Source organism: Chenopodium album, chromosome 18, assembly GCF_948465745.1.
Source record: "Chenopodium album chromosome 18, dcCheAlbu1.1, whole genome shotgun sequence".
In the NCBI taxonomy this organism is placed as follows: domain Eukaryota; kingdom Viridiplantae; phylum Streptophyta; class Magnoliopsida; order Caryophyllales; family Amaranthaceae; genus Chenopodium; species Chenopodium album.
Genome location: NC_137851.1, coordinates 15,731,477 through 15,803,565, shown reverse-complemented (window position 1 = coordinate 15,803,565; position 72,089 = coordinate 15,731,477). Strand labels below are relative to the sequence as shown.

Sequence of the window (72,089 nt, the reverse complement as noted above, 5' to 3'; positions counted from 1 at the left end):
AAGTCTTTACTGACCAAGAGGACGACGATCCTCAGGTTGAAACCTATATAACCAGTGATGGCTCTCTGATAACCAAGCACATCCGGCCTAGAGACACTCTGGAGCGGGGTGCCAACCAGGCGGGTAAAACCGACCCCCTGGACAGCCGGAAGGAGAAACCCATACGGCCAGTGGATCTGCTCCCGTCACTCGAGACGAACTAATGAAATTCATGACTAGTTTCAAGGGTGAAATTAAGGATCTGATCACCAAGAGCCGGGCTGGCCCAAGCAGGGGTCAGTCGGCAAGGAAGACTCCTATGGAGAAGGGGAAGTCAGTCAGAAATAGGCAGCCAACTCCGCATCTAAAGGAGAAGGCAACCGGGACCATTGATTGGTCCAAGATGCTTCTGCCTAAGAGGAACACCAACAATACCCGCCGGAGTGAATAGTCGGTGGGAAACAAAAAATACCTCTTGATGCCCGGGAGATCATCTCCCGCAGGAGGAATCAACAGTTGTCTGAGTCGGCTTCTACATCAAGCTTTTCAAACAGCTTTAAGAATACGTCAGCAGGGAATGTGCAATCCTTGCATGAGAGCCATACAGGCGGTAATACCGTCCATTCTGGCCCTTAGATGATTGGGAATGCACCATATGTGCCACCTATGGTCTACGGCCCGTATTCTCCTCATTACATGCAGCCGGCCCTCTTCGGAGGTCAGGCGACATTCAACAATGTCCAGCCATTGGACTGACAGCTTCGTCTGCTCCGCCTGGGTGAACAACCTTCTGCGTTCACCCGGGAAATAACCGGGCGGCGTAGCCGGCCAAGGTTAAAAATGTGTTGGTGGGTACTTATGATGGTACCTCCAACCCGGAAGATCATCTCATGGCTTACACCAACCTCAAGTATCTACAGGGGTTGGATGATGCCACTTGGTGTCGATGCTTTCCGGCTACATTGAAGGGCATTGCCCAACAATGGTTTGGAAACCTGCCAGCCGGCTCCATCGATAGTTTCAAGAAGCTTGCCTTCTTGTTTGCTTCCAACTTCTCAATGAACATCCCTGCGAAGAAAACAAGTCTTGACTTGAGCACCATTAAGTAGGGAGAGAGAGAAGGACTGCGCTCCTACGTCAGGCGGTTCAATCTGACCAGAATTCAGATTCAAGGACTGTCTGATGAGGTAGGTTTTACAGACTTCTTTAAGGGTCTGAGAGACGGGTTGACCTTTAAGTTCGACCTTGTCACAAAAGGGGCTTTTACTTTGCAGGCAGCCCTGAGAGATGCGGAAAGCTATATTCAAGCAACCGACCTCTGCTCGCCTGGTAGCCAGACGGACTCCAAGAAGTCTGGGCAAAAAGACAGCCGGCCTGCTCAGCTGGCCAAGAAAAAAGATGAGAGCAAAAAGAGAAAAGAAGTATGGGTGGTGAGTGATTCTGACCAGCCGTCCCAAAAGAAAAAGAAAGAATTTAAACCGTACGTCCCCGGGTACGAGTTTAACAAGGACTGCAACTCCATCCTCATGGAGATCAAGGACAATAAATTTTGCCAATACCATGAAGATGTTGACCATGACACCAACGACTGCTTCAGCCTTCAACGGGTGTTGGACCGTCTGGCTAACAAGGGGATGTTAAAGTCCTACATTTCTAAGTCCAAAGGGACTCGTAAGAAGAACCCGGGGCAATCATCTAAGACACCCCAGCCTGCTAGTAGCTCGGACACCGATAAGGAGCCGATCTACACCATAGAAGGTGGGTTCTCATGCGGTGGCCCTACCATCCGGGGCACCAAGATCCATCTTCGAAAGATGGACAATAATGATGATGATGATCAGGCGGCAGGTAGTTCCTCCTTCCCAGACGTGCTGATCACTGAGAAGGACAGGGGCACTGTACGCCGTCCGCATGACGATCCGGTCGTCATTGAATGTAAGGTCGCCAACCAGCTGGTTGGTCGAATCCTTATTGACACCGGCAGCTCGTTGGACATTATCATGAAAGGAATGGTGTCCTTCGAACAAGTGTATTATTCTGATAGCGGGTTCAGAATTATTAGAAAGCTAATATATTCAGTAAGGTCAAGTGATCGGAATGTCTGGGTGGAGGCCGCTCCCGATCTGTAATATTAATATAATTAATATTACAGCTTAATCTTGACTGAACCCTTCGGGTCACACCCAAGCAAATATATGCGAACCAACTCGACGAATTAATTCGGAAGAAATTAATTCGTCGCCTGAGTGTTAAATATTTAGACGTCGGTAATTCGAGCTTAGAGCGTCGAAACCGATCGTCGGAAGTCGAGTCTAAAATGATAAAAGACGAGACGCGCAAAATAATAATAAATCGACCATATTCCCGAAAATACCCCTAGCATCAGTGTGCCCCGAGCATCCGAATGCTAGGGGCAAGACGAGCTAGCACACCGTGCTAGCAGCCCCGGCCAGCCGCGGCTAGGCACAGCAGCAACCGCGCCGTGCCACGGCAGCAGCCGCACCAAACCGCAGCAGCAGCTGGTGCGGGCTGGCTGCGGGCCACGTGCGGGCTGGTGCGGGCCGGGCTCGGGCTTGGCTCGTGGCTTGGCTCGAGTCATAGGGCCATGAATAATGGGAAGCTTGGAATATGGGAGTAAGTGGGAGAGGACATGTGGCACAAGGAGAGTATTGAGTGGGGAGCAAGTATGGTCCCCTACTCTCCATGTGGTCCTCACCAACCCATCTCACATGGTAATGCCACTTGTAGATTTATTATTAGTTTGCAATTTTAATTTAATTTAGCTTTAAATTAATTTGTGGAATTTCATGATCCCACATTGATGGGATAGAAATTCCCACTCATACTTTCCTCTATAAATACCAAGCTTGGGATTTGGAGTAAAGTGCTTGAGTGGGAGTTAAAAAAAGCATTCCATAATTTTTGGGAAAACTCTTAAACTCACATAACACTCGAGTTTGGGTCGGACCTTGCTAACCCCAAGGTAGTAGACCTTAAAGTTGTGTTCGCCCATTTCTGGGTGGATACCGTCGGAGGCGCGGCGCTTGACGTGCTAGTAGCTTTCAAGTAAGAGCCCCGGGTTTTGGGCGATGCTCGCTTCGAGGGTAAGATTCGTTATCTTTTCTTTGTGAATATTTATTTATGCTTTGTGATTTTAATTATTGCGAGTGGTTCCTTGGGAGGGGCTGTTTCCGCGGTGAGTCGGACTCACCAAACCCCAACAGCGGTATCGGAGCCCCGCTCGTTTATTTTTATATTCTTGTTTTTCAAGGTTTATTTTTTGGCTTAATTTTCTGGTTTATGTTGCTAGTTAGATTAGTAGCTCGGTTTTATTTATTTAATCCCGTTTTAATGTCGAATTTGGCCCAGAACCCAGATTTTCGCCCAAGACTAGTGAATTTTGGGTGGAAAACGTGTTCTGGAAAGGTTTTTGACCTGTTGGGGCTGTGATTTTAGCCAAATTCTGACCAGAAATGCCTTTTTAGAGGGGTTTTTCGTTTTTGACGAAAAAATTTAAGTCTTTTCTAACCTTGAAATCAATGGCATAAATTGTTGATTATATGGTTGATTATTTGCATAATTTTCTGCACTTTTATGTCCCCTTAAAGCACACTTACTTGGTAGTATTTGATGCTTAAAGGTTGATTTATTTTCACATAATTGCAAACTAATTGCTTTTTAGTGTGAAAATTTTATTTTTGAGGCTTCCTAAGTGTTAAAGATTCAATCTTTATTTGTGATAAGTGATTGAAACTTTGAAAACCACTAAATTCCATGTTATTTTGAGTTGAACTTTGTTGTTTTAATCATTTTGAGTTGATTAGAAACATAAAGTTTCGATTTTTGTGATAGAAATTTGGTTATCTTCATGTTGGAAGATATAATTTTCAAGGATTCACAAATTTTAGATGTTGGAATTTTCATTTGAACATTAAAGTTCATATTTTTCCAACTTCCCTTTACTTTGTCAAATTCTCAAGTTTAATTTAAAATGATTAAATTGAAAGTGAGAAATTGCCTCAATTTTATTTTGCACCAAGCTAAACCAATTTAATTAAAGATGGTTCTTGGAATTATTTTGGTTATTGCACTTTGAAAATTTTATTAAGTTAGACTTGTTTAAAATTTTACTTTGCTCACTAAATTAGTTCTAAAATTAATTTAGAATTAATTATTTTTGTCTCGCGGAAATGGGATCAAATCCCAAGGTAGTGGCACGCAAAACGAGGCAATGCACCACCATGGCGAGCCGGGCTGCACAGCAGCCCACATGTGGCTGCCAAGGTGGTTGCGCCGCCTCGATTGTGGGCCACACGCACGGCAGCAGCCACGCACAGCAGCAGCTCACGTGCGGCAGCAGCAGCCACGCGCGGCTGTGCTGTGGTAGCGGCTCGCGGCCGTGTGCCGTGGGCCGTGTATTCGTGGTCTTGGCGTGTGCGTATGCTTGGTGCGATGAGGTGATTAGCCGTAGTAGGCTTGATGTTAATTATTTTGCCGTTTATTTATTTTAATTAATTTTGTTCATTTTAATTAAAACTTTGGGAGGCTAGGCCTCGGGTTTTTGAGCGGCATTGGCAAAATTTCATTTTGACAAGTTTGGGTGCTACCGACTTAATTAATTGGATTAATTAAGGAAATGCGGAATTTAGTGGGAGCTTCAATTATTAATGACGTAATTTATATAATCGGTTAAACAACTTTGACTAGTTTTAATTAGGCGTGTTAATCGGATTAACCACCTAGATTAGTCACTAGTGCGCGCGTTGTTTGAATGCATTTTACTTGTTGTTAATTTTGTAAATTGCATGGGCCATTCACAAATAGTGAATGGATGAATGGAATATATATATTCTCTCTCTCTCACAGGTTTTATGAAATGGCAACTAGTGGGACCCGACTAGGATAGAAAATACGGACTACGTGCCGTTATGTATTTTTGTAAATCTAAATACGGTCTACGCACCGTTAAGTATTTTTGTACTTTAATATTTAGATTATTCCTAGTTATAGACACTAGTTTTTGCATAGTTTGGTTAAGTCTTGAAGACGGCGTATCTTGGAAGACAAAGTCTTGAAATGCAAATGAAGACCTTTTGAAGATATGAAGATTTCAAGGGGTCATGCTAGTTGCCAATATGCATCTATTATTTCGCTTTATATTTTATGGTTATATATATGTGTGTGAAATATTCGTTAGATGCATGTTTAGGTTTTCTTGATGTTGCGATGATTAGTTAAGTTCACTTAAATCAACCAACATAGAAATCCTAGGTCCCTAATAATATTGAGTAAAACTTGCCTTTCCAAAACAACACTTACTAACCGGACGATGGTGATGGTAGGCTACGCCAAAGCGAGGTGCCATCACTCCTCTAAGGGGCTTAAGGCACACCGGGTGTGCACGTTGGTTTTGGTTTAACTCATCGGTATGAGTGAGGAGTCCTCACATACCGTGGCAAAAGAGATACATCGTCAAAGATGCATTAGATGCGACGATTGTCTAACCAAGAGTGGCTTAGAGCCATTAGCAAGGCAATGCTTACCGAGAAGATTGAGTGTTTAAGACAAGCCAAAGCATGCTTAACCACTCTTTGTTTCTTCGGATCTTGGAATCGCCTTATTTTTGCCAAATAGGGACAATTTTTATGCGTAAATAAGACGTTTAATAAGATTGAAGTTTGCATGAATGCTATTAAATTTCAAACTTATTATGTTCTTGATAAATGGTTATACTTTGCACTTATATTCATAGTACTCTAAATCAAATAATATTGTTTCCATGATTGGTAAAGGAAATTCTTGAGAATAGTTCTCAAAGACAGGAAAAGCATTTCTAAAATACAGTTCTCATAAATGACTTTTATAACTAAGTCCGAAAGGACGGTTGGACATCATGTAATCAAAATACTAGGTAGTTTTGATAAAACATGAGGTATTGAGTTGAAAACTCAAGATTGTCAATGTTTGACAACCAACGTATCTTTTCGCATCATACATAATTGAGTAGGACTCATTGATGTAGTAATTCGAGTAAGAATTAATGGAAAAGATGGAACTTTGTTTTACGGCGCACTAGGTGCTTGATTATGCCTAACAAAGTATAAGAGTCAAGGTACTTAAAGAAATGATTCTTAAAGTAAGATTATGAGATATTGTATGATAAGAAATATAGGAAAGAAGGAACGAAGAAAAGGAATTAGATTTCATTTCAACTCATGAGTTCATGTTATTGTAGTTTACTTAGCAATTCGTTATCTTCACAAGTATCGGATACTGCTTGAGTGTTCCACTATGATAGTGACCTCAAACTATTGAAGTTAAGCTAAGTTATCGACTTACAAGCTTAGAATGAAGCAAGAAGAGCAACATCAGTTGTAAGGTCGTATGTTTTGTTTAAAGACCTTTTAAGCCAAAGGCTGGAACAAGTAATGGTTATTATGTTCCATAATCAGCAATTGATCCGTTTACACACGGAAAGACTCACATTCAAAATAATGAGCAATAGTTGCAAGATTTATTTGAATGGCATGGCTATCCAAGCGTTGAGTCAAGAATGCTTGATTATAAACAAACATTTTCCTAACATGATAAACTCACTAAGCTCAAGTTATGGGCTTGATTTGCGTTCCAAACATCTTTAGAAATGTCACATCAACAAGAACGTACTCAAGGCTCTATTAGATAGGCTCTTGATAGTTGCTCGAATTGGAATCGTTCTAAGACAAGAAAGTCTTACTTGTTGAAACCGACAAAACAGAGAGCTATTGTTCTCGGTATAGACAATTGACTCCGAAGGCTAAAGAGGATTCAATTACTTCAACGTTTCACAAAGAATTTGAAAGGATATGGCTATATTCATCAAATGTGAACAAACTTGACTTGAGTAGCTCAAGAGTTCAGTGAAGTACAGAATCGACTTGGCAAGATATCAAAACGTCTAGATTAGATCGAGCGATGTTTGCTTGAGCCAAGCATGACTATCTCAAAGTTATGAATGGAAAATTTCATAAATAACTCCACAAAGAACATAGTGTGTCTTCACGGAGACCTCGGTGTCATTTGAAAATGACTCGAACGATGATGGTTCACAACCCTTCCTATAAAGTTCTTAAAGATTTGCACAAATGACTACTGTTACACTAAACAAAATGTCGAAGCTAAGAAAGGACGCCATATTTAGTTATGGATAGAAATAACTTCTAAAAGTCTTTTCAAGTATATGTCTAAGGCTCTTAGTCTCAGTGGGAGTTCACTAGCTCAGTGGGAGCAAAGTGGCTCAGTGGGAGCTGAATGGCTCAATAAAGACTAAGATAGCTCAAGTAGGAGCTAACTGTTTGTTTCACAACGAACTTTTACCCAAAGACAATATACTTGTCTCTTTGTAAGCATTCAAGTGAGACTACGGGTATTACCTCCACATCCTAATTGAGGACAAAAAAAAAATGGTTGTTGCTCTAAGTAGTGTCTTTTTGGAAAGTAACACGTTTCCAAAACGACAAGTGGGAGGAAAATGAACTCGATGACCATCGAGCTTAGCAACAAACTAGAACTAAGAATCTCGGAAGACCTTAAAGGACTTCGTGATAATGCTTGATCAAGAATACTCAAAAGGACTTTATAAATGCCTTAAAAGAGAATTCATTACTCACAAAACATTAAAGATGTTGGAGTAAGATCAACATAATAAAAGGGCTTTGAAAGCGCCTTAAAACTCAGTGTTTGATGCAATTACCCCGTATAGGTATAGAATTCACCAAAGGCTTGGATTGAATCCTATAAATTTTCTATTAAGTTAGAAACAAACCTAAGACTTACAAGCATACTATTTACTATTAGATAGTAAAGGAATAATGTCTTGTAAGATAGCTACGAAAAATCCAAATTCCGAATAATGGTTAAAAGCCATGAAAATCCGAAATAGACTCCATGTTTGAAAATCATGTTTGAAACTTGATTAATCTGCATGAAAGGTGAAAGACCCATCGATTGCAAATAAGTTTTCAAGGAGAAAACTAACAAATGTGGAAATGTATATGCATACATAGCTAGATTGGTTGTAAAGGATATAATTAATTTCAAGGAGTTGATTTTAATAAAATCCCATTCACCAATCGGAATGCTCAAGTCTTTTCGTGATTAATCTAGCAAAATTGCGCATATGAAATATGGCAAAATAGATACCAAAACCGCCTTCCCAAAATGGAATTTCGGAAGTGACTATGAAATAGTCTAAGGGTTTTAAAAATCTAAATAATTCTAGATTTGAAAGCAAGCACATGGAATCCGTCATGGGATTAAAGAAAGCATTGCATGAAGAAATTGGAACGTGTTTTCTCATAAAGTTAATAAGAGGATTGACTTATGGAGAAACATAGAAATTCTGATGAACAAGAAGTTTAGTGGGAGCAAAAGTAATGGTCCAACAAGATGTTTACGAACTCTATTGTGAAACAACTATCAAATTCTAAATGCTTAGATTTGAAAGTATTTTCGACAATGGACCGAGCTAAAGACGATACTTAGTACATGTCGGGAATTAAGTTCTATGGTATAGACTTAATTAAAATGTTTAAATAAGTAAAGGAAATTACCATGTTAAACATGAAGGACTTTGAAAGGCTTTCGACCCATATGTATGAAGCTAAGTAAATGTTTGAACTAAGTATAAGCTAGGCTAAGTACTAAATCAAACAAGAAAGACTCTAGTAAGAGACTTTCAATCATATCATATAGCGAACAATTTGGCAAGACTCAGTGTAACTGTATGAGCTAAATGTCACATGGATGGAATAAAATTGAGAATAATTCTAGAATTAAATCCATCATGTAAAGCTATGATATGGAATCGTCAAATGACTTACATGCTTAGAGCATGTGAAGTACGTATATAATACCAATCCACATTAATCTAAGTATTAGATCATTAGATTATAGTCAAGAACATCCAAAGAACTTAGATAAGTAGTTGGATGAGTTCTTGACGCATGGAAACAAATATAATTTGAGTTTTGATGTTGCAAGCACAAACCTTAACAAGGATTAGTTCCTTAGCAAGGAAGCCATTTATAAGCACGAGGCAAGAAGTGTCGTGGCTTGAGAATGGTAACATGGATGTGCATCCATGTATAATGTGCGGGAATTTAAGGAAAATTTCCATAATCACAAGTGATTAGGGTATCCCAAATCGTTGTGAGTCGCTTGGAGTAAAACCCAAGCAAGGCATCATCGGGGAGTCTACTAAAATATATGTTGAGAATATTGTTGCCTTAAAGGCAATAATAAGATAGATGTTAAATGGAAAGGTTCGTTGATTGTAGGTTGTCAAGTAGGAAGTCCCAAATCATGAAAATGAGTGGGAGCCATTGCTTGGACAATAAATCCTGAATCACATGTAATCCATTAACACTCTCAAAATTTTATCATCTTATTATGGAAATGGTGGATAATGAAGATGCTAAGGTTTGCAAAGTAATTATAACTAAACCTATGCAATAAGTGAACGACAACATTCATAATTGCATGAAAGAAATCAAGCATATCAAATATGAGTGTGATTTCTATGAATATTTTATGAAGAGTACTACTCTTAAAACATTTGGAAAAAAAAAAACCATTTATCATAAGATGAAACATTGTGAAGTTTCATAGTGGAATAAAATATTTCTAAATATTCCACAAAACTATTTAGTTGTGGTTTAGAATTAAATAATGAGTCCATTCGATTTTAATAAATATTCAAAATAGGGTATCAAGTCAATGGCTTGAATAAAGAAACACTTATTAAGTGAACGTTGAATATTTTAATCGAAAATTATCCCTAATCAAGGTCGTATTTTGTGGACAAATAATGACCATCAGAGATTAGTGTGTAGTATGATTTGTTGCACCGTTTCTTGTGCTATGAGGATACAAATCATTTGCACAAGTATTGGTTTAGAACCATACTGGACAGACCTATGAGGATGCTTTAAGAGATTAAAAATCGTCATAAGTATTTTCTCATTATTACTATCGGAACTCTTTCCTTTTGACCATGAGTAGTGGGAGATCTCTTGTTTGAGTACTGGTCCGTTTTGGTATTCGCCAAACGTCTGCCGTAATTGGGGATTATAAAGACGGATATCGGGCGGGTGAGTCCTCTTAGTAAGAGAAGCTACATTACAAGACTGGAAATGTCCCCCTACTAACAATAGGGAACATGTCTTGTTGTTTATAAGGCCTCTCGAAGAGCGAGACTGTGAAAAATGCATGGCCGTGCTCAGATGGATTTTAGAAATCATCTGCTTATTGACAGTCAAACTTGGATTTCGAGAAACACTTCTTGACGTAACAGAGATGACTAGTAATCTTACTCTGTAGTTCATGAAGAGACATGAAGAGACATAGGATAAGGGCTATACACTAAATGCACACTTGTCCGGAAGGACAAGTGGGAGATTGAAAGGAAAGGTGTCCTTCGAACAAGTGTATTATTCTGATAGCGGGTTCAGAATTATTAGAAAGCTAATATATTCAGTAAGGTCAAGTGATCGGAATGCCTAGGTGGAGGCCGCTTCCGATCAGTAATATTAATATAATTAATATTACAGCTTAATCTTGACTGAACCCTTCGGGTCACACCTAAGCAAATATATGCGAACCAACTCGACGAATTAATTCGGAAGAAATTAATTCGTCGCCTGAGTGTTAAATATTTAGACGTCGGTAATTCGAGCTTAGAGCGTCGAAACCGATCGTCGAAAGTCGAGTCTAAAATGATAAAAGACGAGACGCGCAAAATAATAATAAATCGACCATATTCCCGAAAATACCCCTAGCATCAGTGTGCCCCGAGCATCCGAATGCTAGGGGCAAGACGAGCTAGCACACCGTGCTAGCAGCCCCGGCCAGCCGCGGCTAGGCACAACAGTAGCCGCACCAAACCGCAGCAGCAGCCGCGCACAGTAGTAGCTGGTGCGGGCTGGGCTCGGGTCAGGTGCGAGCTGGGCTCGGGCCAGGTGCGGGCTGGTGCGGGCCGGGCTCGGGCTTGGCTCGTGGCTTGGCTCGGGTCATAGGGCCATGAATAACGGGAAGCTTGGAATATGGGAGTAAGTGGGAGAGGACATGTGGCACAAGGAGAGTATTGAGTGGGGAGCAAGTATGGTCCCCTACTCTCCATGTGGTCCTCACCAACCCATCTCACATGGTAATGCCACTTGTAGATTTATTATTAGTTTGCAATTTTAATTTAATTTAGCTTTAAATTAATTTGTGGAATTTCATGATCCCACATTGATGGGATAGAAATTCCCACTCATACTTTCCTCTATAAATACCAAGCTCTGGATTTGGAGTAAAGTACTTGAGTGGGAGTTAAAAAGAGCATTCCATAATTTTTGGGAAAACTCTTAAACTCACATAACACTCGGGTTTGGGTCGGACCTTGCTAACCCCAAGGTAGTAGACCTTAAAGTTGTGTTCGCCCATTTGTGGGTGGATACCGTCGGAGGCGCGGCGCTTGACGTGCTAGTAGCTTTCAAGTAAGAGCCCCGGGTTTTGGGCGAAGCTCGCTTCGAGGGTAAGATTCGTTATCTTTTCTTTGTGAATATTTATTTATGCTTTGTGATTTTAATTATTGCGAGTGGTTCCTTGGGAGGGGCTGTTTCCGCGGTGAGTCGGACTCACCAAACCCCAACATATCAGTCTCCGGTGCCTGCAAAAGCTGAAATACAAACTCAGCAGCTTGCATCCGGTTACCCCCCCTTGGTTGGTTTTGGGGGTGGGATGGTTGTCAAAAAGGAAAAGGATCGACTTACCTATCCGGCTGGGTGAAAAAGGAAAAGGACGACACCTGGTCGTCAAATTCTTGGTCGTTGTGGAACTGGCCGCCTATAACATCATCCTAGGCCGTCCAACCCTCAACGAAGCCAAGGCTGTAATCATCCCTTCTCTCATGCTCATTAAGTATGAGAGGGATGATGGCTCTGTTGGTTCCTTTCATGGGGACCAAAAGACAGCCCGGGAGTGCTACCTCTCAGCCGTCAAGGATACTGTGGCCCTAGACGGCCAAGGGCAGGAACCAATAGACCTTGACAATGTCAAAGACGCCAGCCCAGCCCCACTAGCAGCCGGGAAGAAAAGAAAAGCACCGGCTCCTCAGTTGGTGGAGGTGAAGAAAGAGAAAAAATAGCAATCACTGACCGGGGAACGGTCAGATGAGCTCCGTCCCCAACCGGTTGGAGAACATATTGATATACCTCTGGACGACAACCGTCCAGAGCGTGCTGTTAAGGTTGGGACGGCTGCTTATGCTAAGCTGGGTGCAGACCTACACCTATTGCGGAAAGAATTCAAAGACATTTTTTCTTTTGAAGTGGAAGAGATGTCAGGCGTCAGCCCGGATCTTGCTGTCCACAAACTCGTCGTGGATCTAAAAAAGAAGCCCATCCGGCAAAAGAAAAGAAATCACACCGAGGAAAGAAGTCAGGCGGCAGCTGCCGAAGTAAAAAAGCTGCTGGATGCTGGGTTCATTCGGCCATGTAATTTCCCCGACTGGGTGGCAAATGTTGTGCTTGTAAAAAAGCCGAATGGTACCTGGCGTATGTGTGTTGATTACACAGACCTCAACAAGGCATGTCCAAAGGACATTCATCCGCTTCCAAAGATCGACAGTCTGGTCGATTCTACAGCCGGGCATGCCTTAATGAGCTTTATGGATGCCTATTCCGGCTTCCATCAGATACCCTAGTGGAAAAAAGATCAAGAGAAGACGACATTCGTCACTGATCAGGGGTTATTCTGTTACACTGTGATGCCGTTTGGCATGAAAAATGCACCGGCTACATTCCAACGGATGATTAATACGGTCTTCATTAATCAAATTGGGAGGAATGTGGAGGCGTACAAAGATGACATGATAGTCAAATCCAAGCAGCAGGCGGATCACCTTGCTAATCTCCGAGAAACCTTCACCACACTCAGGCGGCATAAGGTTATGTTAAATCCTAAGAAATGCGTCTTTGGTGTTGAGTCTGGGAAGTTTCTCGGATTCCTGATTGATCAGAGGGGGATAGAGGCTAACCTTGAGAAGATACAGGCGGTAATTGAAATGAAGTCACCCCGCACTGTTAAGGAAGTACAGAGACTAACCGGTTGCTTGGCGGCACTGGGGAGGTTCCTCAGCCGGTCAGGTGACAAATGCCTTTACTTTTTCCAAGAAATCAGGAAGAAGACTAGATTTGAATGGGGGGATGATGCTGAGGCGACCTTTCAAAAGCTGAAAGAACACCTACACTTTTTGCCAAGGCTTGTTAGCCCTCTGCCAAAAGAGACGTTATACATGTACCTAGCCGTCTCAGACCATGCCCTCAGTGCTGTTCTCCTTGCTGAGAGAGACGACATCCAGTTCCCGGTCTACTTCATTAGCCATGTGCTAAAAAATGCTGAACTCCGGTACCCCATGGTTGAAAATTTTGGCCTTGCTTTATATATGGCATTTAAGAAATTAAAGCCGTACTTTCTGGCACATCCGGTTGTAATTTACACTGATCAGCCTCTCAAGCGGCCAATGTCTACCTTGGAGTCATCCGACAGAATGTTAAAATGGGCTATTGAAATGCAAAGTCTTGAAATCACTTTTGAACCTAGAAAGGCAGTGAAGGGTCAGGCGTTTGCCGACTTCATTGTTGAAATGACACGACCGGTACCACCGGATAACATTGATCAGATTTGGAAAGTGTATGTAGACGGGAGCTCTACGAAGAACGGCTGCGGTGCAGGGATTATTTATGAGTCCCCTGAGGGGGACAGATTTGAATATGCACTGCAGTTTAAGTTCCAGGCCTCGAATAACGAGGCGAAATACGAGGCCCTGCTAGCCGGAATCCGCATGTGTAGGGTAGCAGGGGCAACAAAAATTGACGCCTACTCTGATTCACAGTTGGTCGTAAGCCAGTATGTGGGAAAATATGAGGCAACTCATCCGGCTATGATCAAGTATCTTCAGGCAGTCAAAGAAGAGGCTGGGGCACTTGAAGAATTCCGTCTGAGTCAAGTACCCAGGTCAGATAACAACCAGGCGGATACATTGTCCAAATTGGCATCCTCCGCCTACTGCGATACGCCTCGGTCAGTCTTTTGGGAAGTTCTGGAAAAAAGAAGTATATATGAAGAGCCCATTGGAATTTTAGACCGAAGCTCTACCTGAATGGATGGCATCTGGGCATATTTAACAGACGGCACGCTTCCTGATTCACCACAGGAGGCAGCCGTCATGAAGAAACGAGCAGCAAATTTCGAGATGAGAAATGGAGAGCTCTTTAAGGCGGGTTTCCTTAAACCTCTATTGAAGTGTATTACCCCAGAAAAGGGTAAGGAAGTTCTCGAAGAATTGCATGCGGGATACTGCGCCTCTCATATAGGCGGCAAGTCCCTAGCCGTCAGAGTCAGGCGGCACTATTTTTGGCCTACTCTTGAGGCAGATGCTAAGGAGTTGGTGAAGAGGTGTGACAAATGCCAGAGGTTTGGCAAGCTTATACACCGTCCGGCTACTGATCTGACGGCAATCCACAGCCCAGTCCCGTTTGCTAAGTGGGGCATGGATATCTTGGGTCCTTATACCCCTGCACCAGGTGGAAAGCGTTATATTTTGGTGGCTGTGGATTACTTCACCAAATGGGTAGAGGCTGAGCCGCTCAAGAACATCAAGACGAAGGATGTCATGTCTTTCATTTGGAAGAACATCATCACCCGGTTTGGGGTACCTATGTCTATGGTGTTCGACAATGGCCCTCAGTTTGAAACGCCTCACCTCAAGACTTGGTTGGGAGATCAGGGAATCTCGCATTGTTTTGCATCAGTCGGCCGACCCCAAGCAAACGGCCAAGTTAAAGCTTTCAACAAGCTTATCTCAGACGGCATAAAGAAGAAAATTGAAAGAGCCGGTGACTTATGGGCAGAAGAACTGATTCATGTCCTATGGGCCATCCGGACAACTGCCAAAGGGGCAACCGGTGAAACCCCATTTCTCATGGTGTAAGGTGCTGAAGCCGTCTTGCCCATTGAGCATTACGAGCCGACTCTTAGAGTCATGCTTTATGATGAAGAGGCAAATTGGGAGGCCATGCGGCTGGCATTGGACTCCCTCCCGGAATGCAGGGGCAATGCTGCCCTGCGTCATGAGATATACCGTCTGAGAATGACGAGAGCCTACAACAAGAAGGTACGCAAGCGCCCTTTAAAAGTTGGCGACTTTGTGTTACGAAAAGTGGAGGCAACCGGTAGGGCCAATGAGCTTGGAAAGCTAATCCCAAATTGGGAAGGCCCCTACCGGATCTATGAAGAAGTCAGGGATGACACTTACCGTCTGGAAACCCCAGACGACAGACGCCTACCTAGAACTTGGAATGTAGATAACTTAAAAAAGTATTACTTCTGAGAATTGTAAATTTTTGTAAACAAAGAGTCTATTAATGAGAAATCAGGCTTTGTTTTCAAAATTGTTTTCTTTATAATTACTTATCCGTCTGGGTAATACCCAGAAGGTTTATTTGCTTAACCAACTAAGTTTGATACTTAGTGTTAAATTCAATGATCAAATAACACGAGGCCAATGGCCAAATTGAAAAAACTAAGCACAAAAACACTTAGAAGCTATACAACCGGTCTCAAACAAGACCAAAGGCCAATGGCCGGATGGTTGGTTAATTTACAAAATCGCCTGTCCCGACATGGACAACGGTGTCCGACGACACCCCTCCGGGTGCAATCATCGCAGAGAGCAGACTCTTTGTCAGCTCTACGTATCTATGTAGACGGCAAAGATTAAACGACCAAAATGGTCAACTCATAGTCGTTTGACCAGAATAGTCTTCAAGAATGATTAAGTTTCCGAATACCGGATTCCCTGAGGCATCAGTCGGTTACCGGGTGAAGTTCTTACTTGGATTATTTATTCCAAAATTGCACACTCTCTCCCGGTCGGGGCAAAAGGGTTTTGTGTAATGGCTATGCAATAATCCCAGACAGAATATTACCGCCTGGGAAAGAGGCTCGAAGCACCCGTTTAAATGGCCGGCTGTGTACTTGGTTTAGGGCAATCACCATTGTGATTGATTGGCCTAAAAACACCTCATACTTTTCCAAGTATCAAGTGTTTTCAAGCCAATCAATCAATATTTAAATGAAACCAATCACACAGCCGTCCAAGGGCAAGAACAGCCGGAATGCAAATTGCCGCATGCTTTTTTAAGTTAGGCAAAATATCAAAGAATTGCAGTATATACGCAAAGTTCAAAAAAGCAAAAACTCAAGCACAAACATATATAAACAACCGACTGAGTCGGAATACTTCATATAAATATTAAAAATGGCACGAAGGCCATAATAACTGTTAACCGGAATCACGTCCAGTGAAGAAGAAAAGAAATGATTGTTAACCCAACTCCACAGTTGGTAAAAATACAACATACTCGGCTTACAAGCCGGAAAAGAAAGAAATTTGGCATACTGCCGCTGAATTTGGGGAGGCTGGCCTAAGGCTGAGATGGAGGCTGCTGATCCGACTGGTTCTGACCGGTTGGGAGGGTTTCTGATTGGTTATCAGGCCGGCCGCCGTCATTCTGCTCATCCTCCGCCGGCTCCTCATTATCTGATACATCATATCCCAGCTCTGCAGCCCATTCCTTGAAGCGAAGCGGAGCTGCCTTTCCAAGCACTTGGGCATCATACACCGCAGTGGCGTAATCATACCTAAGTTTATAGACTTCAAAGTCTATATCTGGATAGAGGAGATCCCAAGTGATCTTCAGGCGGGCTGCATTGTCCCGCTCATTTTCTTCCATCAGCCGCATCTGCTCCTTGGAAATTTCATCTGCATGCTGACTCCGCATGTTGACAATTTCCAGCCCTAACCGGGTGACGTCTGCCCGGAGCCTCGTGTTCTCTTTGTCAGCGTCTTCTAATGCCTTGAGTTCAGCCTTAGCATCCTTTAGTTTTTGATCAAAGTCATTAGCCCGGCTGGTAGCTTCATCGTTCGCAGCTGTCAAACTCCGGATCAACTTCTCCTGTTCCAACTCTACTGCTTTAATCTTTAAATCACACATATAATTAGTATATTCAGCAGAGTTGAGGTTTTCAAGGGCCCTCCTTTTGGCGTCATTTACCTCTTCTTGTTTCCGCCTGAAGGGGCCCCGGAGCCCGTCCACCCGCAGCATTACCTGAGAAAAGGACAGCCGGATTATGAAACACTTGGTGAAAAAATGAAGAAAAAATATCAGAATCGAGTTGAAGAATCTTTTACCTCAGCCAGTTGGCCCATTATCCAGTTAAAGTCCACCACCTGCAGATCAAGTATGGAATTCTTCTCCGACCGGGTGAGGGTCCTCACCATCCTCTTGGCAAACCCAGGAAGATCCGGCTCGTCGAACGTCAGATCTGCACCAAAAGAAGCACTTGGTGAGAGGGATGTAGTGTAGTTGGCATTCATTCGTTGCCGGCTGCTGACTGAACCCCCTGAAGGGTCAACCTTAGTCTTGACTCTCATAAAGTCTAGTGGCCAAAGTATTTCAATCTTGTTCTTACCTTGGGTCTCCGGATGGGGCTTAGAGGTATCCTCCTCCCCGGCTGTTGCAGCACCGGTTGCAACATTGGGTGGCTGGCCACCTTTCGATGCCGTAGAGGCATCCGACGCTTTCTTCTGCGAGCGTTCTGAGCTTTCGCTAAGAATTTTCAGGGCAGAAGGGGACTTGCCACCGATTGTAGGACGATCCGGATTGGCAGCAGGAGTTGTCTGGGAAGGATTCTTTTCGGCGAACTTGGCAGCCAGAGTATTGTCCAGCTCCTCCCCTTGCCTTTTGAAAAGCTTGGAGACAGAGCGTGGAACACGTTTAGCAGCATCCTGCAAATCAAGAACCAAATGCTATTAGTTGGTAAAAAACCTTTGCAAGAAATTTTAAGAAAAAACTGAAGTCAGGCGGTCTTACCCCGCCTTTCTTGGCCTCAACAGCGCTTCTCTTGGAGAGCGCACTTTCCTTGCGTGGCTGCGCTGCTGACTTAGCCGGAGTCTTAGCCGGGTCAACCATTCTCAAGGCGTCGGCTGCAAGGAGAAAACAAAAAGTTAGAGAAAATCATAAAAAGATTGGAAGTATAAAATAAAAACTACAGAAAAGCCGGATGCAAGTGGATCTACCCTTGGGAAACATGGGGCTTAACCCACAGGCGGACAGAAAGCATTCATCTTTGAAATAGTCCGAGTGGGGAATCCAGTTCTTTAGAACAATAATGTGAGTCCCATCCCCCAAGGGCTCAGTAGTGGTTTCGAAGAATCCCGGCTCCATTATTTGCTCCCGGGCCCTGGTAGAGAGTGCAGGGAGAGGGCATTTCTTGCCAAGGAGAACCGGTTCCTGATTATACCGGCGCAGTGTCCGGTTGTGTCTCAGGGTTGGTGAGGAGATTAAATAAAATTTGTCCTTCCACCCGGACCACTTGGACACCTTGTCCAAGGTCATCAAATACCGAGGCAAGGTAGTAAGAGTATACCATGCCCCATGACCGTCTGGGGCCTTGCTCAAGTAGTGCATATGAGCAAAGGCAGAGAAACTGGGAGCAAGGTTCTGGAGCTCGCAGGTAGCAATATAGCTTAAAATGTTCACCCACGAGTTTGGGGTGAGCTGCCAGACTCCTAGATCATACCCCTTCAGGATTTTCCTAATCCCGATATGGAGGGGGAACCGGAGGCCGGCTTCTATTACTGCCTCGTAGCAGACACAATAGTTGTTTGCGTTTTCTATTTTGTCGTCCCAAGCCATCACTGCGTCCCCAGGCGGAACGACAATATCCCACCCCTTTCCAAAGGGGTGCTTTTCTTTGAAAGCCCTGAAACCACTCTTCAGCAGGGCTATGTCACCTCGAAGCATCCTGATTTTCTTCGGGTCAGGGTTGTTAGCAACTTTCGCCGGTTGCTGATAGTCAGCCGCGGAATTATCTTGATCGGAGCTAGAAGCCTCGGCTCCCGATCTTTCAGCGGGCCTCATTACCGCCTGATCCCTCCTTGGATCCATTAAAGGAGGCAACCTCTTCACCGCCTACCTCTCGTACGCTTGAGCTCCCGGAAGAAGAGGGAGCCTCTTCATCAGAATTACTGCTCTCCTCCATACCCTCATGTTCCCCATCCGGAACAACCTCGTCGGCAGGCACTTCCATAGTGCGCCGGCTCCTAGGCCTTCTGGCCGTCTGTTTGACTCTGGCCATTGTGTCCTGCACAGACACAGAGAGGGAGGAATTCGAGGATGAGCACAGCAGTTCCTACAGTCCAGAAAAGGCAACCCCTATTCTAGACTCAGCCGTTCCGGGAGACCGGCTGAGTGTCCTAGGCAATGCCAAGTGTGTGGATTGAGAGCTCATTTTATTTTATTTTTTTTTAAAAAAAAAAAACTATGTATACAGACGGAAAAAAGAATGTATACAAGTTGGAAAAGAAAAGCTAAAAATGGTACAGGCGGTTACCTTGCGTTTAACTCTGGAAACTCTGAAAACTGCTACAGACGTGGACCGGGTGTTGCAAGGTTAGCACATGGAAATCTCGAGAATTTGATGCAGACGAAGTCAGAGAATCCCTCCAAATAATCTCTTTCTCTCTCTAGAAAGTCAAATGAAAATGAAGTGAGAGAAAAAGGGGGGGGGTTAAACTTCTATTTATAGAAGGTGAAAACGGGGGCATCCCGTTTGAATTTTAAACTTTACTAGCCGTTGTTACTGTTCACCTATGATAGGTGGACACGTGTCACAGGCCCCACGTGACCCTCACGTGACCCCTGTGAGGGGCAAATGTTTAGGGTAAAAATTACCCTAGACAGGTGTCCCAATAAGAGAAGGCCACGTGTCAAGACTAGGCTGACCCAAGTGGTCCCCCAGCCATCTGACACGTGGCACCTTCAGATAGATTCTGAAATGGCAGCCTTCAAGGGCCCAAATCCCAAGAAACCGCCGTAATTCGGCGCAGCCTGCTAAGATCTAGGTCAAGTGACCTAGATAGAGGCACACCTACCAATGACCCTATAAATAGGAAGATATTTCCCCAATTTGGAATCATTTATTACACCTACTTTCTCTCCCATCAGAGAAACACCTGAGCTTGGAATCCAAGCAGATCCCCACCTAAATTTCCGCACTCTTTATTCTCTTTCAAGTTACTAACTTGATCTTCGGAGGCGGAGCTCCACCACCCGGAGTCTCCGTGTTTTTGCAGGTATAACTCGAGCCGGACCAGTCTTTGTGACGTAACTCTCCCGAGGGACAAAAACACCCAAAACAGCCATGACTACACATGGCAGCCTTAGTCCACCTCTTACATATATACTCATCTGGAATCTTATGAACACAATTCATGTGATAAATTCGAAGAGCATGAGAACTAAGCAAACCCATCTCACTAAACAACATGCATGTACAACATATTGCATGTGTTTCTTTATTAAAAACAACCTCATGCTTGATTATATCTTTCCCAAGTCTCCACAAATGATAATAATATTCAGGAAAATTCAGACCAGCATCCTTATGATCACAAGCAGTACCCTTAATGAACTCTTCCTTAAAAAGCACATAAGCTTAAATAGTATACAATGATCTAGCATGAACAAGAATCCCAATATTTGCAAAGACCAAATGACGATTACCTCTGATTATATTATCATCTCTCCCTTTTTCTTTGCTTCTCCACTCTTGAACCACATCGAGGAACACTTGATAGAAATCACATAGACCTTGTGTCTTGTTAAGCATTTGAGAAACCGATTTGTTAGTTGTCTCACTACGTTGAGATGAAAGCACACCTCCTGACCAATGTTTCTTTGAAAAAGCTGGACACCACATCTCTTTAATTTTATACAAATCATTTAACCAATCAACATTTGCACAGTCATATTTCATCAACATTCTGTAAATCAAACATGATCATTAAGCATAACAATTATGATCATTGGAAAAAAACATGTATAAATAACTAAATGTTCATTTTGTGTAAACAAGTATTGAACAATTTAAACAAGTATATAACAGAAGTACCTTTTCCAATAATGCTCAAATTCTGGTGGAGTTTCACAATACTTCAGCAAATAACCAAATAAATCAGTGAAACCATCCAAAGCTCTCAACGCCCCAATGTGTTTCTTAGAATTTTGTTCAATATGCCACACACATAATCTATGATGAACACCTTTGGGGAAAATATTTCTTATACCAGCTGCAATTGCTTGAGCTTGACCAGTCATTATTGTAATAGGACATCTCCGTCCCATAGAAGTTAGAAAAGTATCAAATAACCACTCAAATGATTCTGTTCTTTCATTAAGTATAAATCCCATGCCAAACATCACATTATTTGCATGATGATTCATACCAACAAATGGAGCACAAATCATACCATATTTGTTAGTCCTATAAGTAGTATAAAAAACTAACAAATCACCAAAGTAATGATAATCTCTCATCATCCTTCCATCTCTCCAAAAGAAACTAACCAATGCACCATTTTCATCTTGTTCAAAATCATAATAGAAATCTGCTTCATCAATTTGTCTCTTAGCAAAAAATTTGATTAGTTGATTGCTGTCACCTCCCTCAAGTTTAGCTCTCTTTTCAGCAGAAATAGCATTATAAGCATCAGGAGCTGTAAAACAAAGGTTAGGAGACCCTCCAACCTCCTTCTTCAAAGCTCTCAAAATATCAGAAAATTTAACTCCACTCAATCTAAGTGTAGAAATGAAATTAATATGTTCCTTAGAAATATCCCTTTGAGACCTTATTAAATGTCTCTTGTCAACAGGAATCATTTCATGATTATGGACCATCTCATGTCTTGTACATGTATATACACCTGAACGGTCAATACTAAACTGCACAAAAGCTACGCAACCAGTCCTTATGTCAAGTCTCTCATAGAGCCTATTATTCCTACACTTATCATCTTTAAAACCCTCATTAATTTGTACAAACAAATCTTTTCATAGAGAATGAATCATCTCTTCGCCTCTTACTTTTTCCAATTCTAATTCCAAAGCCCTTTCTAAATGCATATTCATTAAAATTTTCATAAGCCACATCTTCAGAAGGAAATTGTTTCCCATAAAATTTAGAACTAGTTGCTTCTTCAAAAACAATAGCATCCTTTTTTTCCACTGCAATATTAAAATGTAACAAATGAACACATACAATAGTAATAATGTTCAATTACAATAATGAATTTTATAAATTACAGTACAAGAACCACATGTAAACTGTTAATGATCATTCATCATTACATAAATGAACATCTATCAAAATGATAATGAAACATGTAAATGAACATTTATGATTACATAGATAATTATGAATTACAGTTACTACACGTATGTAAACGTAAATGAACATATAATATCACATACATGAGCATTAGTTTAATACAACGAAAAACTCTAATGAAATTCACTAAATAGCAAATTTTATAAAACTATCGTTATTCATTAAAATGCACAAAACTGGAAAAAACATCAATCAAACAACAACATTACAAATAAAAATAATAAATCACAACAATACAACCAAAACTATAAATCAAAAATATCATAAATAACAATGAAATCAAAAATTATAATCGAACATAATATAGGTTATAATGCATACAATTAGCAATAACAATTAGCAAAACAATAAAATCAAAAATTATAATCGAGCATTATATAAGTTATAGTCCATACAATTAGCAAAATTATGAAATCAAAAATCAAAATCGAGCAATTACACGCGAAAAACAGAGCATAATCAAAATCGAATGATTGAGAGAAAAATTACTCACATTGATTCGCAAACGAGTCAAGTAAACCGACTCCAGGAAGAAAAATAGAATCACAATCACGATAAAAAACAATTAAGCTAGAATCACAGTCACGATCAACCGCAATTGAGCTAGAAATTTCCATGGAAGCAGAGAGAGAAAAATTGGGGGAAAAATAAAAAATGCAGGAGAGAGAAAATGAAATCAGTAAAATAAGAGAGAAAAAAAGAGGAAATTAGGTTATGAAAATCATTATATAGTTGCTTGAATAGAAAGTTAACAAAAATGAAAAAAGAAGAAAGAAAGAAAAAAAAAACAAAAATGGCAAAATGTGTTCAACGTAAAACGACGTAGTACATGGGGGTGTAGGGGAAATTGCCTACCCTAGAGTCTAGGCAAAAATTTGTACAAAGAAAAGGAATTGTGTTTGTTTAATGGAAGATGAGGAGAGAGATCTGGCTTTAGGCTTGGACTCGTAACTATGGCTGAGCAAAATTACCCGAAAAATCGATCCGTAACCGTTTCGAAAATCAGGGTTCCGATCCGATAACCATAATGGTTCGGGTACCCGTTCCAATAATTTGTTATCGGGTATGGTTATTGGGTATCATTTTAAAATTAACAGTCACCCGATTCGATCCGATAAGCATTTTTTTGCTTTTTTTTACCCTACTTAAATCTATTTTTTTAAAATTTAAACTCTCACTTTACTTCATAATTACTTTATAATATCAATGATTAATAATATTATTGATAATTTGGTCAAAATCATATGATATTGTTGTTAATTAGTGGTAAATTATATCATAATAACTACATATTTAAGTTTAATTATCATTATTGGATATCTTATTGGGTACTCGATAATCGATCCGAAAATACGAGTATCCAAAGTCTGGATACCCGAACTTATCGGTTCGCATTATGGATATCACTTTTAGGAATTTTGGTTATCGGGTATCCAAACCGTTATTACTAACAATACTAATTAGGTCTTCTCTAGTTAATCCTAATCCACACTTTATGGGTCAACTGTTATTGGACAGCTCAAACAAATTTGTCAGACATTTTCATTTGATAGAGAATCTCTATGATTTCGATTTCATCATGTAGCAATTGTTTCTTATTTTAAAATTTGCTTAACCTAATTAATTTTAGCTTGCACAATTTGTTTAAGCTAATAAATAATTTTTACAATCTTCCTTGTACACTTGTGTCTCTTTTATGGAGGCATGTAGCACATCCTCTTTCTTTTTATTAATCGATCTTAGGTTTCAAATATCAACAATTCTAGGAGTCAACTATACCATTTCATATCCATAATATACTTACAGTTTACTCAGATCTAATTACATAGTATATTTCATGGATAACTAGTTAACTTAGTTGGAGTGTTATAGGAAACTAATATTCGTGACTCGTAAATTATGATCAAATTCCGGCCCGTACATATCATTACGATGGTAGTTATTTATCTTAAACAATATCATTGCACTTGTAACATCTCATCTTTAAAAATAATCCGTACAATTTTTCACAAAAAATTGGTATTGCTTGCAACACAATATGTTAATTAGTATTAGACCAGTAATTAATAACTAAACAACTTGGGCCAGCTTAATGATTCCATCAAATTCAACTTAAAATAAGGGAGATGAAGGCGCCAATAATCATCATATATATTTGCTCCAAATGATTTGCGACTTAAATATAATTGTACGGATCCATGTTAATTAATTGATAACACAAATAATTTTAAGGTTTAGGATCGTTATTTATGCAACTATGTACAGATAGTGGCCACATGGCACTCATTGATACGTTTGGTCAAATATTCCCAAAATACCGTGTTGAAATTTCTAACAATATTATTATTATTACTAGGTAAATTAAATATACTCTTATAATATAAAAATAAAAAAGGATTTTTAAAGTAGTGGAATTTTTTTATTTTATTTTATTATGATTTTCTTTATATAAAGTAGTGGATGATTATGCTAGTTAACATTATCATTCAAACGTTTAAAAAAAGAAAACATTAGTATTCCAAATTCTTAGGTTTGAACATGGAACACTCTTATCCTCAAAATGAGAAAGCTGAAGACGAAGCATCTCTTCAAGACGTACAAATATGCGTCAACGACAACAAAGGAGGATGGGTCACCTTTCCTTTCATAATAGGTCCTTTCTCTTTCTCTTTCTCTTTTCTTCTTTTACGCAAATTATTACATGCACGACCTAGAGACTGTACGTACCTTGATAAAATGATAATTGTTGGTATGACATGTCTGTTATGCACAAATAAAGTCAATATATGAGTATATGTATTCTCAAGGTCTCACATACTCCTAGGAGTACTATTTTTGGTATTTTTAAATCATGTAAACTTTGTTTCTTTAAACGTAAATATCTCTCTATACGTTACGTATGAGGTTGATTGTATAAATTTCAGTTTATCCTGAATCTTCCATCATTTGATGGACACTCATCTCCATCTTAAGCATGCTGAAAGTATAGGTGAGTCTAATCGTTTGTCGTACAACGACTTATGCAACTAATAATCGAAACTCTAATTAGCTAGTTTGAAGAGCAATAACCTCATATTAAAAATAAAAAAAAATTAAAAAAAAGCACATGTATGTAAGTTAGCTACAAATTAAAGAAGCATAAAATAAAAATGAACCTACTATAGTGGTATCTAATACCATGTATCCAAACTCAATCTTTATTCCTAACCACTTATTTAGATATAATGGTTGGTAAGGAGAAGGGCCCTATCAGATTGAAACCTTTCATAGGTCCTTCTGGCCTGGGTTAGCGGGTTAGACAATTTGAAAGAGTGGGGGGAAGATAAGGGAATCCCACTCTCCCAAATTGTCACTAGTGAGGATTGAACCCCCAACCTAATGGTTGGAAGGTGCTCTCCTTTCCACTAGACCAAGTATGGCTTGGTGATCTTTAATTTATATTGTGTATAAGTAGGGTGTCCATATATCTTATAACTTTCATGACCTATGAATAATTTTACAACCACGTAATTTCCTCCCACCGTACTTTGCATATGATGAGTACAATGTAATGTGAAAAGGTGTAAATTTACACATGGATGTTGGTATATGTTATATTTGAAAATTATGAGATTAAGATATATATTTTGCTCAATTAGCAATTATATCACTCACTATATAATACAATGCAATATAAATTAAAACTATTTCAATATACAGAAATTTATATTATTATTGTGATGATGTTCTATATACATTCAATAAAGGAACAAGAACAGTAATGGTGCTTTAACTAAATTTTATAAGCAATATCTAAATATAATCGGCAATGATGACTATTTAACCAAGCCAAAAAAAGAAAAAAAAAAGAAAAAAAAAGAAAAAAAAAGTTAGAAATAAAAAATTACTAAATAAATTCAATACATGAATGTGGTGAGGTCTAAAACTTTCAAGAACCCTAGTGGGACATGTTCTCATGTACTATATATGAAATATCTTCTTTTCGTTCTTGGTTTTAAGTTTGGTATTGCTCTTTAACTAGCTAATCTCATAAGGTGGGGTAACATAGTATTTATATGATAATTACCGGAGTATTTATATGCTTCCACTTTTCATTCTTTTCATCAACAAACTAGGGTTGTTGCTTCTTCCATTTTATTATTGGTAGAGTACATACACTCAACTAAAGGAGAAGAAATGTGCACCAATTGAAATTATTGATTGAGAAAGATATATTGTTCAAAATCAAAACACGTTTTTATTTAAATTAATTTATTTAGGTTATATATGGATGATGAATCAAACATACATCTATATTTATCAATATTATTAATATTACTCTCTATGTTCTGCACATTAAAGCCGGAGGTGATATATACTAACAATAGAATCGATCTAGATACCATAAACATACATATTGATTGTATGTTAGTATGTTACAATTTGCTTCTAAATATTACTCTTGATATACTTCTGTAAGTTGTTTTTGTACATTGTTGCCATTTCAATAGGCTCGAGGATCTGCACTACTTACAACATGTTGTAGCTAATTGTACAGCCAAATATAATTTCTTTCCTGTCTGCTGACAAGGAACAAGCATATGGAAAAACAAATCACCATAGATGTACAATAGACTTTATGCAACAAGTTGTACATAAAAAAATTGATAGGCTTCATTTCCACCTTTATTGCTCTCTTTAATCTTTTTGCAATCTTTTTACTTTATTTTTTTGTGTTCTATTGTAACCGTTGCCTAAAAAAAAAAAAAAAAAAAAAAAAAAAAAAAAAAAAAAACTCTCTCTTCCATGGGTCCGATCCATTTATACTACTATACTTGATACAACTCATTTATCTAACGGAATTTTCACCATATAGTACCGAGTTTTAACTTAATTCACCATATACCACCAAAAACTTTCTAATTCACCATGTACCACTGAGTTCCTGTGCAATACCACAAAATACATTTTTTGATTACTGCCGTTACTCTGCCGTTTGGGGTATTTTACTAATTCACCATATACCCATGTTTATAAAGTTATTTCACCAGATACCATTAAATTAAAAGATATTTCACCATATACCTAGAATTTACAACGGCTATTTTAATTGTTGTATCTACTATTTTTTGCTGCTTCACTACTCTTTTCTTGAGCTCTTTCAACATGCTCCCATCTCCATGACATTGTGTGTCTATGCTTCCCTTGTTTTGAAATTCATAAATTGAAAGGACATTTTGCTCGGCATTACCCTTGCAACATTGAAATTTCTCTCATATATCACACTTATAGTACAACTTTTATGGATATTTTGCTGAATCACAGCTCCTTATTGCAAATTTCTTCCCACATACATGTACAAGTTTTGTTTGGCATTCTTATGTATTCATATTCGTAAGATGACGATGATGATTTCGAGTGTGTTGACATCTTTGCAAATTGCTTTGAGAAGGGTGAAGTGCTGCTTCAATCCCTTAAGTATTATGTTTATATACATAAACTATCTGTTATAACAGTCAATGACTAATTTTTTTTTTTTTTTGTTTTTTTTTTAAATAACCATTGTAATTTCTGGGAATATCTTTTAATTTAATGGTATATGGTGAAATAACTTTATAAACATGGGTATGTGGTGAATCAGTAAAATACCCCAAACGGCAAGCTAACGGCAGTTATCAAAAAAGGTATTTTGTGGTATTGCACAGGAACTCAATGGCATATGGTGAATTAGAAAGTTTTTGGTGGTATATGGTGAATTAAGTTAAAACTCAGTGGTATATGGTGAAAAAACCATTTATCTAAACAATTTTATCTTTTTGATTTCACATACAAGCCACAAGGGATGCGGCTAGAGGCCCGACACCCACGGCCCAACTCCCAGTCATTTTGTTTTCTGAAAAAGGCCCCAGAAATTTTTTTTTTTTTTTGAAATTGCTACCCACCTATTGTAGGTGGGTAGGCCCAGAAATATATCATAGACTCATAGTAGTAATTGCAAAGCTTGTAGGCAATTAGAGGTATCTATTCAGTGTTCGGGTTGGGTCTAATTTTAAACTTGAGTTATGCATAGTTGTAGAATTTTACTCTGTAGTTTTTACTCATCAGAAAAAAAAAAAAAAAAAGCTATTTTTTAAAAAGATAATTACTGCATTTAGTTAACAATTAACATTAAATTACTTAGATGTCAATTAGGTGGAGAAAACAATGCAATATAACCTCTTCACTTCTTCTTCTAATCTTCCGGATTCGATGAGTATTTGCTCCAAAATATTAATTTTTTCAATTACACCATTTTATATTTATTCAATTACCGAAATATTATGCAAAGTTATTACTCTAGTATTGTGTATGGAGACTTACTATTCAAATAATATAAGTTATTTTCATTGTCTTATATTTAAAGCTATTGTGTATAAAAAAAAATTTGTTTACGTAATTAAGGGGCCCTTTTATTACATTATGCCTAGGGCCTATAAATTTTCAGGAACGGGGATGTATGTATATTGTACACTTGTATGTAGATTTTTTTCAAAGCTAAAAACATATTACGTGCGTGTATGTTGCAGGAAGTATGATGGGATTAACACTAGCAGCAACATCTTGGTATGCAAACATAGTTGTGTATGCAATGAAGAAGTACAATATCAAGGACATTGCTGCTGCTCAATTCCACAATGTTGTTGGTGGTGGTGTCAATTTCTTCCCAATCTTAGCTGCTATTCTCGCCGATTCTCTCTTTGGTTCCTACTCCGTCGTCCTTGTCTCATCTTTCATTTCTTTACTGGTAATTAAGCTAAATAACGTTGATCCTCGCTCTAAATTTTGTTTATGATTTTAAAATAAACTAATTATTGACCTAGACGATGTCCTGTCTTTGAATTCAATACAAGACTGTAATAAAGTTTGTTTAATTGATATTATAATAATTAAATTGGTACAATGTTGTGTTATGTAGGGTGCAATAATGTTCACCCTTTCATCTGCAATCCCATCTTTAAGGCCTCCACCATGCACAAACATAACCTCATGCAACCCTCCATCAAGCCTCCAATACGCCTTCCTCTACGCCACCTTAGCGATTTCGATGATTGGATTCGGGGGTACTCGTTTCGTGATAGGAGCATTGGGAGCAGACCAATTCCGAAAACCCGAACAACAACGAGTTTTCTTTAATTGGTTCATCTTCGCCATTGAGGCTAGCTCCGTTATAGGCTTCACCGCCGTAATTTACCTTCAAGACAAGGGTAAATGGACCTTGAGTTTTGGCATTAGTGGTGTTGTTAATGCAGTTGCCATTGCCCTTTTCTTGTTTGGATCGCGGTTTTATAGGCTAGTTTTGCCTCAGGGGAGTCCTTTTATTAGCATTGCTCGTGTTCTTGTTGCCTCGTTTCGAAAGAGTGTTAGAGTAACCGGAGAAAAAGGTGAAGATGATTACTTCAATGGTACCTCAAAATCAAAGATGAATATTGGATCTCCTACTTCTAGCCTAAGGTAATTGAGTTGCTTCTTAATTTAACATTTCTTTTAGATTCTAGAGTTATATATGATGAGTGAAAGAAGTTAAACCTATGTAAAACTAACATCAATATCTCTAAAAGTTATTCATTCAGATTATAATTCCCTCAAAAAAAAGTCAAAACAGGAAGAACTTTTAGAGATAGAAAATACTATATAATCTTTAAATTACTACCAAAGATGAAATTATAAGTACTTTAAAACTATATCCTTCTAAGTGCATAGCTTGTTTATGCATATTATGTTAATGTTAATTTATAGCTTCTTCAATCGAGCTGCCTTGATAAAAGGAGGAGATCATCAACAACAATCGAAACCCCTAACAAAATCGTGGATTTTGTGTACCGTTGAAGAAGTAGAGGACCTAAAGAAATTGATCAAAGCACTACCAATTTGGTCAGGAGGGATATTACTCAACACAGTATCCGGAGTTGCTGCAAGCCTAGTTATTCTTCAAGCATTGTCCATGGACCGAAGACTAGGCCGCCATTTCAAACTACCGGCTGCAAGCATTCTAGTCTTCCCTCTACTATGTGGATCCATCGCGCTATGCCTTCTTGATCGAGTACTATATCCCTTATGGAAAAAGATTGTTGGTCGACCATTAGACCCTCTTAGTCGCGTTGGAGTTGGCTACTTTCTCACTTTCCTTAGCATGATCTCGTTTGCTCTCATTGAGAAAAAACGACTTAATCTAATGGCTTCCAATAACCATGTTATTTCAGTCTTATGGTTAATTTTGCCTTTGGGATTGTTGGGTGTATCGAGTTCTTTTTACTTCCCGGCAGAGTTGGCATTCTTCTATCAAGAACTACCAAAATCGCTAAGGAGTACAGCCGCTTCCTTGGCTTCGTTGCATATGGCTGTCGGATACTATCTAAGCACCGCGTTTATAAGCTTGGTTCAACGAAGTACTTCATGGTTACCGGATAATATTAATCATGGGAGAATGGATAAAGTGTATTGGACATTAGCTATTATTGGAACCATCAACTTTGGTTATTATCTTGTATGTGCTAAATTATACAAGTACACTAGTAATGATGAATCTACTGATGAATAGGAAATGCATGGAACCAAAAATGTAAGTACATAGTTTTCTTCTAAATGTGTGATATGCATGTATGTCAATCTATGCATGCTAGCTTAATTTGGATGTCAAAAATACTTGTGTGTAAGTTTATTTTATTTTATTGAGGAAGTGTGTGTTTCATTTAAATTAAGCAAATATTTAAATTTCCTTTATTTCTTGTCTCATGGTTGATTGTAATTGTTAACTGATTTAATTATTGATGTAATTATGGTGATGTTTGATGTCCCTATAGGCAAACATATGATAGATGACTACTGACTAGTGTAGTACTCCCTATATTTCCATTGAGTAATGTTTAATAGAGGTTCAATTTCTTTCCTATCTTTTTGTGACATCCAGATTAGGTTCAATTTCTTTCCTATCTATCAGAAGCAATCCGTTTAAGCATTTTAGAGAAGTTTTGTTTAGCTTTTTTAAGAAACTTGTTTTTTAGAGTTAAGTATAATATAAGGACCTCACATTTACAATTTTTCACCTTTAAGGACCTCCCACTTTTTTTTTCACCTTTAAAAAGACTTAACATTTGGATTCTGGTGATAATTAACATATGTTAACTCTAATGATTGGTTCGTACACCCGGGTGTGCATGGTACACCCGAATTGAAGCGGAAAGAACATAGCTTATAAATGTAAAGAACGTCATTAAAATATAAAAGAACACATCATTGAAATATAAAGAACATGGTAAGTTATGAGAAACTAATTTTAAATAAAGGTAATAGATAGTTACTAATTGATTTTTACCATGCATTTAATGTCAAATCATATTGAGTTTTCCAGAATTTTTCTATCTAAGTTTATTTTCTATCAAAAATAATTCAAGATTTCAATTTTCAAATTTCAAAAATTCTAAAATGAATCATATTCACCGTTACAAAAAAAGAAGAAGAAGAGAAAAAAAAAAAAAAAAAAAAAAAAAAAAAAAAAAAAAAAAAACAAGAGAGCACAATGCTAAAAATTAAAAAAAAAAAAAAACATAATACCCAAAATAATATAGGGTTTAAAGCAAACACATATTAATATAGAAGAACATATTATCTAAGCTAAAAGAACATGATTTATATTATTGAAACCAAGCAAAGAACATTTTTAATCTACATATATTAATGTACACGGTTTATAAAGTAAAGAACATGTAGTTCATATACAAAGAACATATTGATCAGATTTAAAGAACATATTCCATTCCAATAAAAAAAAGAATATGTACCTAATAAATGATAAAAGAACATTTATCATAATGCGCAGAACATCATCTTCAGAAAAATAGCACGAAAACAGGAAATTTTTTTTTTTTAAAAAAAACATTTTCTCTCAACAACGAATTAATCAATTACATCATTAAGAGATTATATTGGAACGATAAAATCAACTCTATTATATCATTGAATTACTTCAAAATTCAAAATTTACCATGGTTTCTCTCTGTATATAAATTCAATTTCTCTCTCTTAACAATAAAAATGAAATTCTATTCACCAAAAGTATTCTATTAATATATAAAATGTAAATAATAAATCAATTTCATGAATCTAGGAATATTAAAAACAAATCAATCCCTTAAATCAAGGAGGGAATCGTTTTGATTTTTTTTTTTTTTTTTTGGCTCATGTACTTTAATTTGTATGCAATGTTCTTTATGTCTTTTTTAATAACCTTTATATTATGACCGGGTGTACCATGCTCATGGTATACCCGGATGTATGGTGAAATTTTTATGTTAACTCAAGCTGAGTTAAACAAGAGTTTAGCAAACATAAATTATAATGAGGTGGCTGACGTGGCATGGGGAAATGTGCACATTGTACAGAAAATACCCCATATTTATTTCTTCCTCCCCTGTTTGAGAGATTCGCCATTGTTCGAGAAAAATCATGGCTCCAACATTTTCTCCGGCACCGTTCAGTTTATCGGCAATTATCTCAGATACAATTCGATCTCAAGTTCTCAACTCCCATAATTGTATCACCTTTTACTTCAAATCCCCAAATCACCATTGTTTGAATATTCTCAATTCTCCTTCATTGTGGTCACCGTTGCAGCACCTTCTAGTGGTATAATTGTATCACTTTTTACTATCGATTGGCACCAATTCTAGTGATATAATTTCCCTTTTTTTTTTCTTCCCAAATTTCAATTGATTTTTTCCGTAAAATCATGATTAAGGTTTGTCGTTGTCTCAATTAAGTGTTATATATTTGGGTATATTTAGGGAATTAAGGTTATCCATCACACCAATTCATGTTTGTTCACAACTTCTTCATCATCTGTTAGTATGAGCAGCCCCTTGAAAGCCTCGTATTCTTGCTTCTTTAGCATTATGACTTGGACAATTACTTCAACTAATAGTGTTGCTGTTATAGAACTATCCATTGCAAGGTATGGGACTTGAGTCCCACATAGATCGTATGGGAGGCTGATGTAGGATTTATATAGGACAATGGGCTCTTCTCCCCTTGAGCTAGCTTTTGGGGTGACTTTCCTATTGTCCTATATCAATGGTATCAAAGCCGACTTCGGAGTGGTGGCCTAGAAGAAACCATCCGTGACCAAACATGGTCGTGACTAACGAGGACATCGGTCCTTTAAAGAGCCAACCTCGGAGTGGTGGCCCACGGAGTTGGTGGCCTGAATGAAGCCAGTCGTGACCAAACGAGGCCATGACCAACGAGGACATCGGTCCTTTAAGGAGGGGCGAATGTTATAGGACTATCCATTGCAAGGTATGGGACTTGAGTCCCACATCGATCATATGGGGGATTGATGTGGGATTTATATAGGACAATGGGCTCTCCTCTCCTTGAGCTAGCTTTTGGGGTGACGCTCCTATATATTGTCCTATATCAGTTGCTTTGTCAATCTAAAGGATCATATGTTCATGCAAAATTAATAGGCATTTCATTGTTAATAAGATGAATAATGTGAGTTTATGTAAATCATCTTGTTTCTTGGTGATTTGCATCTTATTCTTAATTATGCATTTCCATCATCCACGGGGAAAATCATCCTCTATTCAATTCCTTGCTTTTTGAAAAGGCATTTTTCTTTAAAAAAAATTAATTTTTTTAATATTAAATGCTGTGAAAGATTTAATATTTGATAATTAAGGGACTAACATTTTGGCTGGAGCTCATGTTAGTTAAGTGGCCGGAATATTAACCCTAGGTCCTTAAAGGTGAAAAAAAAGTAAGAGGTTTTTAAAGGTGAAAAATTATAAAAGTGAGGTCCTTATATTATATTTCATGAATGTCATTGGTTGTTTGGTTAATTAGTTGTTTGCTTTAGCTTCTATGAGAAGTGGTCCGTTTTAGCATCTTAAAGAAGTTAACATACTCAATTCTTGTGGGTAAGTAATGCAATGGAGACCCTAAATGAAAATATACGAGCTAAAAGTACTTTGAACAGACAAACTGATTACTAATCAATATGCTACGTAGTACATATCCAAGTAACTAAGCCATTGAACATCAAGTACCATATACAAGCCATTGAATATCAAGTACCATATACTCACCGCTTCATGAATGCCGTTGGTTGTTTGGTTAATTAGTTGTTTGCTTTAGCTTCTATAACAAGTTATCCGTTTTAGCATCTTAGAGAAGTTTTATTTAGCTTCTTTATGAAGCTTGTTTTTTAGCATAGGTCTTTATTATTATTTTTATGTTTTTTTTTATCTTTTGTATTTTTCTTTTATCTTTCGTCTATTAGTCTTTTTCTTGAGATAGGGAGGCTTTTAGATTTTAATCCATAGTAGTATTTCCCGAGATAGAGAGACTACTAGTATCGCGTACCTTTCCAATTTTTTTTATTTTTTTTTTTTGAAAATTGAACATCAAGTAGACAAGTACACTGGCGGATCTAGGGGGTACATAGAGTTACAACTGTACCCCCATTCCGCCAAAAAAAAAAACAAAAAAAACTGTTAACAAAAGAGACCGCCTATATGTAACAGGCGGTCTCCTTAGGTACTGTTATGTAGCATACCATACCACCCAATCAACCCGCCTTTTTATGTTAAATTTAAAGAGACCGCGTATGTAAAACTCTGGTCTCTTAGGTGATTTTTTAATACCTTCCACGCCAGAAGCCCATAAGTTTCAGAATAGTACTTTAGATCAAAGAGAGCTACTATTACAAAAACAGGTCTCTTAAGTGATAATGTTTGTTTTTTGTATGGAAGATTAGCACTTTTTATCAAAGAGACCTACTGTTACAAATAACAGGTATCTTAGATAAAAAAAAATTCCTCGCATTTTTAATCCTTATTGTCGGAAGATAGGGTGTATCCGTGTACACACAAATATTAATACAATAGTGAAATGATTTATTAACTCAAAATTTAGTTAGGAAAAAATTATTACGCTCCACATATTACTTTTTATTTTGTAATTTGTATTTTACTAAGCGTAATTTCGTACCCCCATTCCCCAAATCCTAAATCCGCCACTGGACAAGTACAATGTCACAGTCACAACTACCTAATGGAATGAGTGGTATATCAGCCTTAAAAGGTTGTATTGTGTAACTTTATAACATAAATCCTGCAAACTTATTAATAATCAAGCCCAATGATTCCCATTGAGGCATTGACTAATGTGATTGTTGGTTGACAAATTTACACTAATTTCAAACCCAAATAATGTTAAGCCGTCAATGAGAACAGGAAGTTTTTTTTCTTTTTTTTTTTTTCCTTTTTTTTTTTTCCTTTTTTTCTTTTCTTTTTCTTTTTTTTTTTTTACACGACGCTAGTGATGACAAGATAATGATTTAATTTTTCCAAAATTTAAGTGCTAAAGCTGCTGGAGATAATGAAACTTTCCAATGCACAGATTTAAATTTACATGGTTTTAATTCTAGATTAATTTCTTAAAAAAATTTTATTTAAATTTTTGGTACTCCCTCCATCTCTTAATACAAAGCCTCATTTCTTTTTTGGATAAATCAAAATACAATGCTTCTTTCTATTTAAAGGTTTTATTTTTTGACATTATTACCCTTTTTTGATGAGATGTCATCTTTATTCCTTTACTTTTTTGTACTTTTAATATCAATTCCCAACACTTTCTCTCTCCATATCTTCAATTATTCCCAACTACTTTTTCTTTCTCTCTATCTCTCTCTAACCCCACATGCACATATGTACTTATAATCATTAGTTTTAAACAATTTACAACTTTCTTAATTCCCGCGCAAAAACCAAAAAAGGCTTTGTATTAAGGGACGGAGGGAGTATAATAGTAATAATAGTAATAATCTGCCTAGAATTTTTGTAATCCCAGGATGAAAACTCCTCTTCTAGGCGTTTGTGTTTGGGATTTATTTTCCTAATCCTATAAAAAAAATAACATGATTTTATGCCTTGTCTTGGCCTGTGGTGGTCAGTGGTGGTTCATTGGAAGCAAGGACGGAGCCAGAAGGGGCTGGTGGAGTGTCGACCCCCCATGGCCCAACTTGCGACCTTTTTTATTTCGAAGGTTGGCTGGCACCCATAGATTTATACAATAAAGTTGTATTCATGTCTAAACTTTTACTGCATAGTTTAGTGGTTGGAGCAGATTTTGACAACCTCAAGCACACTGGTCAAGTGTTCAATTCTTGTGGGTTTTAACTTCCTTGCTTTTTTTATTTTTATTTTATTTCTTTGAGGAAAAATACACTTTAATAATTTCAACTATGAGCAATTTAATTTTAATAACCCCAACTAAAGTTTATTATTAAATAATCCCAACTATAGGGGTAGTTTGCCTTCAATAGTCCCAACGGGTCAATGACTTGTTAATAGGTGACCATGATACGTGTCAACACGTGAATGGTCCAAATATTTAAAAAAAAAAAAAAAAAAAAAAAAAAAAAAAAACTGAAATTAAAAAAAAAGGAAACCCCTCTCCCTTGCTGGAAGCAACCCCACCACCCAGAGCCCGACCACCCAGCCACACCCCTTGCCCTAAACCACCTTTCGAAATCCCAACACCACCAGCGCTCCACTCCAACCACCAGCGCTTCACTCCGCATCTCCAAAAACGAAACCACCAAACTGCCGCTGCTGCTTGCCAACCACCAAACGCCCAACCATCGTCACCAACATCATCCCCTTAATCCCCTCACCACCAAATACAACCTGCTCAAAATTGGTGTTCGAAATTGCTGAAATTTGGGTTGGTGTTTCGAATTGACGATCGCGAACAGGGATTACGATCGTTTGGTGTTCGATTGCTGCTGAAATTTGGGTTGTTGGTGGCGGAATTGGAGGCTGTTGCGGTTGGTGTGTTGAGGGGTAGCTTGGGTTGGTGCGATAAGGGGTATCTGGTTGTGGGTGTGTTCGCAGCTTATGGTTGAGGTGAGTGAGGGGTTGCGGTGGCTGGCTAAGGTGCTGGAGAGAAGTTGCGTGTGTGTGGTGGCCTGGTGGGGAAGATCGTAGCTGGTGGTTTTAGGGGTTGGGTTTCTATTTTATTTATTTATTTATTTACTTTTTTAATTTTCTTAAATTTCATTTAGATTTTAATCCAATCGTGTGCTGACACGTGGCTTTTTAAAAAAAAAATTACCTCTTTAACAGGTTACCGGTCATTGGGACTTTTTTTTTTTTTTTTTTTTTTTGAAGAAAACCGGTCATTGAGACTATTGGAGGCAAACTACCCTATAGTTAGGACTATTAGATAATAAACCTTAGTTGAGATTATTACTTACTCGATTCTTGTGGGTAAGTAATGCAAACGAGACCCTAAGTGAAAGTATACGAGCTAAAAGTACTTAAAACAGACATAGCTTATTACTAATCAATATAACTAGCTTTAAATTTACATAGTTTTAATTTTGGATCAATTTCGTTTTATGTTAAATGAATATTACGTATTCGATTCTTGTGGGTAAGTAATGCAAATGAGACCCTAAATGAAAGTTTATGAGCTAAAAGTACTTTAAACAGACAAACTGATTACTAATCAATATACTACGTAGTACATATCCAAGTAACTAAGCCACTGAACAGCAAGTACCATACCATATACAAGCCATTGAATATCAAGTACTATATACTCACCGCTTCATGAATGTCGTTTGTTGATTGGTTAATTAGTTGTTTGCTTTAGTTTTTATGAGAAGCTATCCGTTTTAGCATCTTAGAGAAGTTTTGTTTAGCTTCTTTAACAAGCTTGTTTTTTAGCATAGGTCTTTATTATTATTTAATTTTATGTAATTTTCTTTTATCATTCACCTATTAGTCTTTCCCTGAGATAGGAGGCTTTTAGATTCTACTCCGTAGTAGTCTTACCTGAGTTTGGGAGATTCCTAGTACTGCATAGCTTTTCATTTTTTTTTTGCTTATCTGAACTGATTGAACATAAAGTATCATGTCAAAATAAGGTGAGCCAAATAAGCCCTAAGTGGTATATCAGACTTAGGGCTTGTTTGGTTCACCTTATTTTTGCTTATCTGAACTGATCTGGTCCGATCTGAATGTCAGATTTGACCAAACTTTGGCCTTAAATATACGATAATCTATACAGAAAAAATTATATCAAGTGGGGTCTTCTTAGATTTGTAATAATATAATGTGTATTTTATTAATATGTGATTTTCATAATTTTTTTATTACGAAATTAAAGATATTAAGCGATAAAAAAACTGCACATAAAACGATAATTTGATTTGAACTTATTTTTTCTAAAATAAGTATTTCCTCCGTCCCCAAAACTTCGACCCTTTTGGCCTAATTTTAGTCCCAAAATGATCGACACATTAAAATACCCACCAATTTACATTAATATTGTGCAAAATTAGCTTCCCCATATAAAATTTTGTTTTTTCATGTATTTTTAATACTTTATCTCTCTACTTTTTTACAAACCCCATGTAAATTTATATTTTCAATTTGTTTTTATTTTTTTTTTATTTAAGTTTCTTAATAACCGCAAAATCAACCCAAAAGATTCAAAATTTTGAGGATAGAAGGAGTAAAAATAAGGTGAACTAAACAAGATCTTAAAAGGTTGTATTATGTAACTTCATAACATAAATCCTGCAAACATATTAATAATCAAGCCCAATGATTCCCATTGACTAATGTCACTAATTGGGTCGTATTAAAGATCGAGTTGATTCAAGTCCCCCACTACCGTTGGGTCGTATTTTATATGATGATGTTGTTGGCGTGGCTATGCCACGTTTGGTTCCACCTTAGTTTCTTTTTTATGTTTTTCTTTGAGGCTTAGCCCCGCGTTTGCATAAAAAAAAAAAAAAAAAAAAAAATCAAGCCCAATGATTCCCATTGACTAATGTCACTAATTTCAAACCCAAGTACTGTTAAGCCGTCAATGAGAATAGGAAGATTTTATTTTATTTTATTATTATTATTATTATTATTATTATTATTATTATTATTATTATTATTTTTACAGGATCTTACTGGTGGTGACAAGATAATGATTTAATTTTTCCAAAATATAAGTGCTAGAGCTACAAGAGATAATGAAAAATTTCCAATGCATAGATTTAAATTTACACAGTTTTAATTTTGGATCAATTTGGTAAAAAAATTTTATTTTAATTTTTGAGTAATAATCTGCATGGAATTTTCGTAATCCCAGGGTGAAAACGCCTGTACTAGGCGTTTCCTGGTTTAATCCTATAAAAAAAATAACGATTTTTAGCCTTGCCTTGGCCTGTGGTGGTCGGTGGTGGTTTGTTGGAAGCAATGGCAGAGCCAGAAGGGGCTGGTGGAGGCCCGACCCCCCGTTGCCCAACTGGTGACCTTTTTATTTCGAAAGCTGGCACCCATAGATTTATACAATAAAGTTGTATTTATGTCTAACCTTCTAGTGTGTAGTTTAGTGGTTGGACCAGATTTTGACAACCTCAAGCACACAGGTCAAGTGTTCCAATTCTTGTGGGTTCCCTCGAGGTTGTTTCCTTGGGAGGGTTTTTGTTGGTTTCCTCTTGGGTTTCTTCCAAAGGAGGGTTTTCCTATCCTCTATTGCTAGGTTTTTAGTTTGTTTGAAGGTTTTCCTTTCTCTTCTCCTTTTTCTCTCCATCACTACAATCTATTTTTCTCTTGGTCTCAATTGTAAATATTTGTAGGGGCTTCCACAGGTGTTGTTATCGGTTATCTAGCTTTTTAAAAAACTGAAAACTAAAATAGGTAACTTGAAAAAGTGTTTTAAAAAAAAAAAAATTATGATTTCAATAAGTTTGATGATTTTGTATTCTTTTTATATTGTAACATTTATTGAGATTTACAAAACAAAAAATACCAAAAACTTAAAAACTATAATGATACAAAATGGACAAAGAGCAACTCTAATTATTTCATTACAAGGACTTGCTTGTAATATAAATAAAATATCTAGTTACATGCTAACCATTGGAGAACAAAAAATGAGCAACATGCAAGTTACTGTAGCCCAAATAATAGCTACATGTTTGAACAATTCATTTAGGGCAAGAAAAATGCTAAACATCTAGAGTAAATATTGTACTTTTGAAACTATACTTTTAAAATTAAATGTCGTATTTTTGAAACCAAACCATGGTACATAAAGAAATTGAATGAAAAGTTCACAATTACGGGTATTTACAAGCATAATGTCATTGATATATACAATTAACGGATTATTTTAGGATTTAGGAGTTTCTCATTCAAGAAATTGAATGGAAATTTTACGTATTATTTACAAGCATGTCAATGATAAGTACAAATAACGGATTGTATTTTAGGATTTAGGAATTTCTTATTAGTCACATGCTAATATGCCAGTGAGAGTGACATGCATACACTATAAAATGGACAATAAATGTATATAGTTATAATACTGCTTCCAACTTTCGTATAGTGCTCTTGGCCTTGAACAGTGAAGTTTTTGTTATTTTGCAAGTAAAGTGAGGCACATTTTAGAGGAACAATGGCAAACAACAATAGTGGCATATAATGTTATCACATAGATTAAATCAATCGATTTAGTGGACAAGAGAGTGCGATAGGTAGCTCCAATAATTAACGTATTTTCAACAATTTTCTATATTTGGTGATTACTTTACCGAAAAACGTGCGTGGAGTTATAAAAGTAAGTTATAATTAAAAATCATTGTCATAAAATTTCTGAATTTTGAAAAAAAAAAACCTAGCATTCTCTCCCTTCTCTCTCATAAACTCTCGCCTTTATTGTCAATTTTAAAGGGACTTTCATCGAATTTCACTGGTGGAAAACCCTAATCTTTATTTTCTTTAAAGTTTTTTGTTTCTTAGGTTACAATAATGTCTCATTCGAAAAAAAGAGTTTATCTCCTTTAAAAGACAAGGTTTTTTAGACTTCTTCGAAAGACAAGGTTTTATTTGTGTTTAATTTGGTCTCCGGTTGTGCGGGGCTACAATCGATTATGGCTCGAATTCGGGTTACGGATTCAGCACAAGAATTTACTTTCTCCCAAAATTGCGAAGCGACGACGGATCCACTCAAAAAGTTGTATGAGACAACAAATCGAGGATGTGCCAAATTGTTATATTCATGTATTTAGATTCTTATCCCTTCCCCGATTAATTCTTGTTTGATTTTGTTAAATTCGTTTTCATTATTATTAATTGTCAATTGTAGATGCCGTATCGCTTTATTTAAATGAAATTTAGTGTCCTTTGGGACTTCTTTCAAAAGGAAAAAAAAAAAAAAAATCATTGTCATAGAATATAGAATAAAAAATGAGTTGAACAAATTAAATTTGTCGCTATTCTTATATGCTCTACTCACTTATTGACTTATTGTTTCATATCTCTACCTTATAAAAAGTTTAAGAAAACTCTTATGAATAGTGCATGGACATCTATATTCCTAAAAATGTTCTTTTACATATTTGCTCTCATTGAATTCAAAAGCACCAAAATTGATTAATAATTGGAAAAACTGCCACCTTAATCCCAACTTTAGTTTGTTCCGTATCACTCCCAACTTTGTACCCTATTAATTTTTATCACTCCCAACCGGTCATTCAACCTAATATTACAAGTTACAAGACACATGTAAACTTATGATTGGCTTAAAAAAAAATTAAAATCAAAAATAAAACTAAAAAACTAAAACCACCAAGGCAGCCACCAACAGCCAGCCCAATGCCACCCACAGCCGCCCAACCCCCTCACTATCTAGTGTCGTCTGTTGCCAAGACCCCCTTCCCTTCCCCAGGAGCCGCCGCTGCCCCGACCACCCTCTCCTTTCCCGGCCCTTAACACCTCCCGTAATCCTTCCCCCTCCCTTCTGAAAGCAGCGTAACTCTGATCCACCAACAACAGCAGCAAATCAGCCACCACACGCAACAACTACGAGCCAATTTCGCCCACCGACACCACCATAAGAAGCACCGCCAGTTTCACCCACTAACACCACGTACCAATTCCTTCTCGATGCCGCACAAATTCCGGCCACCAAATCAACAATATCGAACCACCAAATACCCCAGTTTATCATATTGGGAGGGGTGGATCGCGACGGGGGAGGAAGAAGTGGAAGTGGAAGTGGCGGTGGGGGAGGAAGAAGGGGAAGCGACGGTAGGGGAGGAAGAAGGGGAAGCAACGGGGTTTAAGGTTTAGGGAGAGGCTGGGGATCGCGATGGCCGGGGAAGGAGCATGTTGCTAACGTCGGGAGAAGTCGCCGGTGGGTGTTGCCGCAGTCAGGGAGAGGGGGGGTGGCTGTGTGGTAGGGGTGAAGGTTTTTTTTTTCCTCTCTTTTTCAACCAATTAAATATTAACACGTGGGCAAAAAAAATATAACTCACAAATTTTAACCTTGATAGGGAATAAACTGAAATTGGGATTAATATCGGCGGATGGAGAAAAGTTGAGATTAATGATGGCAATTTTTCCTTAATAATTTGTATTTGTTTCAATATATTTAAAGTATCTTTTAATCTCTCCATTTTTTTTTAGTTTTTTCAATTTATTTGATTATAAATTCTATTTAATACAAAGTATTCTAAATTAATTTTAATTTAATATATATGGTACAAAAATTATGAAGTATAATTGTATGATGACTTGTTTAATTTAGTAATAAGTACTTATAAATTATCATGCAAATAAATATAATAAAATACCATGCAAATATGCATAAGTCATAAAGGTCATCAGTAATAATTCTCTTCAAAGGGTTAGCGGTGTTGCGCGCATTGCGCGCGTAAGAATCCCTAGTATTCTAAAAACTAGTTATTGGCTTGGGTGATATCCCGCATCAATTGAATGTGCAATGTGCCTTCTACAAAATTTACTTTTAGCGTAAGAGATGAGAATAATTGAAACTTACTATATTTATAGTATAAATGTGAAATGTAAATTATAAGCACTTACTCATAAAAGTAATTTAAACTGTATTACCTGTATATTATGAATGAAAATTATAAATTATATGCACATACTAAAAACTCAAGCCAATACAAAAGATTAAGGAAAAATGTCCAAAAATAAAAACTTTTGGCATACATTTTTTTTTTTTTAATAAACATATGAATTGGAGAAACAAAAGAATAAGATTAATAACATGTAAATTTTATTCATTTTATGTTACAAAATAAAATCATAAACGATAAAATATTACTCTATAAAATTGCTTGATGCTTATTAACTCTAGAATATGATCGAGTATCTAATGCATCTTCAATGGTGCAATTAATTACTTGCTTATTAGATTTTATTATGGTGCAATTACTATGGAGTTAAGAAAAATAATTATATAGAAAGGTTATATAGATATGAAGAGTTTTCATTAAACTAAACATTATTGTAGAGAGGTTATATGATCATAGGAAAAGTTTAACTAATTCCTCATACATTAGTTTAATGATTATAACTAAACATATATACTTCAATACATTTACACATAGTCATCAATTCTAATACTCCTATGGGATCTAGGTGAATTTATTAATTATTGCATAGAAATTGTGAAAAAAAAAAACAAAAACAAAAAAAGCAAGTATAGCACCCATAGAAACCCATAGAAAGGCTTGATTAATACACCCTCCGTCTCTTAATTAGATTCTTACTTTTCTCTATTATGTGAGGAATAAATGTTAGAAGTAGGAATCTAATTAAGAGACGGAGGGAGTACTTATTTAAATTTATTGGAACTTGTTGGAAGTTATTAAAATTATATTTAATTTTTGTAAGGTTAAGAGAATGTGAAATAATTAGTGTGCATTACCAAATTAGTAAAGATAATACAGTAATTTTGTTGTGTAGAATAGTGAATGCAGGGGAAAATTTTTTTGTTGCCTTTTGTCATTATTTTATTTATTTTATTTTATTTTATTTTAATTTTTTTTTTTGGTTGTTTAGAGAGCTATAAAGGTAGGTGATGAGAATCGATCCCAAGATCTCCTGGAATTGGGAGGGAAGCTCTAACCACTTGAGCTATTTTTCACTCTCTTTTTTATTTACTAGCTAGTACTTCTCGATCTATTTATTGTATTTGTCTTTTTACATAATTTTCAATTTATAGATTTAAACATTAATATATTAAACTATACGTTATTTAAAAATATAAAAATTGATATTTTGAAGTTACATACACATTGATCAAGACAAATCAAACAATATTTTGCATGAATTATTTTTTCTTATACATATTATCTCCCCATAAATTGAACATTTTAAATGAAGCAAACAAATTAAATAGGAACATATAGTGAGTTGAACATGGGCTCCTCGATCTTTAGCATATACTATAATTTGACAATGCTTGTACTATATATAGCACTGTCAAAACGGTTTGACAGTTCGGTTTCGGTTCGGTTTGAAATCGGTTCGGTAGTTAATCGGGTCGGTTTGGAATCGGTTTAATTGTCTCATGGGTCGGTTTTGGTTCGGTTTAAATAGTTTTCGGTTCGATTCGGTTTCGTTTTATTCTTAAGCGGTTTTAATTCGGTTTGGGTTGTAAACAGTTCGGGTAGTAAACGGTTCGGTGCAGGCGGGTTGTAGTTTGTTAACGGTGCGGTGTAAACGGTTTTTATCCCGGTTCAAACAGTTTCGGGTTGGAAACGGTTTCGGGTTAGAAACAGTACGGTTCTTTTTTGGTTCAGTTTATAACTGGTTCGGATCTTTATCGGTTCAGTTTTTAACTGGTTCGGTTCTTTTTCGGTTCAGTTTATTACTAGTTCGGTTCTTCGATGGTTTAACCACTTTAACGTTATTCATATCGGTTCCATTTCAAGTTTACTAAATTACGGTTCGGGTCGGTTTTCGGTTTCAAAAAATAAATTGTTTATCGAGTTGTTTGGATTCGGGCAGTTAAATGATTTTGGCTTGAAATTTGATAGTACTTGCTAACCTTTTGCGTTCACAAGTGTTGTATAAAGTCGGCAAGTCGCGAATCATTTCATATTTAGGCATCATATTATAAACAAATTCTCATTGATTTTATAAATACATATTATGTTCTGTTTCAAGTTTAGTCATACTGATTTTACTAGTTTATTACGAAGTTGATTATAAGAGTTAGTGTATTAATGTATTATTGTTTTACAATTAGGTTATTATATGCTTCTTATTTAATCATTTATATACTACGCATAGTATCATAATCATGATTTGATGAGTTCTTGACTTCTTATGAAATGGAAATTTGCAATTTGGTAATTCGATACTTGATTAGTCAACAAGACTGATAATTATGACTCGTTTATCATTATATATTTTCATGAAATTATGAAGGTATTACAAAGTGCTTTGATTTGTATAATGAAAGAAAACACTAATAACTAATTAACATGGTAATATTGATTAGTTCAATCGATCATATGTACACATTATTAACACATGGCATCTAACCATCTCATAGTTAAATATTCGTATCATCGTTATTCGTATGTATTACTACAAAGTTATAGACTCATTAGTGATCTTTTTAAATTTATCTATTTATACATTTTATTAATATAACGTTTTTATAATTTTTACGTGTATGAAAATAAAGATATACTAGTAATTGTTTTAATACGTGTCTTGGGCACTGATCCCGATCAAATGGGGCAAAAAAATACTAAAGAATTGAAGGAATAATATTTTTGTAGATGAATGTACAACACACAAACACACACGGATCACCACTCTCAACCATAGATTAAAAAATCAATGGTTAGATTCTTTCTCCCACAACACACACGGATCACCACTCTCAACCATAGATTAAAAAAATCAATGGTTAGATTCTTTCCCCCACAACACACACGGATCACCAATCTGAACCATAGATTGAAAAATCAATGGTTAGATTTACATGAAACCCTTTCACTCTCACTCTCACTTTACCACTATTACATTGACATATTACGATCTAAAAATTTCTTACAATGTTTTCAATTGCTCATTTATTTTGATCCATGGTTTCGCATTTCAAATTGTGAGGCTCGTAATGTGTGGAGCGGCGGAGAAGAGCAAGAAAGATTCAGTATAACTCGAAGAGCAGCAATTTTTGGTTGATTATTGGATGCTAAAATGGTAAGGGAGGAGAAAAAAATGGAAAAACAAACGGAATCTTCGCCGCCGATGTGTATCACTGTGAGATCTATGAGTTTTCCGTTCTTCGACCATTGAATTAGCAAGTGTTTGACTTTCTCCTCACGGTGCATCTATGAGTTCTCCGTTCTTCCGACCATTGAATTAGCACTACTTCTTCAGTTATCTTCCATTGAAGCATTTTTTAGAGGAAAGTTTATTTGTTTAATTTTATTTTTGTTAGATTTGTTTATATTTTTTGTAAGAATTTTTAGTATAATTAATTTTTGTAGGGATAATTGTCTTATTTGAACTTGTAAATCTGGGTTTGTAATAATATAAGTTTTTTGTACTTTGTATTTTAATTTTAATTGATTATTACTGTTAGAATTTCATACCAATGTTGGGTGGGTGGAGGAGATGGCGGTATAGAGGCAGTAGTGTGGCTAATAGTTTAAGGCAGGGCCTGAGGCTTGTTTTGCTCTTGTTTGTGAACACTGATTATCCTTAAGACCTTAATGAATGATTTGCCTTGCTATTTTTTAAAAAAATATTCTAAGATTTCTAATATTTAATCCATTTAATTATATTCCCGTCAAAAAAAAAAAAACCCCATTTAATTATATAAAAAAGTTTGTAAACGGTTCGATTTAGAAGCGGTTTGGTTCATAAACGGTTCGGTTTATAACCAGTTCGGTTTACAATCAGTTCGGTTTTTAAATGGTTCGGTGCAAACGGGTAGCAGTTTGCTAACGATCTGGTGTAAACGGTTTTTTTGCCAGTTTAAACGGTTTCGGGTTGGAATCGGTTTCGGGTTAGATACGGTTCGGTTCTTTTTCGGTTCGGTTTTCTTTCAGTTCGGTTTATATTTGGTTCGGTTTGTTAACGTGTTCGGTTCTTATACGGTTTAACATTACTCGGGTCGATTCGGTTTCGGGTTCACTAAAATACGGTTCGGGTCGGTTTTCGGTTTCAAAAAAATCGGTTTTTAATCGGTTCGGTTCTCATTTGGGTCGATCGGTTTCGGGCAGTTAAACGGTTTCGGTTTGAAATTTGACAGCACTAACTATATATAATCCAACCATTTATACAAAAGAGAATTATTTTGAGATTATAGAGTAACACATAGATGTGTGTCATGTCTTATGATATTAAAAAGAAAATAGTAACAAAAAATAGTTTTTAATGTCAAAGAAAAAACTTTGATATTCATACCATTACATTAACCAAGTTTTGCAATTTAAAAATTATTTTATACACATAAATCAAAAGGTTATAAACAATGGTACCTTTGCAAAGAAAAAACTAGAAATTATTTTACGAACACACAAAGTATTGAGTAAGTCTGTTTCATTGAATAATCCATGCACTAAAAAAAGTTGGAAATGTATGTATTTGTATGAAAGTTTCAAAAATTGATATGATGAAATGTTCAAAAACGTATATATACTCACTCTGTCTTATATATATATATATATATATATATATATTTTGATTATTCAGCCTTATTGTACTTAGCCATTAATAAGCTTATTGGGCCATTGTGTGTTTAGGCCCTAATATTGCTAATTAGGTTGTATATAAACCTCACTTAATGTTAATACAATTCAAGGAAAATCAATTCCTAACATGATATCAGAGCTATAAACCCCAAAAAATGATTTTTTTTCCTCCTTCTCGATTAATTCTCAACAATGGCGGATGATGGAAAAATTGATCTGTCTTCTCCATTCTACCTCGACACAGGAGATCATTTCAGAAATTTAATTACTCACGTAATCTTGAAGGGTGATAATTATTTAGCGTGGTCTAGGGCGATTACTCTGTCATTACGATCGCGTGAAAAATTTGTGTTTGTGGATGGAGCTATCACCAAACCGACTGAGAAAATTTTTAAATATTTGTTCCATTTGCTTTATGCATGATTTTTGATGCAATGTTATTACTAATATATCTGTTATAAAAAAAAAGTTATTAAAAATATATATTGAGAAATTTAAAATCCAGATGAATTTAATAAGATCTCACATAAGTACATAACTATGTTTTGAAAAATTAAAAACACATATTCTAAGATTCTATAAGCATTAGAATCTTTCAATATTCCAAATGAGACCAATAAAAAAAAACTAAAGGAAGATCCAAATTTCCAAAGTTAAGATATTCAAAACCTTATCATATAAAACACCCAATAAATTGAATCCGTCTCAACTACACAATTTCGAACAAGGTCTAATTTATAGGAGGCTTTCAGACCCAGTTAGGTTTTTTTTTTTTTTTTTTTTAGTAATAAGAGTAATATTTTTTAGCACTACTAAGGGCCTATTCTGATTGACTGAACTCAGCTGAACTGAACTGAACTGAACTTATTAATTAGTGATTTTTAACTACGGATTAGTGATCTTTGATTATTTATTGATTATTTATTACTATGCATATGTGTATATATAAATGTACATATTAAAATATTTAAGAAAAATATACTATATAATTATAAAATATATGGAAAATATATTAAAAACTTGAAACCCCAAAACATTTTAAAAACATATACTATTTAATTTTAAAATAAAATAGTATTATGACAAAAGAACACAAAACACTTACATGCATCTAACCCATTATTTATTGATGATGATGATTATTATTATTATTATTATTATTATTATTATTTATTGATTATTATTATTATTATTTATTACTTATTGATTATTATTATTATTATTATTATTATTGTTGTTGTTGTTGTTGTTGTTGTTGTTGTTGTTGTTGTTGTCGTCGTCGTCGTTGTAATAAGAGCTTAAAAGAATGAAATTTGGCTTTATATCATTAGCAATATCATTAGACATCTTAGTTGAACTGAACTGAACTGAACTGAACTGAATTTCAACGGAAGAGAACAGGCCCTAAGGGCATGTTCACATTTACTAAACTGAACTGAGCTGAACTGAACTGATTGGAGCTGAACTGAGGTGAAATGAATATTTTATGAGAGAGGAAAATTAGGAGCTGAACTGAACTGAACTGATTGAAGCTAAACTGAATTGAACTGAAATTAAGTAAATGTGAACATGCCCTAATATTCAATAACATGCAAATGTGATTTTATTTTACATCCGTTTCATAATGTTCTAAACTTATAATGTTTGTACAAGAATTTAGAAAAATGAGAGAGTATGTACGACATAATACTAAAATAAAGTAGATAAAAAGATAGTGTAAATGATGAGTGAATGTAAGAGAAAATATGAATAAAATAAATTAAATGAGGCTGAACATACAGAAAAATGTAAATATTGTGGAGTAAGAGAGGTAGACAATAAAAAGATATTACCAAATATGAATAATTAAATGAAAGTATTAAGAACTTATGAAACTGATGAAAATAATAGAGTACATAACGTATTCTTGTGCCTCAACCATCGGTATAAACTTTTAGTTGAGTTGATCCTTTACATGGAATTAAGAGCCAGCGTGACACAAAGATCATAGGTTTAAATCTCATCCACTCCTTACTTCAAAGTGGAATATTAAGTGAAGGGTATGAAAAGGGCCCCAACGAATTCTCGTGTCAAGGGACGTGATAGAGTATATAGAATATTCCTGGGGCTCAACCATCCGCTGATGGCTGAGTACATTCTATCACACAATAAATTGCTTAAAGATTAAGACATCTTGACTTTTAGGATCATGAATCATGTGGTTTCAAGAAACAATAAAAAATAATATGTGAAAAAGAGGAGTATCATTGAATTCTTCAATTCACTATATATTGAGTGAGTGTTGATTAATATTCTTCACTTGTGCAAAAAAGATCCCTCTAAAAAATATCAGTCGTCACATCTAAAAGAAGCCAACCAAATGGAGCCAAACGAAGAAACAAAGCAACACATCAACAATGGCAAAGGGGGTTGGCTCAGCTCCTTCCTAGTTCTCGGTTTTTTTCTCTCTTTTCTCCTTTTTATCTTATTATGTTTGATAGTTTTACATTATATTATATTTTCAATACATATTATATATTCTTTATTCTTATCAAACTTGTTTTTAATGAAGAATTATTCCATGTTTAAGGTTTATGTTTGCTCATCTAATTTATATAATCTCTATGTTAGTTCTAAAAACTTTAATCTAGCTAAATATTTCTCGACAATTTATTCATATACAAATAGATAATTATGATCTTACAGACTACAGAGTACACTCAAATTAAATGATATTGGGTGAACACGGACCATCGTGCCATGAGTCCACCCAGTCAAATACTTTTTTTTTTTTAGAGGAAAACCGCTTTATTACTACCATACTAAAATATTTCAAAAACTGATATATCCAATAATTTTAATGATCAAAATTTTCAAATACTTTTTCAAAATATCCAAAAACTTATATGAAGTATTAATTTTGTAAGTCAAGATGTATGTGTAAAGACTTACACGTAATATCTAATTACTTATATTCGTATCTATCACCATGAGTCAAGATTTATACATTACTTTCTCGACTCATATTTGCTAAGTTATCTATAATGAATGCATTACAAATGAGTAAAACTGCCTAAGCTCCTGTCAAAAAAAAAAAAAAAAAAAAGAAAAGAAAAAAAAAAAAAGAAAATTAACTGCCTAAGCTAAGTTAAAATCAAGTAAATTATCTCCCTAATTTGATCTTTTTAGCTGCAAATAATAAATGCCCTGGTACCGACAAAATGTGATGTTATTTTCATCCCTCAACTATACTTTCTATGGTTCTCTGTCTTCCTCATCCTTTAAATTTATAATAAATCAAATCAAGTATAATTCATTTGTATTATTAAACAATGATCAAATCAATTAATTCACCATTAAAAGCGAATTTTTATTTTTTCTCATAACTAAAAGCTTGTTCATCACCAATCACAAATGCCTCCAAAATTATTTACGCAAGTGACTCAATTTTCAACAACTATTTTGTTGTACTCAATCAAACATAAATAAGAGAAATTCTTAAAGCCAAACAAGTAGGCTCATTTGACTTAAATAAGCAAGTTTTACAAAAACAAGTTTGCTTATATTTAATTAATTGTCAACAGTAAAGGTATAACTGGTTGCATAATGTAGTGCATGATGAGATTATAATAGAGGGTAAAGATAATGATATGATTATTGTACAAACTCGCATTGTAAAATTTTTTCATTCAATCAAACTTGTCTACTTTCTAGTTTCTCCACCAAACGACATAAAATTCCAATGCGTATACCAATAATTATAGTAAGCGTAAAGTGGTTGGGAAAGGATTCTTACTTTTCATCATATGATCATATCACCTTTTTTGTATTAAAAATCCCTCCATCACAATCATCATCATATAACTAAAATGATACGGAATACCTTTTAGGCTAATTATTAAGAAATAATAGTGGAAGTAGATGTGATTTTCTCTTAGAAGAAAAGAGAAATAGAAAGTACTCAGGGATATTCAATCAACAATTGATCCTTAAAAAAATAAATAAAAAAAAATTTATACTGTATTTTATTATATTTTCAATACTAGATCGATTAGACTTTTGCATTGCACGATTTTAAAAAAATTATTATTTTGCATAAAAATTAGTTTTTATCATTTTTGTAAAAAAGAGTGGCAATTATTTTCTGTTTGAAAAATATATAGTGTAGATTAAATAATAATAATAATAATAATAATAATAATAATAATTGCTAACATCATACTTAGAAATTGGAGGAAAGTTCTTAATGTGAGGATGACATGTAGGATAGTTTAGAGGTTGATGATGTCAGCAATGTTTTGTTTTAGTAATAGTTAATAGATTGGACACACGTACTGAATCAGACCAAATGCACCACCAAATCTCGCAGATGAAAATAAAATACTTTTAAATTCTCAATTTTTGTAGTTAATAACCTTTAAAAATCGGTTTAAGCCTTGAATTATTAATATTTCAATTGTTGGCCATGTCCAACCCATTTTAATTTCAAATTAATGATCGATTAATGAACACCGCCACTTATATGCTAATTTTAAGAAAGAGAGGTTACACTTGTTTTATTGTATTCAACATATCAATGTTAAAATAATTTGGACTAAGACTACAAATCAAATTTTATGCAACTTTGGGGTATTATTTGTAAGATATAAAATATTTCAACCTACAACCTTAAATTTAAACCCATTGTACAAGCTTTTGAACTCACAACCTTAAATTTAAATACTTAAGTGTTAGCCCCTAAACTATCACCATATTACATGTTATTTTATCAATTACCAATATTAAATGTAAATAACGATTTCAATACTAAAATTAATATAGTAACTCGTAGCATCACCCAAGCCTAAAAACTAGTTCAGGTTTAATTATTGTTGTTTTCCATTTTTATAATCCTATAGCTAGGTTAGCACTTAGCATGATTATATATAATATGAGTAACATTAAAATATTGGTATATGATTGTAGGAACAAGCATGGGATTAGGTATAGCATCGGGAGCATGGGTTTGCAACTTGATTGTGTTTCTAATCAGCGTTTTCAATGTGAAGAGCATTGCTGCTGCCCAAATTAGCAACATTATTAGCGGTTTCGTCAGTCTTTTCCCATTCGTAACAGCTGTTTTAGCTGATTCTGCTTTTGGTGCTTTCTCCGTTACATTTGTTTCTAGTATTGTTTCATTGTTGGTAAGTAATTTGTCCTCCAAACCTATATATGATTTGAATTAATTAGTGTGTTAGTGTAGATGAACTACTACAAGAGGGGGGGGGGGTGATTGGTAGTAGGTACCAATCGCGAAACTTAAGCGGAAATAAACAATTAAAACGTAAAGGAACTTAAAGCACACAACAAGTTTTACGAGGAAACCATCCAGTGCCCAACTGGAAGTAAAACCTCGGCCCTATTGGGACTTATAAACAAATTCCACTATAATAGGCAACTCTCCTAGTACAACCTATTACACAGACATTTGCTTCGCAAGTTCCACCACGGACACTTGACTATATGATAGGACACCTCCTACCAGACCTAAGACACCTCTCAGGACCCTTTTTCTCCTTTAACCCAGGACACTTCGTAGGTGACCCAAGACACCTCTCAGGTTCCTTTCACTCACTGTGCACTCACAGCTACCACTCGAATTTTACGAGATTTCAAACTCATCACTTGCGTGAATTTAAGAGAATTCACAATCTCACCCCAAAATACAAAACATTCAAAACCCTTTTTCCCATTACAAGATCTCATTGAATATCCCTAAATACATATCTATGAATAAAGAGATAAAACTAATATATTGGACACTCGAGACCTGTCTGGAACTCACTGGACGTACTGTGACCAAAACCTGATAGGAACTTTGACCAGGAGAACTGACTTAGCTTCGTGGTGAAGGATAAAACTATTAAGCACGACCACCTCACTTCGTCAGCCTCAACTTTGAATGAATACATATGAGCATATTTATAGTACACTCGAATTATTCATTTCATCTTGAAAAAGATAGATTTTCTGAAAAGATAAGTTTAAAAGATATTTTCTAAAAACAAGTTTTCCGAAAATATATCTTTTTGTTAAGAATAAAATCTGTCAATAATAATAAGATGAATTTAACATAAAATCAGATTTTATTTCAATCTTATCTTTTAGTTTAAAAATACTTTTTAAACAAAATTTATCTTTTTCCAAAAGGGATTTATTAGAAGATAAATATCTTTATTCAGTAAAACCAAATCCCTAAAAGATATGCATGTATAAGGTAAATATATATATCATTAAAACCGACTTTTAACAACGTGCACACTTAAGTTCCTATTAGGTTCCTGAACTCTGACAGTCTCTGAGTTCCTGACAAGTCAGTTACTCTAATTTCATTGACTGTTTGGAGTTCACCTTGGTTCTATAAAGACTTGTTCCACACCGACTTTTATGTCCAACATACTTACATGAATCCTAGAGAAATATACTTCTATTTCTCTGTCTTCATGTTGCTTCTCTGAAACTCTTGTTCTGGAATCCTGTAGTCTTGATATTTTCTGGATCTTAGGGTTTGCCCCAGCATGACACCGGAACCAGGTCGTTACAACCCGTTTTGAAGTTCCTGTTAAGAAACTTCTGAAAGTTCCATTTCTGGAACTCTTCTTCTAACTTTACTTGTATCCTCATGGATCTTCTAAAGTTCCTCTGTTTCAGTTCCTACTTCAGCCCTCAACGCTTACTGAACCTGCAAACATCACAACACTAGAAAATCCTTATTAAATGGAACTTTGCTCAATTCTTAACATCATCATCAAAACCTCATAAGGGTCAACAAGTTGCCCCTTTTTAATGATGACAAACTGAGCAAACTTCTGAGGATAACAAAGTAACTCAGAAGGTTAGTTTTTTCATTTATAAAAACAATAAAGAAAACTAAACTAAATTAAAAGACTTCTACACATACATGACATATATATGTATAGGATACTTACCTCGTGAAGCTAACATATGTAAACACCTATTTACATAGTTACCTTCATGGTTCCTTAGCCATCATCATGCTTATCAACCGTAACACTTATCATTGTTCTTGTTCCTCTATTGCTTATCCTATATTGCTCAAGTTCCTTATATATATACTTGTCATTGCTCAGGTTCCTTGTATCCTGTTCCAAACATAACTTGCTCTTTCTATGCACAACTTAACATACACATTAGATAGATAATCATCATTAGTTTATAATCATCAAAACCTAATTGCTCAACAATTGCCCCCCTTTTGATGATGACAAACTAATGATGCTTATCACATATTAAAGGATAATCGTTGTACATTTATTCCCCCTTAGTTTTTCCAGGAAATAACATTTAACAAAGTTAGGAACATACACAAGAACTTAACATATTTAGGAACTTAGCAATACACATCATTATCAATGTATATATACTTTCAACGATCATGATGTAAGAACTTTAGACTTAATTACTGCATACCATAAGCATCATACATAATCTTCCCCCTTTTGTCATTTTCAAAAGGGTATTGTTCCACACGTTTGTTTTTCGTAAATTATACACACTTAAAATCATATGTCACACCTACCACCATATAATAAGTAAATATATAATGGTTAAACACTTGTTGTTCCTAAAAGCCTCAAGGTACTCACTTTTCAAACACGGATACCATTTTCACACTAATTTCCAACTCACAATCCAAAGGCCCAACTTCAAAACCCTTAATTGAACTTGACAAATAAGAGGTTAAGAATCAAGTAAATATCAGAGGTAAAAAGTTAGGAATGGACTGCATGAATAGACAAATGAAAGCGCAAGCTCAAAGGATATATAAAGAATCATATGGAACAAAATAAGTAGAGGGAACATGAGGTGGAATTTGTGCTCTTCGTTTAGACCTTTTGAGATGAAGAGGTTCACCACATTTGTTCTTCATTTCATACTCTTGAAACTCCTGCTAAACACAACACATATTCATCTTACCAATTGATAACCAAATTCCCTTACTTCAACCACCAACTTCTTTGAGGAACATTCTGCATACTGGAACTTAAATAGATTTCAGTTTCATCATAGCCAAGTTCCTTCAACGTTTGTCGTTGTTCCTTCACTAGCTCACCAAGTATACGAGTACTCCACATCAAAGTCAATATTCTTCATCTTTAGATATCCAGGAAATTAAATATTTGATCACCCTTTTCTTTCTCTTTTCTTTTCTTTTCTTTTTATTTTATTTTTTTATTTATTTTTTTAAAGGGTGTCATTATACAAATTTTGCATACTTTCCTGGAATAACACATTTTTAAATCAATGAAGATATTACTTACTCATACACTTGAGTTCCACAACCAGATCTGAACCATTTTGATTTCTTGGTTCCTGCCTTATTCCCCCTGAGTCCCTTACCATTCTTCTTCCTTTTCAAGTACTTACTTCTTTCTTTATCTTCAACTTCCCCCTCAAAATATAATCACCATTTTTCATGTTTCATCAAATCATAAAAAGATGATCAACAAACTTAGAGCACATGGGAATCAAGAATAAGAAGTAAAAGTGTGTGAACGGAAAGAGGAAATTGAATTGGGTGAATAAGAATCTTCGATTTTCTGAATATGGGACAATTAAAGTATATGCAACACGGACACACAACTTAGAGTTGTAGAATAATGTTGCGATCGAAGATATATGGAGTGGATGCTTGAAAGTTGGCTAAAAGATAGGTTAGTTCCCTCTGAAATTTAAACAAGTGAGTTACAAACGGTCTGGGAACTTACCTGTCTTGTTCCATCAAAGTTTCTTCCATTGTTCCTTTGGAAACTTAGGAACTTCGTGTTTGACAGCACCCATAGTTCTATTATGAGACCTCTAATACTCTTAGGCAAGTGAGTATGTCTTTTACAACACACGAACTAAGTGTGACACATAAACAATAAGCGCACATTCTTTACTTTATGCTTAACATGCATAGGAACCCCAACTTGACATACCTTAAGGGAAAAATACTTTATACTCATGTTATGTTTTATCAAGTCTTGTTCCATTAAGCAATAAACAAGAATATGATAAGTCGAGACAAATCATAAGAGAATCAATTTACAAATTCACATATTGCATTCATACCAAAGATATATCAATTCAATTCATCTAATGCCGACATGTGAAAAGGAACTTATGTCTTATGTAGTCTTTTACCAGTAAAAATATAACTTTAAAGCATTGGTTGAATATGATGGCTTACCTTGGAGTTCTTGAAGTGGTTGTTCTATTCCTTGATGATCTCGAATCTAATATGAACTTCCACTTCTAACTCAAGTTCCATTGTCAGTGGTTAATGCTTACAAATATATTTTCTTATCATAAACTAGCAAAAACCAATACACAATGGCTCGTTAGTAGTACCAGAGATATATCAATGTACACAAGTACTACTAATAACTCAGTCCATCTTGAAAACAAAAATTGTTACTTTTAAAGCTTAATTTTCAAGAAGGAACTTGGATAGCGATTTATCCTAGAGTATGTTCCACATAGACGTCTACGAAAATTCATCTCGAGACATACAAGACATCCATGTGGTACAACTCTAATCCCATATAAACAGCAAGAACAAATATTATTCAATTTGCTTCAAGTCTAGCTACACACGCAACAAGTTCCTTAAAGACAATACATACCTTTGTATTGGTTGTTTCTTTAAGAACCAACTTGGCCTTGTTCCATTCACGTGCCTTACTCAACAAGCTTTTTCCAGAACACCCTTTTTAATCTCCGACCCTTTTTAGGTGTTCTAGAATAGGTTCAGGATGTGACATGCATCCTCTTCCTTTTAAGCTTATTAAGTTCCTGCTGCACATCTAACCTGATAACAACCAATTATATGTTTACATCTACCTTAAAAACAAACTTATCTTTTATACAACTATGAGTTATGAAGTCCATCTTTTTCGGTTGATATCTCGAGCTCTTCCCTGATCCTTGGTTGTTGAGGTTTTCCCCTTGGTTACATATGCATGAAAGACACTTTAGTTCCATAGTTTGTTGAGATATTGCTGGTCGGAACAAATATTATCTCAGCTCTGGAACTTCGTTGGAACTTGCTTTCTTGTATTAGTTCTTTGAACTTTGCTGCATGAGTTGGAACTTAACATCTCGAAGTTCCTCAACATATGTAGCTATCCCTTGCTGTTATTCTTAGTGACATATTTCTTTACTAGGAACTCAGTTAGTTCTTCAAGAACTTGCGAGTTCACCTTTTATCACCTATCTGATGGGAACAAACATGTTAGTCTCAAAATATGTTCACTTATTGCACATTAAACAAGATAGGGTAAACTCTTTATGTTTTGCTGTTCTCGGCGTTTATGGATAAATAGCCTTGGCACTTCTATCATCAAACATCCCTAAGTGGAACATAGGGTGTCTTGTTAATCAAACATCTATTGCTTCATTGTTGATGATGTAGCAAGAGGCGTTGAAAACTATTCCAAAGAACCTGCAAAGACCATTAGTATATAACTTTGTTCTCTTCTTGTCTTTCATGATTCAAAATTGGAAACTTGTTATCAATCCTGTGTTCCTGCAACAAACACTAAACATGTCTAGAACTAGGTTCCGTTGTTAGATCTATAACCTCATAGATGATGAACACTTAGCCACTTACCCTGTGATAGAAAATACTTTCAACAAACAATTCATCGTCTCTTCTATTAAGAAAAGTAACCAAGTGCACATTTGCTTTCATTACTTATAAACAAGACATCTCTTTCAATTAGTCTCTACATATCACATGGTAAACATATCCATATCACTAAGATCCAATGGATTAGTGTTGCTTACCATCTACCTGATGTTGAAAGAGAATGTAACATGTGTTTGATTCTCAAGCTTCTCGATCTTAACCTGTTTGGAACTTACATATACATATACCTATTATCGAGCTCCTACTAGGTTTATCAAGCATGAAAAGATTTACATGTTCACAGTTTGAAGTATAGAAGTATCTCATCTTCAATAAAACCTAGAAATGTCAGGTTGTTGTTAGGAATCACCTTGAGATCCACAAATGATGTGTTCCCTTTTTGATTCCCTTCATATGTGACATTTTCACTCTTTATTGATGATGTCATCTTGAAGCCATGAAACAACTAGAGTTACAAGCGATTGAAAACCAGAATGTGCATTAAAAACTTGACATAAAAATATTCACAATGGGATAGGAACTTGACTTACTAACTACCTGTTATGCAGCAATTTTACCTTCCGTGTTAGTATTATGAGTCAAGGTTCTTCCATTGTAGGTTTATAGCAGGAGATGCCTTGATTTGGCTATCATCATCTCCTTAGAACCTCGCTGTCAAGATACTACGATTTCCCTCCTACTGTAAACCTTCAACTCTCCATGTTCCTTTTAACATAAGGTTGGAACATGTCCTTCCGATCCTTTAGACCATTGTTTCTTGGGTAGAGGAACGTGTTGATTTAATCTCAAATTATTCAACACCTTGGCTAAGTCCCTCATATTATCATTCAAAAGATGTAACCTGAAAAATCAAAACCCAAGAGAATTCTTTTGTGCTTTCAATAGGTTAGTAAGTTAGTCAAAAGAGATAGATACAATCTAAGCATAAAAAATATTTGAGCATAAAGTTCCTGTAAGAAATACTCCCTTTTAGATGTTGCTCCATGAAAGAAATTATGAATCTTCAACATGCAGTCAAAGATAATCATCTTAACCCATCATCCTTCATGAGAGTTTGCTACATGAATTAATGCTTTGTTCCAGGGAACTTTAACCATAGGAACTTGACTGGAACTTGAACAAGAAGCTGAACAGAAATTTATAGTCTAGCTCCTATAGCACCTTGATATAGAAGCTTAGTTATTCCTGTATCCCTAATCCGTTTTATCATTTCAAATTCACCAAGTTCCAACTCCTTTCAGCATTGAGTTCCTAAAGGAACAAACTTTTATGCCCCGATTTATCTATATGGACAAACCTACAAAACAATCAATAATAACTTGCACAAAACTAAAAGAGAAGTTATTTTGTCATGATATACATTATAACTATCAAAACAACTTCTCTTCACATCCATTCACAAATAACCTTCATAAGAATAGGGAATTAAATTTCAATAGAAATTTGTGAAGGATTAATACATACCAAAAGCACATGACCAATATTTACAGAGAGATGTATAGGCGACTTACACACTTATCCATATTGTCGCTTCACCTACTACAAACCTCTTATAAAGGCTTTCTAGTGAGAGGAACTTGCACATAATTCCTTATATACAAACAACCAAAGATCATCGTTATTAATAAGTTGTCTCCACTCACATAGCCTGCAAAATTAGTCATCTTTTGGCTTGGTTACCCAATATATATTGGGTACCTTCATGTTAGTAATAGACGTCAATAATCCATAATTAAAATAACTACGGTTAAACCAACTATCTTTACTAACAATAAACATCATGTGTCTACATAATAAATATTCAGAATAATACATACACATGATAAGGTCATTCTTTGGCAAATATTCAAAATATACGTTCATTACCTTGCCCAAAGAATTAAGTTTCCATACAGGGGTAATCTAGGTTCCAAAAGACCAAATATGCATAATTCTACACAATGCGTTCCTTGAACTATTTTTAGTAAACCGATTCTTTAAAAATAAATCAATTCGTAAATCTGAAAAATACTTTCAAAATTGATTTACAAACTTTCAAAACAAAATCCAAAGTTTAAGTAGAAATATTGCAAGGAACTCGTACACATAATATCATGCATATAATCAAGATTTCAAAGATGAGACACTTACCTCAAAGATGTTCATCTTTGAATCAATTCTGCTTCACAAACAGACTTTGGTCTTCACGTGGTATTGGGAACGTTCTATGGTTGAGTTCCATTCGCTGCATTCCTTGTAGATATCCATCCTAGCCTAGAACTTGCTCCTCGGGGTTGCCCGGTTTATCAAGAGCACCAGCTCTGATACCAATTGTTAGTGTAGATGAACTACTACAAGAGGGGGGGTGAATGGTAGTAGGTTCCAATCGCAAAACTTAAGCGGAAATAAACAATTAAAACGTAAAGGAACTTAAAGCACACAACAAGTTTTACGGGGAAACCATCCAGTGCCCAACTAGAAGTAAAACCTCGGCCCTATTGGGACTTATAAACAAATTCCACTATAATAGGCAAATCTCCTAGTACAACCTATTACACAGACATTTGCTTCGCAAGTTCCACCACGGACACTTGACTATATGATAGGACACCTCCTACCAGACCTAAGACACCTCTCAGGACCCTTTTTCTCCTTTAACCCAGGACACTTCGTAGGTGACCCAAGACACCTCTCAGGTTCCTTTCACTCACTGTGCACTCACAGCTACCACTCGAATTTTACGAGATTTCAAACTCATCACTTGCGTGAATTTAAGAGAATTCACAATCTCACCCCAAAATACAAAACATTCAAAACCCTTTTTCCCATTACAAGATCTCATTGAATATCCCTAAATACATATCTATGAATAAAGAGATAAAACTAATATATTGGACACTCGAGACCTGTCTGGAACTCACTGGACGTACTGTGACCAAAACCTGATAGGAACTTTGACCAGGAGAACTGACTTAGCTTCGTGGTGAAGGATAAAACTATTAAGCACGACCACCTCACTTCGTCAGCCTCAACTTTGAATGAATACATATGAGCATATTTATAGTACACTCGAATTATTCATTTCATCTTGAAAAAGATAGATTTTCTGAAAAGATAAGTTTAAAAGATATTTTCTAAAAACAAGTTTTCCGAAAATATATCTTTTTGTTAAGAATAAAATCTGTCAATAATAATAAGATGAATTTAACATAAAATCAGATTTTATTTCAATCTTATCTTTTAGTTTAAAAATACTTTTTAAACAAAATTTATCTTTTTCCAAAAGGGATTTATTAGAAGATAAATATCTTTATTCAGTAAAACCAAATCCCTAAAAGATATGCACGTATAAGGTAAATATATATATCATTAAAACCGACTTTTAACAACGTGCACACTTAAGTTCCTATTAGGTTCCTGAACTCTGACAGTCTCTGAGTTCCTGACAAGTCAGTTACTCTAATTTCATTGACTGTTTGGAGTTCACCTTGGTTCTATAAAGACTTGTTCCAGACTGACTTTTATGTCCAACATACTTACATGAATCCTAGAGCAATATACTTCTATTTCTCTGTCTTCATGTTGCTTCTCTGAAACTCTTGTTCTGGAATCCTGTAGTCTTGATATATTCTGGATCTTAGGGTTTGCCCCAGCATGACACCGGAACCAGGTCGTTACAACCCGTTTTGAAGTTCCTGTTAAGAAACTTCTGAAAGTTCCATTTCTGGAACTCTTCTTATAACTTTACTTGTATCCTCATGGATCTTCTAAAGTTCCTCTGTTTCAGTTCCTACTTCAGCCCTCAACGCTTACTGAACCTGCAAACATCACAACACTAGAAAATCCTTATTAAATGGAACTTTGCTCAATTCTTAACATCATCATCAAAACCTCATAAGGGTCAACAAGTTGCCCCTTTTTAATGATGACAAACTGAGCAAACTTCTGAGGATAACAAAGTAACTCAGAAGGTTAGTTTTTTCATTTATAAAAACAATAAAGAAAACTAAACTAAATTAAAAGACTTCTACACATACATGACATATATATGTATAGGATACTGACCTCGTGAAGCTAACATATGTAAACACCTATTTACATAGTTACCTTCATGGTTCCTTAGCCATCATCATGCTTATCAACCGTAACACTTATCATTGTTCTTGTTCCTCTATTGCTTATCCTATATTGCTCAAGTTCCTTATATATATACTTGTCATTGCTCAGGTTCCTTGTATCCTGTTCCAAACATAACTTGCTCTTTATATGCACAACTCAACATACACGTTAGATAGATAATCATCATTAGTTTATAATCATCAAAACCTAATTGCTCAACATAGTGGTTTACTATGATGAGTGAAATTGATCGATCAAATTAAATTTGGTATTATAGACTTAGCTTCCATTCATTTATATATTTTTAAAGGTAAGATGAACGACCATATATATTGAGCCGGCACCTCTCACAAATTAAGATGAATAGACTTAGCCTTTTCTAATATGTACTCCATTGGCCCTTTTTTTTTTTTAATTATAGATACGTTTTTTAGCATAAAAAAAGGTGGATTAATAAGAGAAAATGTATGAAAGGTGAATAAATTTATATATGATGTACAAAAATCTCCGTTATATAAATGAATGGGAGGTGGTAGTGGGTGTCCTAATAAAATTTAGTAATACCACTACCCTTCATGGCTTATTATTTGCATTGAAAAAAATGATTTGACATGGATGATAAAATAAATATATGATTATTACAATTGAAATCGAAACAAATCAATCACAAATGACAAACTAAAATTTGGCACTAATGTTTCAATAACTATAAAGAGAATAGATTTGTAAGAAATTCTTGAACTATATACAAATTATTTTAAATCTATATAAATCTTATTTATAAAATGCGCAACTGCCGCAATTGTATGTGATTTAAGCTAGTCATATACAACGGTAAAATGCTAAAATTTAATTCCTATATATAGAACGTACAATGTATGAGGGAGTATGTAAGGATGTAAGGAACATACTATAAGAAGTTATATAAGCCTTTGCAATTCTACAAATGTATATTGCTTAATCTTTGTTATTCTAATTTACAGGGAGTACTTATGTTTACCTTAATAGTTACTATCAAATCCTTGAGGCCACCTCCATGCCCTCTTAACTCAACTTGTGTACCTCCGACAACCTTCCAGAACTCTTTTCTCTATGTAACACTTATACTAGCATCACTTGGTGTTGGAGGATCGCGATTTTTACTTGGAACCATGGGGGCAAATCAACTTGATAATCCTAAACATCAAGCAAGATTTTTCAATTGGTTTGTTTTTGTCATATATTTTAGTTGGATAATTGGGTTCACTCTTCTTATATATATCCAAACTAGTGTGAGTTGGGCACTTTCCTTCTTCATTGCTCTTGCCGCGAATTTGATTGCTGTTGCACTCTTCTTGCCTGGATCACGAATCTATCGTAAATGTCCACCTCAAGGAAGTCCTGCCACTAGCATAGCAAGGGTTTTTGTTGCCACCTTCAGAAATAAGAATGTGGTTGAAGATGATTGTTATCTTCATGACAATGAGCACTCAAAGTTGTCTTTTTATGAAAAGCCTAGTAAAAGTCTCGGGTATGCATTTCCACTCTATTTGTTGTTTTCCTTGATTCAATTATTTGTCTTCCAAAATCAAATACTTTACATAATTACTCCACTTTAGTTATTATGTGATGATCTTTGCATAGTGTACATACTTCCTCTGTTTCATATCAATTGCAATGCTTTAACTTTTGCGTTATTCGTTTATTTATATATATATATATTATTTATTTATTTATTTATCAATTTATAAAAATATATATTGGCATGTTGTAGATTAGTCTTTAAGTATATTTTCATTATATTAACCTTTTATATATACTTTTTTTATAACATATAATTACAAATATCATTGGTCAAGTTGTGCATTAATTAACATGTGTTACAGTCTGTATCAAAAAACATGTGTTACAGTCAAAATATTGCGATTATTATGAAACGAAAGGAGTATTAAACATTGACTATATCTTTGGTAGTTTACACTTAAAGGCAAGCGAACTAGTAGGGTAATGTGAAATCTTGTTAAATAAGTAGGTTGTTTATATATAAATATCATATAACTAATATATAAAGCTAAACTTTTAGCCAGACCACGAGACAGTGACACTTGACGTTACAACTTTTCGCCAAGTATCGCGCCACGTTGGATATATTAAAATAGACTTCATAAGATAAAAAAAATTAGTTTAGATTCTATTTTCAATCAAATTTGGATAGAATTTTAGGATAAAATTGTTAGTTGAGAGTTTTATTTTCAATAAAATACCAATATTTAATAGGTATAAATTGAATTATAATTTTATTCAAAAAAATATTAGATTATAACTCTATATTTCATATATATAAATTGAATTATAATTTATTCAAAAAAATGTTATATTATAACGCTAAAAAAAATACCAATATTATTATTAGTTATTTACATGCCTACTACATAGTTTAAATCGTCACAAAAGCACATCAATTCCTAACTAATTTTGTATTAGAGATATATTTTGAAATTTTACATATAGATTAAAAATTTATCTCAAAATTTAATAAACAACCTGAGCATTGCCCCAATAAATCACAGGTTAAAATTCGTCAAATGCATATCTTATCTTGATTGGTCAAGTTTGGGATATATATAGAGGGTATACTACCTAATGTAGTAGTGGTACTAATTGGTACAATATGGTGACAATAATCAAATGGTTTAAATAAACTTTGATGTTTTATGTTGAAGGTTTTTAAATCGAGCAGCATTAATAAAACAAGGTGACAACGAGACAAGAGACACCATAAAAAAGTCATGGAGCCAATGCACAGTTGAAGAAGTAGAAGACTTAAAGAAGCTAATCAAAATTATGCCACTTTGGTCAAGTAGCATCTTTCTAAGTGTTGCAGTCGGAATTATCATGAGTTTCACAGTGCTTATGGCATTAGTCATGGATAGAAGTGTTACATCTCATTATAAAGTCCCACCAGCAACTTTCGTCGTTGTCACCTTTGTACTCACGGCCATCACTTCCTCAATGCTCGATCGATACATACTTCCGATGTATGAAAAACTCACTGGTCGTCATTTGTCATTTTTAACATGTATCGGAATTGGACATGGTTGCAACATTCTTGCCGTGATAACCTTTGCTTTAATTGAAAGAAGGCGACTCAAATTGATCGAAGTCAACCACTTGACGGACCTACAAAATGCTGTTGCACCACTATCGGCCTTATGGCTCATAATTCCGTTAGTCATAACGGGTATTGGAGAAGGGTTTTCCTTTTCTCCAGAGGTGGCATTGTACTATCAAGAATTTCCGAAGTCACTAAGAAGTACGTCGACATCAATGATATCGTTGCATATAGCTGCTGGATTTTACATTAGCTCGGCGTTCATCAATTTGGTTGGTCGCACAACCTCTTGGTTGCCAAATGATATAAACCATGGAAGGGTTGATAAAGCATGTTGGTTACTTGCAATTGTAATAACGGTGAACTTTGCTTATTTCCTTGTTTGTGCTAAATTGTACAAGTATAACAATCCTGATTCAACGTCGTCAGACGATAGCAAAACTATGCCTAGTTGATTAAGATAAGGATTTCGCCTTAATGTAATGGCTTGCACATAATTGTTGTAAAGTCCCTTCATCTTCTTCTTCATTATTAAACCAACTTTGTTACTATCAATTTATTCTTTGTTTTAGGAGAATAGTAAACAAAGCCTCTTCAGAAGATAAAAGGGAAAGATTAACCATAAAAAAAACATTAATAATTATACTAATTTACGCATGTTTTTATTATATATTTCCAACTTTATACTTTAAAAAGTTTATCTAATGTTTATATATTATCTTAGGGCCCTTAGGCTTTGTTTAGTTCCATGCTACCGGTAACTTTTTAAAGAGTTTTTTTTTTTAAGGTACATGTGTCATCACATGATTAGTTGAAAAAAAAACTTACATGAACTTTTCAAAAAAAAAAAAAAAAAACAACCCCATCCACCACCAACTTTCCGACAGCTGCTTCCTTCGACCGCCCAGAATCCCGATCCCCTACCCCTAATTGCCGCCGCGCCCATAACCCTTCTCCCCACACCAACTCCAGTGTTGCCACTCCCTACCCCTAGAACCACTAAAACCCCCGCTCGAAAACCTCCTCACTCAAACCCGAAAAACCTAAAAAAATGCAACCCCACGGCACAAACCCCCTAATCGGCCCTCTCTCAACCTCGATACCCTAGTCTCTAGGGTTTCGAGGGTGGGGGATGGCCGTTGGAGGGTTATGCAGTGGGGCTGGGCGTTTATAAGGAATTCGGGTTCTGATAATGGTGGTTTTGGGGTCGGAATAGGTGATTTTGGTGGTACGAGAGAGGAGCGCTGGCACCAACACGTCGGAGGAAAGGTCTGGGCGCCGGCGCGGGGGATTTTAGGTGGCTACAGAGGTGGATGGTTTCGAGAAAGTCGAGGCTGGTGGTGGGAACGATGGTTGTAGGTGGGGTTGGGTTTTTGTTTAATTATTTAAGTTGATCTTTTTCTTTTTAAATTTCTTAATTTTTTTCCAACCATTCATGTGGTGACACGTGTCACCGTAACCTGCTATAATAGGTTGGTGACTGGTTGGGACTATTTTGAGCGAATGTCCCCTACAGTTCGGATTATTTAAAAATAATCCAAAGTTTGGATTATTTTGAGCGAACCGGCGAAAAATAAGATTATTTTTATCAATTTTTTTTAAAAAAATTATATTCAGTAAATAATTTCAATTTAGTGTAATTAATTCAGTTCAGTAAAAATAATTTGAGTTCAGTATATTAATTTCAATTCAGTAAAAATAATTTCAGTTCAGTAAAAATCAGTAACTCTAAATATGAAATATAATAGAGACTCGGTAAAAATGATTTCAGTTCAGCAAAATTAATTTCAGTTCAGTAAAAATAATTTCAGTTCAGTAAATATAATTTTAGCTCAGCAAAAATAAGATGAAGTGAACGAGGCCCTATAAAGAGATGCATATATTGTTGGGTTTCGATGAGTCTGAGTCACCGCGGAATTAAACCCGAGCCCAAGAACAAACTCACAATTAATATAACAAAAAGCATAAATAACAAGAATAGAGAAAAGACTAAATTACCCTTATAGCGTGTTTCGCTCAACCGGATAGAGCTCTTACTTGAGAAAAGCCGAGCCTCACAAATGGCAAGGACCTCTAACGAAGTCCACTCACAACTTGACCCGATCGGTCTACTGCTTGAAGGTTAGCCAAGTCCGACCAAAAAGACTACCCGAATAATTAATGAGCTTATAGGTTTTCTCTCAAATGGAGATACCTAATTGAGCTCTTACTCAAGTGAACAATCCCAAGGTATGCCTTGGCTATTTATAAGGAGTGCTTCCTTGTGAATTCCACTCATCTTTCAATGTGGGACTTTTTCACAAAAAGATCCCACATGGAAAGAATGTTGAATTCAATCCTTAGTTAAATAAACCAAGGAATAACTAAGTAACAAGTGTCACATGGTTAGGTGAGGACCACTTCCTCACGTGCTCCCCAAGGTAACTCACATGCATTGTGAGCTAACCATGTGGCACCCAACCTTGAGCCCCAAGTTGGGTTCGATTGGGCCGCCACCTTTAGGCCCGCGTCCATGACCCGTCACCCGGATCCGCGGCCCTTGCCACATGGTACTGCTAACGTGGCACGCTGCTACATGGCGCTGCCACGTGGCACACTTCTATTTGGCGCGCTTCCCTCGCCTTTCGCGTGGCTAGAGTTTTTACTTGTTACTTGAAGCATTTTCCCGTCTCGCCAATTCCTAAATTTTGGCTCGACTTTTTGAGATTCGGTTCCGACGCTCTAAGCTCGGAATCCGAAGTCTTTGTTCACAATACTCGAGTGACTCATTAATTCCTTTCGGATTAATTCGTTATGTCGGATCGTTAGTTGCTTGGGTGTGACCCGAAGGGTTCAGTCAAAATTAAGCTGTAATATTAATTATACATTAATTTACTGATCGGAAGCGGCCTCCACCTAGGCATTCCGATCACTTGAACTCACTGAATAAATAGCTTTTCAATAGCTCCGAACCCTCTATCGGAATAATACACTTGTTTGAAGGACACCATTCTTTTCAATCTCCCACTTGTCCTTCCGGATAAGTGCGCTTTTAGTGTATAGCCTTTTTCCTATGTCACTTAATGTCTCTTCATGAACTAAAAGGTAAGATTATTCGTCATCCTTATTACGTCCAGAAGTGTTTCTTGAAATCCGAGTTTGACTGTCAATAAATAGATGATTTCTAAAATCCATCCGAGCACGGCTATGCATTTTCACAGTTTCGCTCTTCGAGAGGCCTTGTAAACAACAAAGACATGTTCCCTATTGTTAGTAGGGGGACATTCCCAGTCTTGTAATGTAAGCTTCTCTTACTAAGAGGACCTAGCCACCCGAGTGTTACCGTTATAATCCCCATGTACGGCAGACGTTTGATGAACATCAAAGCGGACTAATACTCAAACAAGAGAACTCACAATACTTATGGTCGAGGAAAGAGGTTCCGATAGCCATAATGAGAAGTATACTTATGACGATTTTTTAATCTCTTAAAGTATTCTCATAGGTCGATCCAGTATGGTTCTAAACCAATACCTGTGCAAATGATTTACGACAATCATGTCCTTGTACCACAAGAAACGGTGCTATAAATCAAACTACACACTAATCTCAAGCGGTCATTAATCGTCCATCATTTAAATGACCCCGATTAGGGATAATTTCCGATTATAATATTCAATGTTCACTTAATAGGTGTTTCTTTATCCAAGACTGGTCTTGATACCCTATTTTGAATATTCTCAAAATGGAATGGACTCATAATTTAATTCTAAACCACAATTAAATAGAAGCGGAGTGATAAAATTGCATGAAATTAAATTAATCCAAAACCTGAATGGTTCATCTTATGATAAATGTTTTTTCCAAATGTTTATAAAACATTTATAGAAATCACACCCATATTTAATATGCTTGATTTCTTTCGTGCAATTGTGAATGTTGTCGTTCACTTATTGCATAGGTTTAGTTGTAATTACGTTGCAAATCTTAGCATCTACATTATTGATCACTTTCATAATAAGATGATAAAATTTGAGAGTGTTATGGATTATCTGTGATTTAGGATTTATTGTCCAAGTGATGGCTCCCACTCATTTTCATGATTGAGATCTTCAACTTGACAACCTACAATCATCAATGTTCAACAACGAATTTTCCATTTAACATCTTCCTTATTATTGCCTTTAAAGCAACAATATTCTCAACATATATTTTAGTAGACTTCCTGATGATGCTTTGCTTGGGTTTCACTCCAAACGACTCACAACGATTTGGGATACCCTAATCACTTGTGATAATGGAAATTTACCTTAAATTTCCGCACATTACACATGGATGCACATTCATGTTATCATTCTCAAGCCACGACGCTTCTTACTTCGTGCTTACAAATGGCTTCCTTGTTAAGGATCTTATCCTTGTTAAGGTTTGTGCTTGCAACATTAATACTAAAAGTATATTTGTTTCCATGAGTCAAGAACTCATCCTCTTACTTATTCAAGTGCTACGGATGTTCTTGATCATAATCTAACGATCTATTACTTAGATTCAAGTTGATTGGTACTATATACGTACTTCACATGCTCTAAGCAAGTAAGTCGTGTGACGATTCCATATCGTAGTGTACATGATGGATTTAATTGTAGAATGATTCTCAATCTTATTCCATCCATGTGACATTTTAGCTCATCCAGTTCCACTGGGTCTTGCTAAACTGTTTGCTATGTGATACGGTTGAAAGTCTCTACTAGAGTCTTTGTTGTTTGACTTAGCATTTAGCTTAGCTTATACTTAGTTTAAACATTTACTTAGTTTTATACATATGGGTCGAAAGCCTTTCAAAGTCCTTCATGTTTAAGATGGTAAATTTCTTTACTCATTTAAACATTTAATTAAGTCTATACCATAGATCTTAATTCCCAATATGTACTAAGTATCGTCTTTAGCTTGGTCCATTGTCGAAAATACTTTCAAATCTAAGCATTTAGCATTTGATAGTTAATTTACAACAGAGAATAGTTCGTAAACTTCTTGTTGGACCTTACAAGACTGACTCTTGCTCCCACTAAACTTCTTATCCACCAGAATTTCTACATTTCTCTATAAGTCAATCCTTTTATTAACTTTATGAGAAAACACGTTCCAATTCCTTTATGCAATGCTTCCTTCAATCCCATAATGGATTTCTTGAGTTTGCTTTCAAATCTAACATTATTTAGATTTTCAAAACCCTTAGATTATTTTCATAGTCACTTCCAAAATCCTATTTTAGGAAGGCTGTTTTGGTATCTATTTTTCCATATTTCATATTGTAGACACCCAAATGTGTCTCCCCAAAACCAAACCCAGTGATGAATACTTTTCACATTATTTGATTATCAAACGAAGTGAAAGTGTGAAAAGTCTAGTGATGTGGATGTTTTTATTAAAATATCTCTCTTTCTGTTTTTGAAAACATTTCTTTTCTTTTCTTTCACTCTATTTATGAAAATAGCCAGTCCAATTTAGTTTGGTCCATGATAAAGGTCCAATAATAGTGTAGTTGGATTGGGCTCGAAAAGAGCTTTCCAACGATATATTATAAGCCTAATTCCGATGAATAAAGAGGAAGTTATGGATTAAATTAGATTTGGCCCAAAATGATTTTACATGTGGTCCGATGATCTAGAGGAGGGCCTATTAATTATTATTCCTAAGGTTATAAGGATTGGTTTTAATCTTCTAGAAATATCTAGAAGGTTCTTTTTAATTCTAATGAGATTAGGAGTGATAATTATATTTTAAAGAGTTTTATTTTGAATAAAATATGTGATTTGGCACAAATATGATTTTTAATTTGCTTAACGCGGAATTAGCTGCTTAATCGTATTAAGAAGATGATTTCGTGTACAAAGCGCGTTTTAATTTTGACTTAGCGCGAGACGACAAAGCTGTCGCTTGGCGCTGACAGCTGTCGTCTGGCGCTAACTCTTGTCCTTGGCGACAGGAGGTATTTTATTCCGAATAGGACTTGATTTGTTTCCGGACTATTTTCTATATAAATAGGGGTCGTATTTCCCTGTTTTTTATCATCAGCAGTCATCAATTATTCACAATTAACAATTATCATTCACAACCATCATCTCTCTCTAAAAGCTAGAAGCTCTCTCTCTCTTTTCTTTATCTAAACCTTCCCCTCTCACAAAATTCCACATTCACAAGTTCTAGACACACCTAGCCTAGTTCGAAGTTGCCTTCGCCCTAGACGTGAAAGGTTTAATATTTCTAAGGGTTTGGTCCCAAATCTCTATTTCAATTATTTAATTTAATTGTTTGATTTTATATTTTCCTTGAAGTTACTAACGTGTGTATTTTGTTATTAGAAAGAGATACGAGGCATTGAAGTAAGTACTTTA

The 72,089-nt window shown here is 35.8% G+C and overlaps 3 protein-coding genes across 3 annotated transcripts; 2 read left to right on the top strand and 1 right to left on the bottom strand.

Annotated features, from left to right (window-relative positions):
* Positions 1-20,565: 20,565 nt before the first annotated feature.
* On the bottom strand, positions 20,566-22,913 carry LOC145591913 (protein FAR1-RELATED SEQUENCE 5-like). Its single transcript, XM_081648395.1, has 4 exons — positions 22,790-22,913; positions 21,952-22,133; positions 21,022-21,851; positions 20,566-20,893 (listed from the first exon to the last, which is right to left on the bottom strand). The coding sequence occupies exons 1-4, from the start codon at positions 22,911-22,913 to the stop codon at positions 20,566-20,568; spliced, it is 1,464 nt and encodes a 487-aa protein (XP_081504521.1).
* Positions 22,914-24,834: 1,921 nt separating this feature from the next.
* Positions 24,835-30,853, top strand: LOC145591912 (protein NRT1/ PTR FAMILY 2.5-like). The gene is made up of 4 exons (XM_081648394.1): positions 24,835-24,949; positions 28,842-29,059; positions 29,231-29,766; positions 30,052-30,853. The coding sequence occupies exons 1-4, from the start codon at positions 24,835-24,837 to the stop codon at positions 30,851-30,853; spliced, it is 1,671 nt and encodes a 556-aa protein (XP_081504520.1).
* A 19,312-nt stretch (positions 30,854-50,165) lies between these two features.
* Positions 50,166-66,281, top strand: LOC145593182 (protein NRT1/ PTR FAMILY 2.3-like). Its single transcript, XM_081649688.1, has 4 exons — positions 50,166-50,289; positions 52,799-53,016; positions 63,608-64,134; positions 65,327-66,281. The coding sequence occupies exons 1-4, from the start codon at positions 50,214-50,216 to the stop codon at positions 66,168-66,170; spliced, it is 1,665 nt and encodes a 554-aa protein (XP_081505814.1). The 5' UTR covers positions 50,166-50,213; the 3' UTR covers positions 66,171-66,281.
* The last annotated feature ends 5,808 nt before the right edge of the window (positions 66,282-72,089 follow it).

Coding starts and splice junctions, on each gene's coding strand:
- LOC145591913 (XM_081648395.1), bottom strand. CDS start 22,913: ATGGAAATTTCTAGCTCAATTGCGGTTGATCGTGACTGTGATTCTAGC. Junction 22,134..22,789: donor TGACTCGTTTGCGAATCAAT/GTGAGTAATTTT, acceptor TTAATATTGCAG/TGGAAAAAAAGGATGCTATT. Junction 20,894..21,021: donor TTTGAGCATTATTGGAAAAG/GTACTTCTGTTA, acceptor TTTGATTTACAG/AATGTTGATGAAATATGACT.
- LOC145591912 (XM_081648394.1), top strand. CDS start 24,835: ATGGAACACTCTTATCCTCAAAATGAGAAAGCTGAAGACGAAGCATCT. Junction 29,060..29,230: donor CATCTTTCATTTCTTTACTG/GTAATTAAGCTA, acceptor TGTGTTATGTAG/GGTGCAATAATGTTCACCCT. Junction 29,767..30,051: donor TCTCCTACTTCTAGCCTAAG/GTAATTGAGTTG, acceptor GTTAATTTATAG/CTTCTTCAATCGAGCTGCCT.
- LOC145593182 (XM_081649688.1), top strand. CDS start 50,214: ATGGAGCCAAACGAAGAAACAAAGCAACACATCAACAATGGCAAAGGG. Junction 50,290..52,798: donor CAGCTCCTTCCTAGTTCTCG/GTTTTTTTCTCT, acceptor ATATGATTGTAG/GAACAAGCATGGGATTAGGT. Junction 53,017..63,607: donor CTAGTATTGTTTCATTGTTG/GTAAGTAATTTG, acceptor TCTAATTTACAG/GGAGTACTTATGTTTACCTT.